This window comes from Suricata suricatta, chromosome 17 (assembly GCF_006229205.1).
Source record: "Suricata suricatta isolate VVHF042 chromosome 17, meerkat_22Aug2017_6uvM2_HiC, whole genome shotgun sequence".
Lineage (NCBI taxonomy): Eukaryota > Metazoa > Chordata > Mammalia > Carnivora > Herpestidae > Suricata > Suricata suricatta.
Window position 1 is genome coordinate 34,616,685 of NC_043716.1, and position 68,598 is coordinate 34,685,282.

General features: G+C 48.2%; 1 protein-coding gene and 1 non-coding gene across 3 annotated transcripts; both read right to left on the reverse strand.

The window, feature by feature from the left end:
* Positions 1 to 23,795: 23,795 nt before the first annotated feature.
* CALCOCO2 (calcium binding and coiled-coil domain 2) lies at positions 23,796 to 52,007 on the reverse strand. Of its 2 annotated transcripts, none has more exons than XM_029927920.1 (13): positions 51,907 to 52,007; positions 43,407 to 43,596; positions 38,491 to 38,593; positions 38,206 to 38,339; positions 36,355 to 36,480; positions 33,407 to 33,495; positions 33,040 to 33,109; positions 31,967 to 32,089; positions 31,597 to 31,683; positions 29,046 to 29,141; positions 26,666 to 26,801; positions 25,351 to 25,379; positions 23,796 to 24,830 (listed from the first exon to the last, which is right to left on the reverse strand). In XM_029927920.1, exons 2-13 carry the CDS (start codon positions 43,584 to 43,586, stop codon positions 24,654 to 24,656), a joined length of 1,350 nt encoding a protein of 449 aa, XP_029783780.1. In that variant the 5' UTR covers positions 43,587 to 43,596; positions 51,907 to 52,007; the 3' UTR covers positions 23,796 to 24,653. The 2 variants fall into 2 exon arrangements, with proteins under 2 accessions (XP_029783780.1, XP_029783781.1); XM_029927921.1 differs by lacking the exon at positions 51,907 to 52,007 and adding an exon at positions 43,836 to 44,067.
* Positions 37,829 to 37,901, reverse strand: TRNAK-CUU. Its single transcript has one exon. It is a non-coding gene; the product is annotated as a tRNA-Lys (tRNA).
* Positions 52,008 to 68,598: the final 16,591 nt, after the last annotated feature.

Genomic DNA, 68,598 nt, shown 5'->3' on the forward strand with positions numbered 1-68,598 from the left:
AAAAAAAAGGACAATCCTAATAGCTACCCTTCAGGAAAAGGTTTAGTGGGAAGGGTCTATGAAACACCGTACTTGGCCATTGGTCCAGAGGCTATGCCGTATCTTCTGGGCAAGTCCATACAGGTCAACGACGGAACCAGCAAATTGCACGGTGCCGTCGTGTAACTAACTCTCTGGGCCGTGGAGTGAATTCCTCGGTCCCCGTGATCAACCTGCCTGGAGGACTGCTCTTGTGCAGTCGGCTCCTTTAAGGCTGTCCCAAAGAAGACAAGTGAGTAGGGGGTCCTACGGGAGTTTGTCTGGAATTGAGCCATCCATTTCCTACTATTACTGGTACCCTTTTCCTATGGATGGAGTCTTCCGACAACATTGGTTTCAGAAAATCTAAGGTCTCTGTTTGCCTGCCAGAATTATATATTTTTTCTGGTGCCACCATTCCCATAAAACCTTGCTAGCCTGAGCATCTTTTTTGTGGATGTCTGCTATGAAGCCCAAATGGAAATCGTATCTTTCTTTGATTGTTTCCAGGCCTGGTAAAGAGTCAGGACTAGGCTTGTGGGTCCCCTGGGTGGCTCAGTCGGTTAAGCGTCCGGCTTCGGCTTAGGTCATGATTTCACGGTTCATGGGTGCAAGCCCTGGGTCAGGATCTGTGCTGACAGCTATCTCAGAGCCTGGAGGCTGCTTCAGATTCTGTATCTCCCTCTCTGACCCTTCCCTGCTCGCCCTGTCTCTGTCTCTCAAAAACAAATAAGAAAACATTAAAAAAAAAAAAAAGAGTCAGGACTAGGCTTGCCCAGGGTGCTCTGCTCACCTATTTCAGTTCCTCTCCGGTTAAGGGTCTTGGTGCCAGGGCATGAACGGCGAGTAGAGGAGGGGGCTGGGGTATCTGAATGGAGCACCGCTCCTCTGGTCTGCCTCGGAAGGCTAACCCTGCAGGTTTGCATCCCACAGCTCTGTGGGCTTTTAAATTAAAAAAAAATTTTTTTAAGTGTTGATTTTTCTTGAGAGAGAGACAGAGCATGAGCAGGGGAGGAGCAGAGAGAGAGAGAGAGAGAGGGAGACACAGAATCCAAAGCAAGCTCCAGGCTCTGAGCTGTCAGCACGGAGCCCAATGCAGAGCTAAAATTCATGAACCCTGAGATCATAACCTGAGCCGAAGGACGTTGAACTGACTGGGCCACCCAGGTGCCCCTCTGTGGTCTTTTAAAGAGGAGACAATGTCAGGAGTGCCTGGGTAGCTCAGCTGGCTAAGCGTCCAACTCTGTTGGGCTTCATGTTAACAGCGCGGAGCCTGCTTGGGATTCTCTCTCTCTCTTTCTCTCTCTCTCTCTCTCTCTCCCCTTCCCCCGCTTGTTCTCTCTCTCTTTAAAAAAAAAAAAAAAAAAAAAAAAAAAAGACTACAAGGGGGGCAATTTCACATTTCTCCAGCAGAGGGGGCTCAATGGAAGATATTTCAGAGAGACCTGAGGTTTGGGGTTTTTGGTTTTTTAATTATTTGTTTGTCTATTTTTGAGAGCTAAAGGTAGGGGAGGAACAGAGAGAGCAAGAGAGAGAGAAGGAGAGGGAGAGAGAGAGGATCCCTAGTGGGCTCTGCACGTTCAGCTCAGATCCTGACATGGGGCTTGATCCCACAAACTGTGAGATCATGACCTGAACCCAAACCAAGAGTCCGATGCTTACCTAACTGAGCCACCCAGGCACCCCTTTCTTAAACAAAGCTGGTTTCTCTGACACCCTACTTTCAATCCCAGGAAACCAGGCTAGCTCTGCCCCCAGACTGCATCCAGGGGCCGGCTACTTCTCCACACCTCCAGGGCTACCGCTCAGGCCCCAGCCCCCTCCATTTTCTCACCTGGATCGCTGCAGAGAACACCTAATATTTGCTCTGCTTTTCCTTGCTTCCTTATCATCTATCCACGGCCCACCAGCAGCCCGAGAGACCCTTTTAAGATACAGGTTCACTTGATCACTCCTCTGCTCAAGATCCTGCAATGGCTTCCCATTTCTCTCAGAACTTGGTCCGCCATTACCTCCCTGACCTCTCCGATGACTCTGCCCACAGTGCTCCCCTTCTGCTGCTCGAACACCTGGGGCATGTTCTTGCTCTTCCCCTTAATATCCATGGAGCCCACTCCTTGGTTTTTGTTTCTCATGTCTTTGTTCAAGGCTTGCCTTTTCCACGAATCTTGCCCTGAGCTTCCTACTCAAAATTGCAACCATAACTTCCCACCCTGCCCCAAACTCCTTACCTAGCTCCGTGAGTTCCTTCATGGTACTTAGCACCTTCTAACACACTCTTCTATTCTGACTACAACACATTTAACTGTTTATGTTTACTGTTTATCATCTCTCACCTTTCTACAGTGTGAGCTCCTGGAGGGCAGAGATCTTTGCCTGTTCTGTTCACGGTGCTGTTCAAAGGAAAGAAAACCATGGGCCCAATATGGCGTCCCTTGGGCCAGGCCAAGGCACCAAGCCAGGCCTTCATTCCTCCCTCAGAAATGCAAGGCAGGAATTTTCCGATAAGCACCAATGAGGTGTCTTCTAGCAGGGGCCTTCTCCATCTCCCTAAGGGAAGATGAGGTCATGTGCATAAGACGCTCTGCCCTCCCCACTCAGGGAAAGTGAGCTTGCCTGGGACAGTCCTGTGTTTTCCTTTTGCTGGTTCCTTCCTCGCCCCACCCCCCTTCCTATAAAGAGCTTTGGTTTTGTACAACTGTTTGGAGTGGCCCCCTTCTGACGAGGTCAATACTGGCACAATCATGAATTATTTAATAAAGTCAACTAGACCTTCAAATTTACTTGGTTGATTTCATTTTAATTTAATTTATTTTATTAAATTTTTAAAATCTTTATTTAGTTTTGAGAGAGAGAGACGCACACACACACAGAGCGTGAGGGAGGGAGGAGCAGAGAGAGGGAGATACAGAATCCGAAGCAGGCTCTGGGTTCTGTACACAGAGTCCTATGCAAGGCTCAAACTCACAAACCACAAGATCGCGACCTGAATCGAAGTTGGACCCTTAACTGACTGAGCCACCCAGGTGCTCCGGTTGATTTTATTTTTATTTAATTAAAAACATTTTTTTAACATTTATTTATTTTTGAGAGAGAGACTCACATAGAACATGAGCAGGGGAGGGTCAGAGAGAGAGGGAGACACAAAATTCGAAGCAGGCTCCAGGCTCTGAGCTGTCAGCACAGAGCCCAACACCGGGTTCGAACCCACGAGCCGTGAGACTGTGACCTGAGCTGAAGTCGGTTGCTTAACCGACTGAGCTACCAGGTGCCTCAGGATTTTATTTTATTTATTTTATTTTAGCTTTTTTATGTTTATTAATTTTTGAGAGAGAGAGAGTGAATGGGGGAGAGGGAGACGGAGAGGGAGACACAGAATCTGAAGCAGGCTCCAGGCTCTGAGCTGTCAGCACAGAGCCTGATGTGGGGCTCAACCTCACAAACCGCAAGATCATGACCTGAGCCAAAGACAGCTGAGCCACCCAGGCGCCCCCAGGATTTTACTATGAACAGTGCTTAGAACATTACCTGGCCCACAGTACGTGCTCAATAAATCGATCCATCCACACCCTCATTCCCACAGCTAAGATCTCACACTTTTCTAATCAATGCTCTCACTTCATTCGTGGGTGTGGAGGCAGCATAGAGAATCCGGGAATCTGATGCTGTCATTCAAGGCTCATTCTTGATCTGGACCACAATGATCATAGGCTTCTCTGGGTTTTACTATCTTTTGTCAACTGGGACATTTCTGGGTAACAGCTGGTCTTTGCCTGCCTCCTACAGAGGTGCCCGGCAATGACCCACAAACACTGATGCCCTAATCTCAGAGGACACATGAACTGAGCACATACGACCTCGGGGAAGCCCTTAACCACCCACTTCACTACCACATGACAAGGACTGCCCTTCGTGGTCACATACCCTCCTTGCACCCATCCCCCCATGCCAGCCAAGTCCAAGGTTTCTCCCAGGGGTTATGAGGCGAACCCTTTTCTGTAAAGAGGATGTTCGTGTGTGTCATTTAGGACTCCTTGGTTACAAGTAACAGAATCCAAGTCAATTTATTAAAACACTGGAAGGGGCGCCTGGGTGGCTCAGTCGTTAAGCATCTGACTTCAGCTCAGCTCATGATCTCACAGTTCGTGAGTTCAAGTCCCACATTGGTGAGCTCGAGCCCTGCTTTGAGTGAGCCCTGCTTCTTTCTCTCTCTCTCTCTCTCTCTCTCTCTCTCTCTCTCTCTCTCTCTCTCTCTCTCTCTCTCTCTCTCTCTCTCTCCCTCCCCTGGGATTTTCTTTCCCTCGCTCACTTGCGCCCTCTGTCTCTCAAAAAAAACTCAAAAAAAAAATCAGTAAGTAAAACTCTGAAGGATTTATTATAAAGATACAGGGGTGTTTCACGGGGAGCAGAAGTGGGGCCTTAACTTTCAGAAAATCCCAAACTTTGCTCCTTATACAATGCGTAGCCCAGATGTAACAGAATTGCTTCTTTTTTTCTTCCCCCAAGAGTGTTACTTGTTAGAGCACCTTTTTGGGGTTTGATTGCCTTAACAATAATGCCTCTTCTTCCTTTTTTTTTTTTTTACATCTGTCCTCTGAGAAGCCCTTCACCTCCCTGCTGCCTCTAGCTGGGGGCTCTGCGGGGGCTCTGCTGGTCGGATTGTCATCTTCACTCTCCAGTGTGGATGCCCTGCCCCCTATCCTATTTGCGGCAGAGAGTATTTCCCTTACCCAAAAGGAAGGGTTTTACGCATACACACTCTTTTGCACTTTGCTTTTTTCACTGAATATATCCTGGCTGTTACTGTATATCAGTTCAAAGCAAATGTCTCCTGTCTTTTGTTACAGCTGCATAGGACCCCACTGTATGAATGTACTGTGATATCTTTGTTTTTATTTTTGAGATAGAGAAAGAGAGAGAGCATGAGCAGGGAAGGGACAGAGGGAGAGAGAGAGAGAGAGAGAATCTTTTTTTTTCTGTTTTTTTATTTATTTTTGAGAGACAGAGAGAGACAGCACGAGCAGGGGATGATCAGAGAGAGAGAGAGGGGGACACAGAATCTGAAGCAGGCTCTGGCTCTGATCTAGCTGTCAGCACAGAGCCCGATGCGGGGCTCAAACCCATGAACCGTGAGATTATGACCTGAGCTGAAGTCGGACGCTCAACCAACTGAGCCACCCAGGCGCCCTGAGAGAGAGAGAATCTTAAGCAGGTTCCATGCCTAGAGCAGAGCCCAACTTGGGGCTCCATCCCACGACCGTGAAACCTTGACCTGGGCCGAATCAAGAGTCATATGCTTAACCGATTGAGACAGCAGGTGGCCCCTGTCTTGTGATTTCTGTAGCCAGTCTTTTATGTCTGGGCCTTTATGTTGTTCCTCAAAGTTTGCTACTATAAATAATGCTGAAGAGCTGTGTGTGTATGTTTTTCCCATATTGTTGGGAGGGTGATATTTGGGGTCAATTCTAGAAGTGGGATGGCCAGGTCAAAGGGTGAGTGCCTATCTTGTTTGTGAGGGAGTGCCCAGCCTCCTCCACAAGGGCCCGCCATTTTGGACTTCCAACAGCCCCAGGAAAGCTTTCCTCGACTCACTTCTGACCCCAGACGTGCAGGAATTTCCCCCACAGCAACCGATTCTTCAAGTGTCTGTTCACCGCCTGAGTGTCCTACGATTCACTTCAGTTCTGACACTAACTCCTCAATTCGTGCAGCCCCCATGGGTTAAAGGCTCTGTCCCACAAAACTAGCCCCCCACTTCGGGTACCCATCCCCATGCCACGCCTCTCACACTTCTGACCCACCCGGCTGTAAATTGGGGATTCCTGGTCCTCAGGTTGGATGGTTTCCTAAAATGGCTCATACAACTCAGGGAAGCACATCTCTTATGATCACTGGTTTATTAGGAAGGATACCACACAGGAGAGTCAGATGGAAGAGGCCAGGGCAAAGCACGTGGGAAGAGGCGTGAAGTCCTCACACCCTCTCCAGGTGTACCCAGCACCTCCTTGTATTCACCAACCCGGAAGTTCCCCAATCTCTTGTTTAGGGTTTGACTGGAGGTTCCATTAGTTAGGCGTGTCAGTTAAATCACTGGCCATTGGTGATTCATTTAATCCCCACACTAGCTCTCCTGGGAGGTAGGGGTGGGTGGGACTCCATCCTGAGGTTGGTTCCTCGGACAACCAATCCCCATCCTCCAAGAGTCACCTCATCAGCATAAACTCAGGTGTGGCTGAAATAACAGAAGATGCGCCTTTCACACCTCGGCTCAGGAAATCCCCAGGGTTTGGGGAGCTCAGTGTGAAGAACCTGTGACAGAGACCAAATGCACCAGCAAAGTATAAGAAGACCTGTTTCCTTCCCACAGAGCCTCGCCAACACACTGGGCGGTCAAGCCTTTGAGTTTCTGCCAGTCGGATAAATGAGAAATATGATTATAGCGTGGTTTTAATTTGCATTTCTCAATGCGTGAATTGAACATATTTTCAAATCTTTAAAGGCCATTTGTAGATCTTTTTTGGCGTGTGAGCAAACTGTCTCCTCATGCCTTTGTGCAATTTTCTAACAGGGAAGGATTGTTTTAGACAAAGATGCTGTCTAGGGGCACATGTACCCCAATGTTCACAGCAGCACTTTCAACAATAGCCAAATCATGGAAAGAGCTTAAATGTCCATCAACTGATGAATGGATAAAGAAGATGTGGTTTATATACACAATGGAGTACTACTTTGCAATGAGAAAGAATGAAATCATGCCATGTGCAGCAACCTGGATGGAACTGGAGGGTATTATGCTAAGTGAAATAAGTCAGTCAGAGAAGGACAGATACCGCTTGTTTTCACTCATACGTGAATCTTGAGAAACTTAACAGAAGACCGTGGGGGAAGGGAAGGGGAAAAATAGTTACAAACAGAGAGAGAGGGAGGCAAACCACAAGACACTCTTAAATGCAGAGAACAAACCAAGGGTTGATGGGGGCTGGGGAGAGGGGACAGTGGGTGATGGGCATGGAGGAGGGCACTTGTTGGGATGAGCGCTGGGTGTCCTATGGAAGCCATTTTGACAATAAATTATATTTAAAAAAAGAAAAAGATGCTCTCTTCGTTAAAGGTACTCGCTGAGCTGCTTTACCAAAGAGGCCCCGCAGCACAGTGGTGTAGGTCAGACCGAGATCATTTCTTTCTCAGCAGCAGTAAGAGAAAACCACCCAGAGCTTCTAGGACATCCCTGCCAGCCTCGACATGTGGCGTCCATCGCTATGGCTAGCTCACTTCTTAATCAGCAGGAAGGGAAACTCAAGAGCAGGCAAGTTTTCTTCTCCTAAGGGTGGGAATCAGAGACTGCACACCTCACTACTGTTCCCCTTCCATTGGCCAGAACACCTCCCTGCAAGGGGAGGGGGGTGCCAAAATCTGGGCGTCTGCTGGGCCACCACTTAACGCGCGAAGGCTTAAGGGTGGGGCTGCCATTACTACCAGGAAGGAAGGGGGAATGAGGAGAACTTCAGGGGGTCACTAGCACTCTCATTGCCAATGCCTGGGTGAATTACAGTAGAGAACTTTTATTGAGGGTTACTTTGTGGCCACTCACTGCAAACACTTGGCGTTTGTAAAGCACTTAATCTGCCCCAAGGTGTATGAGAAGACTAGTATGCTATTAGTGTAGTAAGGAAACTGAGGCAGAGAAAGTCAGCTAATTTGTCTGGAATCTCCCAGGGAATAACAGGACAAGGACAGCCCCGTTCTTTTATTTTAATGTTTGTTTATTATCGAGACAGAAAGAGAGCACGAGCAGGGGAGGGACAGAGAGAGGGAGAGAGAGACATAGAATCTGAAGCAGGCTCCAGGCTCTGAGCTGTCAGCACAGAGCCCGATGCGGGGCTCGAACTGACACACTGTGAGATCATGACCTGAGCTGAAGTCGGATGCTTAACCGACTGAGCCACCAAGGCGTCCTCAGGGCAACCTTGTTCTGAGCAATACTCGTAGTCGCTATTTTGTTTCACTTTCTGGATCATGCTTAGGTATTTTGAGATACTTTTATGCTCCAGAATTTTTTTCCTCCAACACATAAATCTATTTTTTAAATGTTTTTTAAATTTATTTTTTGGAGAGAGAGAGAGACAGAGTGAACAGAGGGGGGGTGGTTCAGAGAGAGAGAGGGAGACACAGAATCCAAAGACAGGCTCCAGGCTCTGAGCTAGCTGTCAGTGCAGAGCCCGACGTGGGGCTCGAAACCCCAAACTGCAAGATCATGACCTGAGCTGAAGCAGGACGCTCAACCAACTGAGCCACCCAGGTGCCCCACAAATCTATTTTTCAACTTTCAGACACGTGACGCTCATACACTTTTGTGGAAGCATTGTAATGTTTCCCGGTAAAAGACTGCCTTCCCATGGTGGCACTGTCTTATGGACCACTCAGTCACCTTCTGGTTACCACGTGGCCTGGCTATTTGGTGGCTGGGACTCCTGTCCTCCTCCCTTCCCCATGTGTCTTTATAATAACCCCTCCGCCATGCAAATAACTTCAGTGTGGCTCAGGTCCTCGATACTTGAAAGATCTAAAGCTCACCTCCTTGTGTGTGAGGCTGGGAGTCTGGCCTTTGTCTTGCACATGTTGATGTGCCGTGAAGTGATTTAGGCTGGGGGAAGCCAAGAGCAGCCCCGTGCCTTGGAAGCATCCTTAGGTAGCCCAGCGGAGGCCAGGTAGCAGGTGCAGGGGAGAAGAAACGAGGAGGCCCACGCAGGACCTTAAGAGTGGAAGGAGGCAGCAGATTCAAGGGATGGTTGGGAATTTTGGAACCGACAGATCACAGGGTGGTGGAGAGAAGTCTAGTGCAGCCTTCCGATTTCCTGGGTGGTTTGGATGGTGTTGAGTTAGAATGGATGCCAGGGTGCGGCAGAGAAGACATTCCTTTTTGGGTGCTGGATTTAGGCTCCTGAAGGACCTCTGGGTGCAGCTGTGTGTGAGGTTGTGGAGCGCAGATGAGAGAGGTCTAGAGGCAGAGTTGGGAGGCATGGGGCGGGGGGAGAGCCACAGCTAAGAAGTGGGAGTTAATAATATAGAAGATGAGAGGGTCGAGAATGGAATTGTGGGAGGGGCGCCTTGGTGGCTTAGTCGGTGGCTCAGTTGGTTAAGCGTCTGACTCTTGGTTTCAGCTCAGGTCATGATCTCACAGTTCATGAGACTGAGGCCCAAGTCGGGCTCTGTGGTGACAGCAAGAAGCCTGCTTGAGGTTCTCTCTCTCTCTGCCCCTCCTCAGCTCACACGTGTGCACTTGCTCTCTCTCTCTCTCTCACACACAAAGTAAATAAATAAACATTAAAAAAAGAAGAAGAAATGAACTCTTGGGACCTCATCAAAATAAAAAGCCTCTGCACAGCAAAGGAAATAATCAGCAAAACTAAAAGGCAACCAAAGGAATGGGAGGTGATATGTGCAAATGACATATCAGATAAAGGGTTAGTATCCAAAATCTATAAAGAAATTATCAAACTCAACACCCAAAAAACAAATAGGCCAGTGAAGAAATGGGCAAAAGGCATGAATAGACACTTTTCCAAAGAAGACATCCAGATGGCCAACCGACACATGAAAATATACTCAGCATCACTCATCATCAGGGATACAAATCAAAACCACACTGAGATACCACCTCACACCTGTCAGAACGGCTGAAATGAACAACTCGGGCAACAACAGATGTTGGCGAGGATGCGGAGAGAGAGGATCCCTTCTGGTGGGATGCAAACTGGTGCAGCCGCTCCGGAACCAAACAGTGTGGAGGTTCCTCAAAAAATTAGAAACAGAACTACCCTAGGACCCAGCAATTACACTGCTAGGTATTTATACAGAGGATACAGGAGTGCTGTTTATAACAGCACTATTGACAATAGCAAAGCACGGAAAGAGCCCAAACATCCATCGACTGATGAATGGATAAAGAAGATGTCATATATGTACACAATGGAATACTACTCGGCAGTCAAAAAGAATGAAATCTTGCCATTTGCAACAATGTGGATGGAACTAGAGTGTATTATGCTAAGCGAAATACGTCAGAGGAAGACAACTATCATTTGACTTCACTCATGTGTAGAATTCAAGATGAACATAAGGGAAGGGAAGCAAAAATAATATAAAAAAAGAGAGGGAGATGAATCATAAGAGACTCTTAAATACAGAGAACAAGCTGAGGGTTGCTGGGGGCGGGTGTGTGGGGTGGGGGATGGGCTAACGGGGAGATGGGCATTAAGGAGGGCATTTGTTGGGATGACCACTGGGTGTTATAAGTAAGTGATGAATCACTAAATTCTATTCCTGAAATTAAAAAACAAAAGATAAGAGGGTCAAGAATGGAATTGTGGGAGGGGCACCTGGGTGGCTCAGTCTGTTAAGAATCCAACTCTTGATTTTGGTTCAGGTCGTGAGCTTGAGTCCTGGGCCGGGCTCCGGGCCGACAGCATGGAGTCGGCTTGGAATTCCCTCTCGCCGTCCCCACTTGCGCTCTCTCTTTCTTTCAAAATAAACAAACTTAAAAAAGAAAGAATGGAATTGTGGGAGCTTGCTAACATTTTCTGAGCTTCTATCATATGCCAGGCACCAAGTTAAAGATGTTCCTTCTAGGGGCGCCTGGGTGGCTCAGTCGGTTAAGCCTCCGACTTGGGCTCAGGTCATGATCTCACAGTCCGTGGGTTTGAGCCCTGCGTGAGGCTCTGTGCTGACTTACAGCTTAGAGCCTGGAGTCTGCTTCAGATTCTGTGTCTTCCTCTCTCTCTGCCCCTCCTCCCACTCATGCTCTATCTCCCTCTCTCTCAAAAATAAATAAACATTAAAAATCTTTTTTAAAAGGATGTCTTTTCTATACCTTCATCTCCTTTAATCCTCAAACAACCTTGATATGTGGTATTGTTTTAATATGCAGTATTCATAATACCCTGATATGGGTATAATTTATTATAGTTCCCTTTTAGGGATCAAGAGACTGGTTTTGCATCATAAGTGACTTGCTCAAACTCTCTAGGCAAGCTGGTGGCAGAGCCGATCCCTTCCCAGTCCACTTGTACGTAGTTTACACATAAATTACATTTATGTGGGTGTGGGCAGAGGACAGAGGGGTCTGGAAGCTTTCCTTGTCTCATCCCCTGCTCCCAAGGACCTCACCCCTTCCATTGGCTCAGCGCTATTTCTTTTTTTAACGTTTTTTATTTATTTTTGAGAGACAGAGAGAGACAGAGAGAGAGACAGCTAGAGCAGAGGAGGGTCAGAGAGAGGGATATACAGAATCTGAAGTAGGCTCCAGTCCCTGAACTGTCAGCGTAGAGCCCAACGCGGGCCTGGAACCCATGAACTGTGAGATCATGACTTGAGCCGAAGCCGGATGCTTAATCGACTGAGCCATCCATGTGCCCCTCAGCGCTAATGTTTTCAACTATGTCTCTTTGAGACACAGCTGCTATGTCTAAGTATCTGATGTCGTGGTCCTGGGTATGTCTGACTCCCCTGGACGTTGGGGCTGTTTGTGTGGCTGGGTCAGGCCTCTCTCCGGTTTGTTTTTTGAATGGGAGTCTCTTCGCCATCCGCCCCAGCTGCACCCCTCGATGGGTCCTGGGCTGTTCCACTCTGCGTGCACTCCAGCCACCCGCACCTCACACTGGTCCCCACAAGCCTCACCTCTACAGTGCATTGCCTTTGAATCCCTTCCGTCCCAGGGCTGCCTGGAAATCTCTTGCTCATCCCTCAAGGCCCAAGTTAAATGTCGCCTCACCTGGATGCCTCCCCCTGTTGTTCCAGACTTACTGCCATTCCCCCTCTGCTCCCGCAGAACTTGGTACACACAGCTCTCAGGGGAGTCGTTGCCCCTGATTGTAATCGTGTATTCTGTGTTTGCAGCAGCCCCTACAAAATGCGGATCACCCATTTGTGCCCCCTTTGTGTTACCCTTTGTTCCAAGAGCATGTGTATCCTGCCTGGTGGAGGTGGGCGCTCAGTCAATGTCCGTGAATGAGTGAGTGGGGTGCCTAATCGGACAGACAGAGGCCTCCCACCTGCACCTTCCTGGCGCAACCTCTAGAGGGCAGTCTCACACCACACGCGGCTCCTCTAGCTCCTGTCCGATGGCTTCCTTCCCCTCATTGGCCACACGACAGGCACAGGTGCCCACCGCTTTTCCAAAGTCATCAGTCCACTTTGCTCTTACAAAAGACCTATCTAAGCACCTGTTTTCACTAATCGAGAGAAATCCAAAGAGGATCTTTGGTGTTACGAAAAAAGTGAGAACAGCACTCGCCCACCGTTAGCTCTGCAGTGAGCTGAGAGGCTGTAGAGGCAGCGAGGACCCCCAGCAGCAGAGTGGCGCCGCCAAGCTCCCCGGTCCCCCCCCCCCCCCCCCCCCCCCCCCCCCCCCCCCCCCCCCCCCCCCCCCCCCCCCCCCCCCCCCCCCCCCCCCCCCCCCCCCCCCCCGGCCACACTCAGCGGCCCTGCACCAAGCCTTCGGAGCTCTGCACTGCCTGTGAGCATCTGTGCTCTATCCCCCTTCATTTTGTGCATCCATTTTGTGTCATCAAGGGATCAGAAAGGCCTACATTTTTCATAGAAATTAATGGGAATTGCTTCTTCACTTTATGCCATTTTGGCTTACAAGAAGATTTCATAGGATTGTTCCGCTTTTGGATACTGGGGAGAAACCTGTAGATAGATAGATAGATAGGTAGATCGATCGATCGATCGATCATAGATAGATGATAGATAAATGATAGATTACATAGATGATAGATAGATAGATAGATGATAGATAATAGATAGATCATAGATAGGTAGATGATAGGTAAATGATACATTAGATAGATAGATGATAGATAGAAGGGCGGTGGGTGGAAAGACAGATAAGATGCATGTGGTCCACGTGGGCTCTGGAGTTGACAAGCTCTGGGACCCAGGATCTAATCAAGCCAGTTTAGGCACTGGAGACATTATGGCCCATCCCTTAGGCTTAGGCCTGGGCCTAGGGACTATGGATGAAACACGGGAAAATGTTATTGGTTTCCAAATGAAAAGAGGAAACTGCACAATGGAAACTCAGAAATATTTAACCAAATGGCTACAGAACAAAACATCCACCAATCGACTGCAACCCCGCTTGTACGGGGTTTGTACATAAACACATTCCGTGTGGGATGTGAGTGCATCTTAAGATTTTTGACACTCCAAGAGTGTCAAGGGCCCTGGACGGCCTTGAAAAGGGCTGGGGAGGAAGTAAACCCAACGGCGTGATCTGCGGCAGCCCAGACTCCCCGCCAGAGGGCTCCGGGGACCGCTCCTGAGCTCAGCCGAGAGGCTGGGTGGAGGCTGCAGGGGAGGGTCCCCGCTTCCGGCGGAGGGCTCTGCAGCCACGCCCAGGGAGATGCGGGTCAGAACAATGGCTGCCTCCCACACCCCTCTTCCTTGATCTTGAGGAAAAGCCGGAAGGGGGAGGTATTTCATGTACTTAAGAGTTCCTACCCTGGGGAGATGCCAAACAAGAAGAGATGTTGTCCCCGCAGACTTCACGGGGCACAAGGAACAGGAGACAAGAACAGAACTGAGCGGCTCTGAATTCGAGAACCGGTCAGCGTTGGGTAGGGGACACAGGCGGGCTTCTGGGAAGAGGTGGCATTGTGACTGGGCCATGACAGCTGTGTCAGCGTCCCGCAGGTAGAGTAGGTGGAGCATCCTAAAAGAGCAGGGCAGTGGGCAAGGGAAACTCCAAGGCAAGTCCTGTAGGCCTTACAGAGTTCCTGCGTGTTTTTGTCTGCAGTTTATACATGAAGGGACTGAAGATCTGGGAGTTAATTATAGTAACAAGGGCCACTTAAAAAAATTTTTTTTTTAAATTTATTTTAAAGAGAGAGAGTACTAGCAGGGTAGCAGGGGAGGGGCAGAGAGAGAGGGAGACACAGAATCGGAAGCAGGCTCCAGGCTCTGAGCTGTCAGCACAGAGCCCAATGTGGGGCTTGAACTCATGAACCACAAGATCATTGACTTGAGCCAAAGTCAGATGCGTAACCCAATGAGCCACCTGGGTGCCCCCACAAGGGCCACTTATTCAGTGCTGGCGTCCAGCAAGACCCTGGACTAAGTCCCTTATGTATATTGTCTCATTTAATCCTCGCAATAATCCTAACGAGAGGGAGATGTTATTAGGTTTATTTTACAGATGGGGAAACTGAAGCTCAGAGGGGTTGTTGAAAGTCAGGATTCGAGGGACCCCTGGGTGGCTCAGTGGTAAGCGCCAGACTCTTGATTTTGGCTCAGGTAATGGTCTCACCAACTGTGACATTGAGCCCCTCCTCAGGATCTGCACTGAAAGCACAGAGCCTGCTTGGGATTCTCTCTCCCTCTCTCTCTGTCCCTCACGGCCCCCCAACCCTCCACTTGTTCTCTTTGTCTCAAAATAAAAATATAAATAACCTTTAACAGAAGAAAGTCAGGATTCAAGGCTGACATCAAACCCATACGCTTTATCATCACATCATACCCTCTTTCAAAGAGGCCTGCCCAGTTTCACAGTTATTCCTGAAGTGTCAGAGTGGAACATCTATTATTATTATTTTTCTTCTTCTTCTTCTTCTTTTTTTTTTTTTACTGTTTTTATTTATTTTAGAGAGAGAGAGAGCATGAACAGGGGAAGGTCAGAGAGAGGGAGACACAGAATTCGAAGCATGTTCCAGGCTCTGAGCTGTCAGCACCCACAAACCGTGCTCGAACCCACAAACCGTGAGATCATGACCTGAGCCGAAGTTGGACGCTTAACCGACTGAGCCACCCAGGCGCCCTTCTTCTTTTTTTTTAGGCTCCATGTCCAACGTGGGGCTTGAACTCTCAACCCTGAGTTTGAGAATCACATGCTTTACTGACTGAACCAGCCACGTGCCCTTATTGAGTGCTTATAATCAATGTGTCAGATACTGTTCTAAATGCTTTACACATTTTAACTCATCTAGCTGAAGTAAAGACTGACATGATCATTGCCAAATGGGGAAACCAAGTCCCAAAGACGCTAAGTAACTGGCCTAAGATTGTTGCCAGGGGGTCAGGTTCTAGGGTCTGGGCTTTTGACCCCGAAGCCGTACTAGCCTCTGGAGACACAAGGTATAGTGTTGTCAAAACTCAGGCCCCGTGGGGCAGAGCAGGGGGGGACAGCTGTGGCGGCATGTGAGGGGTGTGGGGGAGGCGGGATGGGGAGGGCAGCCCAACCACAGGGGACTCGCGGTGTTTTCCTTCGCTGATTCCTCTCTAGGAATTCAGTGCTGAGTTTCCATCAAAACTACTGAACGCATGATTCCTCCCCAAATATCTTTTCCTTAAAAGGGCTTTTTTTGGGGCCCCTGGGTGTCTCAGTCAGTTAAATGTCTGATTTTTCCTTTCCGCTCAGGTCATGATCTTGAGGTTTGTGAGTTCAAGTCTTGTGTCAGGCTCTGCGGTGATGGCACGCGGAGCCTACTCTGTTTCCCTCTCTTCCTGCTCCTTTCCTCTGTCCGACCCCTCAATAAATACATAAATACATAAATAAATAAATAAATAAATAAATAAATAAATAAAGGAGTTTTGTTGAAGTGCTTTTTAATTAGCAAACGCAGCCACAATGAGAGAGGGGCTCTTTGTCTAGGGTCATGCCACCCCAAACATGCCAGGTCTCGTCTGAAACAGGGGCTCCTTTTTCCCTTGTGCCCGGGGCTGCTGGTTTGCTGGAACTTTCCTGAATGGCCTGCGCAGTCCTCCAGTTCCGGTTAGGAAAGCACTTTGTTGAGTGCGATGAGAGCAGGGCTGTGCAGGGGGCGGCTGGTGTGGACGCAGTCAGAGACTGAATGGGGGGATGGAAGGAGACCTTTGGCTCTGGCCCCTGTTAAATGTGCTCAGGTCCGCTGGGATTACTTGTAGGTTTCCTGGCTCAAAGGGGAATAAAGTCAGGTTTATGGAGGTGAAAACTGTAGGGAGACACAAAGCGTTAATAATTAAGCATGTGGGGACCCCTGGGTGCCTCAGTTGGTTAAGGGTCTACCATTGGCTCAGGTCATGATCTTGCAGTATGTGGGTTCGAGCCCCATGTTGGGCTCTGTGCTGATGGCTCAGAGCCTGGATTGTGCTTTAGATTCTGTGTCTCCCTCTCTCTCTGCCCCTCCCCTGCTTGTGCTCTGTCTCTCTCTCTGAAATAAATAAACATTAGACAAATTTAAAAAAATAATAAGTAAGCCTGTGGGCTCTCAACTTGGACTGTCTGAACTCAGATCCCAATTCTGTTACTGTATGACCTTGGGAAATTTACTCAACCTCTCTCAGTCTTGATGTCCCATCTGTAAAATGGGTATATTAACGGTATCTTTAATCAGTAATTGTTCATATACTAATGTTTAATGGTTTGTTGTGGGCATTAAAATGACCAAATACAAAGTGCTCAACACAGTGCTTACCAGGCATTCCAAGCCAACTATTTTGTTCAGATCAAAAGGAAATATTATGGAGTAGGTGGGGAACAACCATAAAAACAGTCCTATTGTTGGGGATGTATTAACAGAGACTGAAGTTGGCTACGGGAGGAATTTCCCAACAACAAAAGGGTGTGAAGCCCTGAGCAAATCGTAAAAAGCTCCTTAGTTTGTTCCCAGGGGTGATTTTCATCTCAGGGGTGGTCACTTCTAAAGGCAGGGGACTGGACGGGTTGCCTTGGTGACGGGCGCGTCTGTTTGGCTTCCTGAATCCCCAGCAGTTGATAAACAGATGCTCTGTTTGGCGACTGCCCGGGGTTTACGCGCAGGAGACGGAGCGCCTGCATTGCCAAGATGCCCATTTATAGCAGTTTCCTGGACCCGAGTAGATTTCTGTTTTGCAAGTACTCTTTGCCACCCTGCCTAAGTCTCCCCACTGCTCAGCAGTAACAGTCGCTTTTCTGGGGTTGAGTGGAGGCTGTGAGCTGCAAAGAGTCCCGGGAGGAAGATGGGAGGGAAGGGAGAGGTGGGGGTGGGTGGGACTGTGGGGACGGTCCCCTTGATGGGGATGAGGACCTGGGTCTGGGCGGTTGTAGGAGGGTTTGTCCTGACTTGAAGGAAACGAAAGAGTGACTGAGGGGGGTGGGGCACGAACTGGACTATGAACTTTATTGCGGAGAGGACAGAATGGCTGGTGAGAGGAAGTCAGGCTCAGCTCCACGCCCACCCCTCCCCCTCTCCCATCTCCCACGGCGGGATTTGCTGGACAGAGTTGCAAACCTAAACCCTGGTTCCAGCCCCGCTCTTGGCAGCTCTTCTAGCTTCCCAGCATCTCGTCCTCATTAAGCCGTGGCTCCCTCCTCTATGAAATCGGGGGTGCCTGGGTGGTTGCGTCGGCTGAGCCTCTGACTCATGATCCCAGGGTCATGAGTGTGAACCCAGCATCTGGTTCTGTGCTGACTGCACAGAGCCTGTTTGGGATTCTCTCTCTCCTTCTCTCTCTCCTCCCCCCCCTCTCAAAATAAGCAAACTTTAAGGACAAAATAACATACAAAGGGATTAAGACAACACTTACAGTAAACACTCAATACGTGCTGGTTTGAAGGAATGTAAGAATAATAAATGATGCATCCTGGGATCAGAGATCAGCACAGAGGGGAAAGGACAGACCGCAGAGTCTGTCCCTGTTCTTGGAAGCTGATTAGAGGGAAAAGATAGGCATAAATCAAGAGAAAAGCAATTGGAAAATGCCTTTGCCAGCCAGTGGCGGGGAGGCAAAGCACAAATATTGGAAACAATTTCTAGTTAGGCTTTGCACTATATTTTGTCACAGTTTTGCATTGGTTTTTCTCTTCCTCATCTATTTTGAGATGCTGTTCAAATGAAGATGTGTCTCCAGGGCTCCTTCATGCCAACGGTGGGAAGCCGAAATCAGGAAGCAGAGGGTGGCAAGCCAGACATTTGTCTAGACTCTGGACCCTCTGGTGGACACCGGGGTATGGACCATTGACATCCAAAAGCACAGAGGGACGGAAGGGGGGGGATTGGATTGTGCCGGCTGAAGGCTGGGCAAGATCGCTGAATTCAACGTGAGGCTGCCAGCGTGTACCAAGTACCCGAGTGTTCAGCAATCAGGGAAGCCTTGCAGATGGAGGCGGTTCTCCTTGTAATTTAAGAGTGTATTGGCTCAGGCAGGAGCTAGAGGCTTTAAAAAGGAGAAGAGGATAAACAGTGAGCAGCCTCGAGGAGGAGGGAGTACCTCTGTCCTGTACCTGTTCTGGGGGTTTATAGAGAGCCTCCTTTTGGGGGGCACAGACCGTGAGATGTCCAAAGTGGGAGGGCAGAGACAACGCCTCCCTCCCAGAGCAGATGTTGCAGATGGATGACAACGGATGTGAAATATTGACCTGGGGACAAGCGTCTGGTGTTTGTCCAGGCCAAACCCATGCAAACCAGCTTCCGCGGGAGGAGGTGTGGGAAAGTGCCCTGGGCAGGAGGGTCACAGTCGCGCAGGCTTGCCCAGGGACGTCTCACGAAGGTCCAGAACTCAGGCCCCCCAGCTGGGGACAGGCCCTCAGGGAGGAATAAGAGGAGGATGCTTACATTTGGAATCAAGGCAGGAACCTACATATGTACGTGTGCACACATGTACAAATGATTGAATGGTCTTTTTTTTTTTTTAATTTATTTCTGAGAGACAGAGAGAGACAGTGCGAGCAGAGGAGGGTTAGAGAGAGAGGGAGACACAGAATCTGAAGCAGGCTCCAGGCTCTGGGCTGTCAGCACAGAGCCCGATGCGGGGCTCAGTCGCATCAACAGTGAGATCATGACCTAAGCTGCAGCCGGACGCTCAACCAACTGAGCTACCCAGGCACCCCAGAGCAATTCTCCCTTTCTATAATTTTGAAATTGCAAGAGTGTTAAGGAAATGAACATGGAGCGCGTAATCGAAAACACTTTGCAAATTTAGCAGAATTCCCTGGAGACTTCAGTGAACTTATTGCCCTGTATCAGGTTTGTATTGCTGAGAGATATTCCAAATCGTGTCCTTTTACTGCATCGCTCCCGATTTTCTCCACCTAAGGGACCCTCATCTTGTAACATCAGATTCAAATCACACCTACACTGTCAGCATGTTCATATTGTTACCTATTCCCTGGTGTCTTCCTCCCCCTCCTCACAGCGAGTTAGGGCAGCCGTGAAGGTCTGCACCCCCACCTCTGGCCCCGGTGAACAAGGTGTGAACACTGATTCAACCTAGAGGGGCCAAGGAGTTCCTCGGGGAATCTAGAATTGGACTAAGATTCCCATCATTTAAAAAGCTGTTTATTTTAAAATATTTTTAAGTTTATTTATTTTGAGAGAGAGAGCAAGAGAGGGGCAGACAGAGGAGAGAGAGGATCCACCGTCAGCACAGAGCCCGATGTAGCTCTCGGACCCACGAACTGCGAGATCAAGATGTGAGCCGAATGAGACACTTTACTGAGCCACCCAGGTGCCCCTTATTTATTTTTAATGTTTTTATTTATGTTTTTGAGAGAGAGAGAGAGTGCGCACAAGTGGGGGAGGGACAGAGAGAGAGGGAGACAGAGGATCTGAAGCAGGCTCTGTGCCGCCAGCCTGTGCCAGACGCGGGGTCGAACTCACGAACTGTGAGCTCGTGACCTGAGCTGAAGCCGGATGCTTAACCGACTGAGCCACCCAGGGGCCCCCAAAAGCTGTTTCTTTTTAAAACCAGAGTAGCTTTAAAACCCAGAGCTACAGATCACAACCATCTTACATTTCGCATTCCAGGAAGCACAGTCCGCCTCCAGTGTGAACCAGAAGTGTGGAATCCGAGGCAGAGAAGCAGGATGAGACCTGGCAAGGGGGGAGACAGTTCTATGCGGCCTAGAGCCCCAGCCCCACATGCTGGGAGCCCCGAAGCCTGGGATTCTGAGACTCTCCTATATCCTTATAACCACCGTGCCCCCCCACCCCCACTACTCCTGTCTCCTGAGCTCAAATGAGCTTGTCAGACATGATCCACCTAGAACTTACAGTCTTTGGGGGACAGAAGCTGGTTCCTTTTTGTATTCTAGCACTTTTGCTTAAATGTCCTTTGCATCCTGGAGCCCTTCTCTGCCTTCACTTCTCCCTCCCCCTTTTTAGCACCCTCAGAATCAGAATACAGTCCAATTTTTGGCTGCCGTTTCTGCCCCCTCAACCTTGTAGAAGACATCGACTTGGGCTTTGAATGCACCTGCATTGATACTCAGGTCCCACAGCCTTTATGTCTTCAGTTTATGTGACGACTTCCCTTTTTTTTTTTCCTGTCCTTAAATTGCTTTTGTGGGTGGCTCTCTCTTTTCCGCATCAGATTAGGAGACCCCTGAAATCAGAGACTCCCCCCAGCAGCTTAGAGAGTTCCCTGACGACAGAGAATGTCTTCATCCATCTTGTAGATACCTCAAGGGAAGAACTTTTCTATTTTTTAAAATGCTGGCCCTGTGCTAGTTCTGCACACTGTGGGTGCTCAATAAATGTTGATTGACCGAGTAAACAATAGACTTAGTCCCCAGAGTGCCGTATTCTTTCTTTCCACAGGGAGAAAGTAATAACATTAGGCAGAGCAGGCTGGATCCCTTAATATGATTATCTGAAATTTGTGGCCGGTAACTCTCTCCCCCAACTTTATTGGGGACATTCATCTCCGCGGAATAGATATTCCTGGAGACCACGGATGCGGCCGGCCGAATGGCGGACTCCTATTAAATGCCCTGACCCCGTTCATCTTGACTCCATCACGGCCGAAGCTGTGCCTGCCTCCAGCCCACGGTAGGGGGAGAACCGAGTTGTACTGGAATAAGCATACACCCACCAAGTTCAAAAACGTGGACCCAGCTCTCTGTCTGTACTTCTGATATTCTACCGTGAACCCATGGATGACCTTCGTGAGTTTTTTAACCTCTTAAGAATACAACAGCTTGAGACGGAATTCACATAGCACACAAGTCACCCATTTAAAGTGTGTAATTCAATAGTTCATAGCTGTGCCACCATCTCCAGAGTGAATTTTATTATTTCAGAGAGAGAGAGTTTGCAGGGGAGAAAAAGCAGAAGGAGGGGGAGAGAAAGAATCCCAAGCAGGTTCCACACTCGGCACAGAGCTGAACGTGGGGCTTGATCCCACAATGCTGAGATCATGACCTGAGCTGAAATCAAGAGTTGGACACTCAACCCACTGAGCCACCCAGGCGCCCTGTTCACAATAAAATTTTAGTATGTTTTCTTTACCCCCAAAGGAAACTCTGTGGCCATTTAGCAGTGACTCTCCAATTTCTCCCAACCCTCAGCCCTAGGAAAACACTATTTGGTATGTCTTGGACATATCATAGAAATGGAATCACGTATATGTGGTGTTTTCTGGTTTCTTCCATTGAGCATGTTTTCAAGGTTCCTCCGTGTTGTGACATATCAGTACTCAATTCCTTTTTTCTCTAATTTTAAGTTTTTAAAAAATTATTTTTGAGAGAGAGAGTGTGAGCAGGGGAGGGACAGAGAAAGAAAGAGAGAGACAGACACAGAATCCAAAATGGCCTCCAGGCTTTGAGCTGGCAGCACAGAGCCCGACATGGGGCTTGAACTCAAGAACCATGAGATGGTGACTTAAGCCACAGTCAGACAGTAAACCAACTGAGCCACCCAGGGGTCCCTTAATTCTGTTTTTAAGTAATCTCTACGCTCAATGTGGGGCTCAAACTTCCAACCCTGAGATCAAGAACGCATGCTTTACCGACTGAGCCAGCCGGGTGCCCCTCACTTCCTTTTTATTCCCAAATAATATCTCATCCTCTAGATACGTCCTGTTTCATGTGCCCACTTACCAGCTGATCGGCATTTGGGTTGTTCCGTTAGCAAGTTATTTCTCCATGTTTCAACTTCCTCATCTATAAAAATGGGACTTTGGAGCCATTTCAGAGATAACTGGAAGTATAGAGGAATGGATGAATGCGGTCTAAATTCTACAGCACTACATGTGTGGGAAGACGCATTATGTTAATATTTATAGGAGATCAACAAGGGACGCACTGGGTCTAATCTAAGTTCCCCGAGTGTGTGGCCTCCTGTTGGTTACCTCAGGGCACTTAGGTGAGTGTCTCTTTGGGTTTGATCCCCATGGAGAGTCCACTGTGCATTTTTCGAGGTGGCGGACTCACCTCTCAGCCATTCGTTGCTAGGAGACCAGGTTAGAGGGCGCTTGGCTCGGTGCAGAAAATCACCCGAAGTCCTAGGACAGTGATCCTTAGACACCAGGGCAGTTTCATTTCATCCCAATTTTTTTTAGCAAGTCCAGGGAAAAGGACGGAAGCTACAAGTGTTCTTAGGGGCCCAGGCTTTCGGAGTATCTTACCAATTCTCGAATTTCTGATTTTAATTAGCTGTCTCCACCTCTCTCACACACACGCGTGTGCCAGATGACTTTTTCCCCTCCGCCCATCAAGGAAGTGTGCTGAGTAGTGCAAATACATTTTAGTAGCAGACCAGGGGGAAGTGAATTAGGAAGGAAAACTTGTGGCCCTAACCAGTACGAAGATTCTAAACCCCAGTGTGGATCTAGAATGGTGTTTGTTCCCTTTACTTCCTGCTATTTTTTGCAGGTGGTTTGCAGCTATAAAATGTGTGGGTGCAAGGAGGGCAGAGGGGGAGGGCTGGGGTAAGGGTGGCTTATAAAGAATGATTGTTTCCTTTCGCTACGAGCCGCTGGGAGTATAATTTCCCCTTCAAAGCCCTGGTAAGAGCAGCTGGGGATAATGAACAGTGGTTAAAGATGCTTTGTTTTAACATCCAGCAAAAAGGATCATTAACACTTCGTTTTTTGTTGTTGTTGTTTTTTCCCCACCAAGGCTGTGGTAGGGCTCCTGCTGCTGTTGATAATCACGGTAACCCTTGGGGTAGTGGAGGCAAAAGTGGCGGGGGGGGGGCAGATAATTCACCAGAAAATGGTATTCACTGATTTGGATTACGTGCGCCACTGGGCTTCTCCATTCATGTGCTTAATTAAGAGCTGACGAGTACAAGATAAATGAAACTGCAGCTCTTCACTGAAACTATATTTGGGGAGCGGCAGAAATTCTGCAGCGAGGAAGGCGATCTGCCAGGGAGAGTGTGTCACCACCTCCCCATTACATTTCTCTACTAGAGCTCATCTTACTGTCACCTCTGAATCTTAAGGCGTGAAAGGCTGGGGGCCAGGAGACAGCTCATTGAAATGCTGATCCAGGAGGCGTCTAGTGTCATGTTCATTTTATCAAAGGAGAAATAAAGACAACGCGTAGCTGGCCTGGGGCTCAAGTCCAATCACATCGGGGAAAACACCAGAAGGAGGTTGACTCAACCTTATCTGAGATGTCACGGTTTACATGACTCTGAGGTTTTTGACCGGCCGGCCGGCTGCCTGCCTGAGAGTCGTTTCCGTTTATTCTGTCCCTGGAGGGGGAGAGAAAATGGAATTGCTTTCTTATAGTTCGATTAGGCGAATCGGGACGGAGGGCATTGAACTTAGTCCACGAAGAGCGCCCAAATCCATGCTGCCCCCTTTGAAAAAGCGCTTGGGAAGCTGGAGCAAGAAGTCAGAGCTCCAGATTTCTCAAACCAATGCCCTGTCACCTGCCTCTCCATCTCAAGATCGCGGCTGGGGCACTTCTGGTGACTAGACTAGTCAAGACAAGTGGGGAGAAATCACTGGTGGGGCCTACGAGTCCCATAAGCCTCTTGGTTGCCCTTTTCTCATAAGCTTCAAAACAAAAGACTGCAAACTCAATGACCAAATTTAAGTTACCAACGTCCCTGAAATAGAGGACTAGTTTATTTTTATTAAAGAGATTAATAGTCTCATTATTCTGACTTCTCCATATTCAAAACTCACCTGCTCAGAAAGCTGCAAGCCCAGACAGTTTGTAACAAGTCCTATGCATCATTGAGGAAGGACTTACAGCAAGAAAAGTTATGTGCATAGGAAAGATCAAAGAGTAGAAAATGCCAAACAGAAGTATCCAGAGAGAAAGAAGGCGTTCTGTGATTGAAATATTTTGTGCTCATGGTTCAGGAATAAGATGCTTCTGCTGGGAGCTGTGAAACCTGTGGGCTCCAAATGGGATGACTGAGTTCTCTGCAGTGTCATCTTTGGCTAGTTTACTGCAATCAGCGGGAGAGAGAAACCCGAGGAGGAGGAGGAGGAGGAGGAGGAGGAGGAGGAATTCTCAACCTCCGCTCAATCACCGGCTGCAGGCTCACGACTCAGAACTCAGTGGACAAACACTCAAGGACTGACCTTGAAGGGACAACTTGGAAAATGAATCACTTAGTATTCGAGTCGAGCCTGTTGTGAATGAATAGCCGGTCAGTTCCATCCCAGGGCCTTTGTGCTGGTGACTCTTGGAAGACTGGGCCCTAGGTGAGAGCAGGACACAGCTAGTTACGGGACCTAAAAGGTAGCAGTCACTCACAAGGATGGACGGAACGGCCCTCACCACGTCATCGGTGTGACTCCACCCTTAGGGCAGCAGGACTGAGTAAATCCCTAATAATTTCGTGTTAGGCAGGATCTTGGGTCATAACTCAAAGTAGAAGCTACCGGTTCTATCTATAAAAACCTAGGGACGGTACAGAGCCAAGAGGCCGGGACGCTTAGAGACTGTGGCAGTACACGTGGTCTTCAAAGATCTGCTTGTCTTTTGCTGGGAAGGTCTTGCCACAAATCGGACAATTCAAACAAAGGGGCTGCGGGTGCTGTGGCTCCAAGGCGGGATCAAGAATGTCATCGGCGAAGTCCGATTTGCAGGTGGGGCACTTCCTGGCAGCGAGCTGGGGGAAAGAGCAAAGAGGTGAGTCCCAAGGCGCACTCAGTGTAACAGAGGCTGTGTCTCGCATCTTACTATAGCCTCAGCACAGAGCACAATGCTCGGCACACGGCAGGTGCTCTAGGAGACGGAGGACGACTGAACATATTCACCTCTGGAGACCCGTCACTGGGGCTTTCTCTACCCCAGGGTCGAAAGGCCCCCACTACTGCTAATGTGGTCAAAGAGGGTCCGGCCTGGAAGGGACCCCAGGCACACCTTGTTGGGATGGCTGCCTAGTTCGCATCTCCTCCCTAGTCCTGGTGCCAAACTCCGCTCACAGGTGATCTGCACCAGGAAGCTGATGGACGAGCAGTGCTTTCTTCTCCCTCCCTCAACAGCTTCGGGTTTTGACCCAACAGATCCAGCTGCCTTCCCGAACTGTCAACATGAACCAGGGTCTCTACGTTTCTCCCATGAACTTGAGCCGGCAGGGACATTTCTCAAGAATGTGATGCGGACAATCTCAGGATTCATGTACTTACCAGGCTTGGGGCAGAGCTCTCCTGGATACCTGAGAATGATAACAAAGATTTCACTGGATGAGAGAAATCCCATCCCTACGCTGTCGAACTGCGATCTAGCAGCTGCTTTCTGTAACTCTCTTTGTTCCCTTTCTCCCCAGTGTCTCTTTCTCTCTCCTCTGTGCCATTAACTTCTGACAGAGGGGATCTAGGTCAATGATAAAGGGAAAAGAGGAAAAAATAATGAAGTGGCATTTGTGACAGCCATGCATATTGCTATATAATCAGAAAAAAATACGGGGCGCCCGGGTGGCTCAGTCGGTTCAGCGTCCGACTTTGGCTCAGGTCATGATCTCAGGGTTTATGAGTTCGAGCTCTGCATCGGGCTCTCTGCTGACAGCTCAGAGCCTGGAGCCTGTTTCAGATTCTGTGTCTCCCTCTCTCTCTGCCCACCTCCTTGTTCACACTCTGTCTCTGTCTCAAAAATAAACATACATTAAAAAATAATGATAATAAATAAACCCTATTACAGCATGGGAAAAATGAGATTTTAATAAAAACGGTCACAATTTAATCAGAAAACAATTTGAGAATAGATTTGAACACTGAATCCAGGCAAACAGGGATTTTTAAATGACATGCTTAGAAAATATTTTTAAAGAGGAAAATAAAGTGTCTAGCCCTGCCCGCTGAAAAGATCTGATTGGGATGCTGGAGAGAGGGCAGGACTGCTTTAAACGGCCCAAGAAAAGGTCTTCTATTGCTCTTGGAGACAAAAGAGCAAAAGTCCCCTGTTCCCTTGTGTCTGGCGAGGACAGGCTGACCTTCGGGCCTTGAGTGACAAGACTGGTGTTCACGCCCGCTTCCTGTCCTCCAAGACCAGTGCGGGGTCTCCATGGTCCACACTCCTGTTACCCTCGGTCAGGCCACCGCGGGGGCCGCCTGACTGCCCGTTCTGGGGCGGCCCACCCCACCTCTTGTGCTTCCCTTCCCAAACCTTTAATTAGCCTCCTCAGTCTTGTATGTGTGTATCATCTACACAGAGACATTTCTCTGATTTATATATTTGGAATATAGCCACGGGACTCAATTTGTGTCCGCTGCCTCGAGGCGAATGGTCTGATTTGCGTCTTCTAGATTCAGATTTATTTCTCAATTAACACTTCTTGCCCGGCAATCTTTCTATTGGGTCCTCGGCTTCTGCCCGGCAAGTCTTAACAATGAGACTGGTCTTAATTAGCATCTCGGACCAAAAAAAAAAAAATTTTCAGCGGGAGGAGGGCGGAAGGATGCAGGCAGGCACGGGGCCTCCTAGCTCAAAGGGCAGCTGTCTTACCGGAATAGGGGTTTCCATAGACAAGTGCCGGGTTTCGTCCTGCACCTCCTTGATCTGCAGTAGGCACTTGATAAGACAAGGAGTCAAAATCCAGACCCATGTAACTCAGCAATCTGTTGTTCTCCTTCTTCAAGAGCTAGGGACAGAACATTCGTAGAGACGTGTTGAAAGACAACAACAAAAAATGGCCACAAGCCAGTAGCAAGGGGATGCCCATGACAGGTAGTTCTCGATGACCAGCGGGCGCGCTGGAGAATCCTGGGAAATGATATATTGTAATTCTTCTAAAGGGAAAGCAGAGGCCTCAACACTCTGAAGATCTCAGTTGTTTATACCCGAATTTAAATATACACTGCATTTGTTTAGATTAACTCAAAAAAGAATTTTAAGCCTCTAAATACATCCCCACTGGGGGGCGGGGGCGCGGGTGTGTGTACAAATGTTGCCTATAGGAGGTGGCGGGAGCTACATTAAGGTTGAAGCTGTTGGGGCACCCGGGTGGCTCAGTCGGTTAAGCGTCTGACTTCGGCTCAGGTCGTGATCTCACGGTTTGTGAGTTTGGGTCCCGCGTTGGGCTCTGTGCTGATGGCTCAGAGTCTGGAGCCTGCTTGGGATTCTGTGTCTCCCTCTCTGCCCCTCCCCCACCTGTGCTCTGTCTCTCTCTCTCTCAAAAATAAATAAAACATTAATTAAAAAAAAGGTTGAAGCTGTTGTACATTATTAAGAGCAAAATAGTTCTTTTAGTCTCCTTCCCAGAACAATTTTCTTACACAAGGTGAATATTCATCTATATAATTTTTCTGTCTTTATGTTTTATCCTTTTCAAATGGATACACCGAGAGAGAGAGAGAGAGAGAGAGAAAGGAGGAAGAGAGAGAGGGAAGGAATGATGGGAAGAATAAGAGAGAAGCTACGAGGAGGACAGACAGCATTTAATGTTCTTAGGAAAAAAAATTCGTAAACTGCCCCTTAACATATTAAAAGGGCTTTACTATTGGTTCTCAACAAAACTTTCAAATATCAGATCTTGGGGCACCTGGTTGGCTCAGTTGGCAGAGCACGGGACTCTTGATCTCAAGATAGTGGGTTCAGAGCCCCACAATGGGGGAACAGATTACTTAAAAGAAAAAAAAATCCGACCGTTTTCCCTGTTGCAGATTGTGTGTCCTCCCCTCCTCCTAGGAGACTACGCCAGGAAAACAGACCTCAAAGTCAAGGTGTATTCATCTAAATCGAGAGGATGAGAATAACGGGACCGGAAATAGACTCCAAAGGCCCCTATTATGCTGAAAGGTGCTAGCATAAATGACGTAATCAGAGCCAGAAAAGATCACTTGGGGGCACAGCCTGGGGGGGGGTTCAGAGAGGGGAGAGACAGAGGACCCTAGGGGGGCGTGGATACCTTTGACACAAGAGCAGGAAAGTGCCTTCGAGGGCAGCTTTTTTTTTAAAAAACATTTTAGGGGCGCCTGGGTGGCTCAGTCGGTTAAGCCTCCGACTTCGGCTCAGGTCAGATCTCACATTCCTGGGTTTGAGCCCTTCGTCAGGCTCTGTGCTGACAGCTAGCTTAGAGCCTGGAGCCTGCTTCCAGTTCTGTGTCTCCTTCTCTCTCTGCCCCTCCCCCTCTCATGCTCTGTCTCTCTCTGTATCAAAAATAAATAAAACATTAAAAAGATTAAAAACCGTTTTAATTTATTGTTTAAAGACATTTTTCTAATGTTAATTCATTTTTGAGACAGAGAGGAGCACGAGTGGGGGAGGGGCAGAGAGAGAGGGAGACACAGAATCTAAAGCACAATCCAGGCTCTGAGCTGTCAGCACAGAGCCCGATGCGGGCCTTGAACCCACAGTCTGCGAGATCTTGACCTGAGCCGAAGTCAACAGCAGAAAATAAATGTTGGCTGGATGAATGAATGAATGAGTGAATGAATGAATGCACAGCATTTTCTTTCATAGCATTTGCCCACCATGGGCCCCGTACTAGTACAGACCATCACTTCTGCCCTGGTTTGGTGGCAGAACAGGAAAAAGTTGTGCTGAAGGAAAAGGGGTCCCTCAACTAGCATAAAAAGGACGTAGGATATTATTCCCCAAAGAAAATACCTGTAATAAGTGTGAAGTTAGACGCAAAATTAACTTAGATCTTCCACAGGCCTGTTCCTTTCAGGTGGACTCCTGCCACGCAGCGCGGGTTCCAGGCATAGAACCGAGAGTGAGGTGGTGGTAGATGAGGGACCCAGGCTGAATTTGCTGTCAATGGTCTCGCCCGCCCTCCGTCCCAGAAAGGGCACGTTTACTTAACTCTGGGGCATCCTGTCTCCGGGTCACCCTGCTCCTGCCCCTGCACACCGTGAGGTTTTTGCCCTCTCTACACACTTACATCGTTTTCTCTCTCCAGTCGCTCTTTCTCTCTCTGCAGAGCGTTATACATAATCTTGTTCTCGCTCAGTTTTTTTGACAGGCCAGAGTTCTCATCCTATTGATAACAAAAAACAATTCGGGTTAGGAGCACATATTATAATCTGGATCCCAAGTGGGGTAAAGCGAGGGGCCCGCAGAGCATCCGGGACTGGGGAGGGGCGGGGCGGAGGGAGCTGGGGTGCAGAGGAGGGGATGGGGAGGCGCTGGCTTACAGAGCAGTGACTTAACAAGATGTGGGGAGGCCTGGGCCAGCATCGAGGTGCCCGTTCCTTCCGGGTTAGTGGGCGGTGTCAACGACCAAGGACAGAAAACGTAATACGCTTGGGAAAAAAGCCTCAAGACGGACCGATGAGGACCAGGGCTAACTGGACCCTTGTTTAACCCCACCCAGCCAGGGACACGAGCCTCGAGATGGCGTGAGGCACTTAGACTGGTGGGACAACCCCTCCAGCTCCCAGGAAGGTGAGGCCTCTGCACTCAAGTAACACAGAGGACGAAGGAACCCTGGAAGGCATCCATCGGCGGCTGCTGGGAGCCCAGGCCAAGGTCCTGGGCTTCCTGGTGTGACGGGCTGACCTGACTATGTTCAGACACCCTCAAGCTGGCAGGTTTTTCGTCAATGTCTCCCATCTCCTACCTACACAGGTACACGTGCACACGCCTCCCGAAAACACTTGAGCTAATCCTACTAGTTGTTTTTTTTTCTTTTCCAAGAATTTTTTTATCGGAATGCTGGTACCCAGACTGCTGTGCGAGTCTAGCCGACCCCGAGGGCAGTGTGAGAGGGACTACCCGGTGGCAGCGCTGACTGCTGGCTCCCGGCTCCCGTCCCCACTGGCTCTTGCTGGCCTTCCTGGTCCCGCTTCACTTCCTCAAAAGGCAGAAATAAGAAAGGACTATCTGAGTCTACATGGAAACCTGACCCGTGGCTACAAAAATCTTCCCTGAGACCTGCAGCTGAACTGGGGCCTAGATTTCCGGGGCGCCCCCAGACTCGTTCCTGGCCACACACTCCATTCCTCCTCTTTGTAGCAGAAAGGGGATTTTTTTTTTTTTTTGAGACATGTTTCTCCTTAATGAGGGTGGACAATCCTCCGGGCTCGGTCTAAGAACCACACACCTTCACGCCCCTTGCTGCCTGGGCCCCGGGTCACCTACCGGTGCGGCAGCCCTGAGTTGCCTGGTCTGTTTGTGGAGCCGCTGACACTCTCTGTACTTCTCTAAGAAACAGGCTTTGCCAGCCTCTCCCTTCACCTGGAGGCGCTCTACCTCTGGCACTAACTGCTCCTCCACTGTTTTCTTGTCCCTAGACTCCCGAAGCACAAGACACACCGTCCTCAGAGTCTGGCATCCTTGGGATAGGTGAGGAATAAGAACTGAGCCCCTGGGTCTCGGAAAACGGTCCACGAAAACCGGGACCCTCCCCGCCCCAAAGGACGTCCAAACCCTTGAATGGGCGCACGTTATTTAACACAGCGATCCCTTTGCTACGGAGGCCGCAAAGTCCCCCTGTGCCAGCAGGGCCCGGGCCTGTCATGTGGCCGGACGGAGGGGAGGACCCGAGTGGAGCGGAGCGCTCGCGGCCAGTGAAGGGCGCGGCGTCACCCGGCCCCGGCTTCGCTGCTGCGAGCCTCGCTGTTTTCAGGAAGCTAGAACACATCCTTGTGTTTGTTTCTTTAAAGTGGGAAATATTCCCAATGTTGAGTTGTTGATCCCCGGTGCCATTTTGAGACGTACCAGTGTGGCCAAACCAACCATTTCTCTGGGTGGCCGATTTGGTTCGGGAACAGAGTTCAGAGGACGCGGTTTTCCTCGTCATGATGCTGGGAACTACGCTGTAGCTCATGGACGCTGGGACTCCGGTGTTGACTGAGCAATGACTGAGTGAGTGCGTGACGCCTGCGTGGTGTGAGTTATAAACCCGATAGCTGCATACCCTCCGCACATCAGGGTTTCTCAGACCCTTCGATCGATTTGGAAAACGATCACCCCGAGGCCTCTTTTGCAACATTCTATCCTATTACTGGAAATGATGAGCTGATTAGGCTCTCATTACTATATTACTGTAGCTCAGAATAACTTCAAATGCTAATTGCTCATATTATATTAATCACAACAAAATCTGTTTGGATGGCTGTGATATTATCAAACTGTAGAGCTCAGCTCTATCATCGTTAATTTGTCTGCCCCCAAAAGAACCGTTTAAGGAGGTGGTAGGGGTTACTCGGGGTGGAAACCCAGTCCAGGGTTGTATTTCTGAGAACCTGTCATGAAGTTTCCCTTTCGGTATCCGCCTGCCATTCACCACGCCGCGGAAAAGGCCACCTCTCTCCAAGATGTTTCCTAAGTGACAAATTCTCTGTCCTTCCTGGGTCAGAGGGGAGCACCTCATCTGTGTCTTTTTTTTATCCTTTCCACCACCTGAAAACGGACCCTGCCCCTTCCTTCCCGTCGGCACCCCCCGCTTCCACGGGCTCCCTTCCCCCAAAGCCATCCAAAGACAGACGTGCCGTGAATGCTTGCTGTTTCTTCAGGGCGGCGGTTTCTTCCTGCTTCATCACCTCTACTCTCTGCTCCAGCTTCTTCTGATGCTCCCTCTGCACGGAAACAGATTTCAGTACCGCCGGCCGGGGAAACACGGGGCCCGCGCACACTGGGGAAGGTCCCGCTGAGCTGATGAGCGAGCAGGATGCAGACACAGGGGGCGAGCCTTCCCTTGCCGGCCTCTGAGAACGGCCATGAGGTCCCTCATTTCTGGTGCCTTCCTCTGAGGCCTTTCCCAAAGCCGGTGATAGCCGGGGACACGACAGAATAATGAACGAATGATCCACAGGTTCCCGCAAGGGCCTAAAAATGTTAGTTTGTCATTCATGACCCTACCTGCTGAGTTAAGGTGAGAAGAAGCTGGCTCTTTTCCTCGTTCAGTCGCTCCAGCTGCTCTGTCTTATCTTGATCTCCCTGAACGAGCTTCGCCATTTCCTTCTCTTGCTTTGACAGCTGGGCCTGGAGCAAAACAAGAGAAGACCACCAAGGTGTGAAAGAGGGACAAGTGAGCGGAACAGTGCTGTTTCACAAAGACTAACACAACTTGGGGGGGGGTGTGAAAGAGGGACAAGTGAGCGGAACAGTGCTGTTTCACAAAGACTAACACAACTTGGGGGTGTGTGTGTGTGTGTGTGTGTGTGTGTGTGTGTGTGTTGTGTGTGTGTGTGTGTGTGTGTGTGTGTTCTCCTCAGCAGCTCCCGGCTGCCCGAGAGCCCTGGAACGTCTTCTCTTCAGCTCTCCCTCCAGAGCCAAGACTCGAGTGAGGGAAATTCAAGCAGCAACTCTTGAAGGTGCAGCTCCCTAAAAACAAGAGTGCTCCAGCTGCTTTCTGGTTTACGTTCTAGGCTTCTGAGAAAGACTTGGCTTGAAGGGATTTTATAGCAGAAAGAAAAACGTTTGGAAGCCACTGGCAGAGCGGACGGTTCTCCATCTTAAGAGCTTGCGACAAATATGAACTGAACAAGTTATGCGGTTTCCAGCGGACCAGGACTATAACAGTAACGGTGTTTGGGGTTGGGGGCGGTCATGACCAGAAAAACCCCTCAAACTTTAGTCTAATGATTTTCCACCTTTTCAAAAATATTTGTTTTTGAAAGACAGAGACAGAGTGTGAGCAGGGGAGGGGCAGAGAGAGAGGGAGACAGAGCATCTGAAGCAGGCTCCAGGCTCTGAGCCATCAGCACAGAGTCCGAAGCAGGGCTTGAACCCAGGAACCACGAGATCATGACCTGAGCCAAAGTCAGATGCTTAACTAACTGAGCCACCCAGGCGCCCCTACTCTGATGCTTTGAAAGTCACACTTTGGGCACTCAATATAGTGCAGCATAGCTTGCTTTCTCTGGGCCACCAGGCAGGCGTGGTGGCAAGGGTAGGATAGTGCACTCCGGCAAAGGTCCGTCATCACCTACCTGGAGCTCCTCCACTCTGACTCCCATCTTCTTGTTTTCTGAGGACATCTTCTGGTTTTGTTCTTTCAGTCTGCGGAGGTGAAAAACACGGTCAGACCCCCAGGCCTTTAATGATTCAAGGCTGCGGAGTTAGTTTAAAATCCACTCCTCTTCAGTTCCATTTCAGCTTCCCGACCTCACTGCTTGCATTCAACACTTTGGATTAATACTTGAATTCAAGTTACATCTCCTTGCCATTCGGATCCTAGTTCTCTAACCTAGAATCATTCCCATCACTGTCCTAATAGCAAGACTGTTTTCTAGGGAATTCTGGAGCCCCGCCAAGGGTGTCCACAACACAGCTCCTTCCGGCCGGGGACACACTTACTGCAGCAGCTCCGCCTCCCAGCTGTCCTTCTGGGCCTTCACTTTCTCTTCCAGCTTCTGAGTGGCGCTCTTTAGAGTTTCCAGCTCCTCCTGCAGATTGGAACATCAAAGGAACCAGCCATTTCTAAGACAATGTTTAGTATCTCAGGCATCCAACAAATATTTACGGGATGCTTATTACATGTCAGGCACTTATTATATGTCACAACACAACGGTGAATAAAATGTCCAAGTAAGGCGATTTCCATATTAAAATGTTCTCAGGGGCACCTGGGTGGCTTAGGCAGTTAAGTGTCCGACTTCGGCTCAGGTCATGATCCTGTAGTCTGTGTGTTCGACGCCCGCATCGGGCTCTCTGCTGACAGCTCAGAGCCTGGAGCCTGCTTCCAATTCTGTGTCTCCCTCTCTCTCCCCCTCCCCTGCTCATGCTCTCTCTCTCTCAAAATAAATAAACATTAAAAAAGAAATCACCTTAACTTCTCTTCCATTCGAGCTTGTATTTGTCCATTAATTCATTAAACAAATATTCAGTGAGTGCTTAGGAGGGACCCTTCCTGCACTGCAGACACAGCAGCGGATGAAATAAAGTGGCTTTTCTCTTTGAAAGGTGCTACCCAATAAATTCATGAATGCTGCACATGGAATTAAAGTCGAGCAGCCACATTTAAAAAAGGAAACAGATACGATTCATTTTATTAAGAGCACATTTAACCCAACAGTCTAAAATATTGTTTCAACAGATAAATGAAAAGGAAATATTTTAATTTTTTTTCATACGAGGTCTTCAAAATCCGATATATACATCATGCGGACAGCATAGCACAATACGCCACATTTCAAGAGTTCAATGGCCACATGTGGCTGGTGGCCACTGTACTGGTTCTAGACAGTTCTTTCTTTCCTAACTTCCTTCTGCACTGAAGCCAACCCAGGGCATCAATAAGTCACTGCTTTTATTTTTTAAATTATTTCATTTATTTTAACTTGCTGCTTCTGACTCCAAGATTTACATATTTGTAGTCTTTTTAAAAATCATTTATTTTATTTTTTATTTAAAAAATTTAATGTTTTATTTATTTTTGATACAGAGAGAGACAGAGCATGAGAGGTGGAGGGGCAGAGAGAGAAGGAGACACAGAACCGGAAGCAGGCTCCAGGCTCTGAGCTAGCTGTCAGCACCCACAAATGTGAGATCTGACCTGAGCCAAAGTCAGAGGCTTAACTGACTGAGCCACCCTGGCGCCCTTATTATTTATTTTTGAGAGAGAGAGAGAGACAGATAGAGCATGAGCAGGGAGGGGCAGAGAGAGACAGAAACACAGAATCCGAAGCAGGCTCCAGGCTCCGAGCTGTCAGCACAGAGCCCGACACGGGGCCTGAACCCACGAACCGGGAAATCATGACCTGAGCTGAAGCCGGATGCTCAACTGACTGAGCCACCCAGGCGCCCCTATTTTTTTATTTTTTAATGTTTGTTTATTTTTAAGAGAGAAAGAGTGTGAACGGGGGAGGGGCAGGGAGAGAGGGACACACAGGATCTGTAGCAGGCTCCAGGCTCTGGCCTGTCAGCACAGAGCCCAATGCGGGGCTTGAACTCATAAACTGAGATCATGACCTAAGCCAAAGTCGGATGGTTAACTGACTGAGCCACCCACACATCCCATTTTTTAAAAATGTTTTATTTATTTTGAGAAAGTGCGAGTGCACGCAAGTGGGGAAGGGGCAGAGGGAGGGAGAGACTCCCAAGCAGAGACTCTCCTAACAGTGCAAAGCTCAATGCAGGGCTCGATCTCATGGAACTGTGAGATCATGATAGGAAATCAAGAGTTGGACGTTTAACTGATTGATCCACCTACACGGCCCTGAGCTGCTGGGATTAAGGGAAGTGAAATGCTCAATTACAGGGGCACACAGTAGGTGCTGCATAAATATTGGCTTGTGTTATCGTTACAACTGATAGCCAGCAGGTCGGAGAGCTAACCCGAGAACCCAGCCCTCCTGAGTCCTTGGCTAGAACCCATCAGGTGAGCTCCTGGCCAGACACTGATTCTCGATAGACAGACTGTGAATTAAATATCTATGCCACCTCTGTAATCTCACTGCCTGCGGTTGGCCAGATCTGTCCCCTGGACCTGTCATCCACACGTCTATCCCAGCCCAGGGCTGAGGACACTACGGGCACAAGTGTGACAGCAAGATCTAAAGAACAGCTGGTCTGGGAGCCAAGAGAAGCAGGTCCTAACCCAGTGTGATTGCTAAATGGACCTCTTCCTCTCTCCTCGGGGCCTCGGGTTCCTCACCTGTAGATCAAGGGCTCTAAGATGATGACTGCCAAGGTTTGTGTGTTCTGGAAAGTTCTGAGGTATGACCTCGGGGTAATTGGTTTATAGTCTTTAGAGAAGGCTCTCCTCTTTAGCTCCTCGAATTCTCAACTCTCATTTACCACCTGCTGACCTGAAGGATGTTTCAAAAGAGAAGAAGCAAGGACTTGGGATAACTTGCAACCTTGCCTTCATTCTCTCTTCTCCCTTGATGTCTGCCTCTAGCCGAGCAGAGAAAACATTTCACGTGACACGTACAAACTAGGACGAGGTCACAATACGTACAAACTAGGACGAGGTCACACTGCCTCAGTGGGACCGCTGGCTCCACCACCACTGATGAGCTGTATGAGAGATTGATTCCGTACCCTTCAGGCCTCAAGTTTCGTGTGTGTCAACTCCGGGTAATAACACTACCTGTTCCACCAGTTTAAATAAACTCATCCACAGACAACTTGTAACACGGTGCCTACTCACAAATGGCGTCAGGGGGTAAGATCACAGGCCGCAGAGAAAGTGGGGCCGGAGAAGAGACATCGCCCGGTTCTGACCTCTGCAGTCCAGGTTCGTATTTGTTTTGTTTGTTCGTTTGGCTGGTTTTTGGGCTCCCGAGCAGCAGCGGCCGTACCTGCGTCTTGTGCAGCTCAGCCTGCACGTCTGAGTTCTGCTTCTGGAGGTTGACGCAGCTGTCCTTCAGCTCCTGGTTTTCTTTGCAAAGCTCCTTATTGCGCTGCTCGATTTCCTCCACCTCACCCTGCGGGAGAGCATTCCAGAAATTCACATTCGACCTTGTATAGCCCGGACAGATATTCAGGTGGCTCTGGTGGAACATTCCCACAGGCGGGGAGGCTGAGGGTCTGCTGGCTTCCCACGCACTGTAGCGACATCTGTGAACCCCGAGTGGGCACGCCTCCTCGGTGGGCAGGGAAGGGCCAGGGTAGTTATGTCTGTGGAGCTGAGCCCGCCATTACCAGGAAAGGCAGACGAACAAAATCGAGGCCATAAAAAGTTTAAAAGGTGGCTCATCTCTCTGGGGAGGGGGAGGGAAGTTGACTCCGACTGCATCCCTGTCTTTGTCTCTGCACGCCCTTACCACTGCCATCACTGCCCTCCACGGCCACTCGGCACAGATGGCAGGCTGAGCTCCCCTCGGTGGGCTCCCTGGGAGTATGTAAGGGGGCGAGGCAGTGACCCAGCGTGGACGGGGGCACCCAGTCAGGAAGCCCAGAGAAAGGGAGATTATACAAATGGATGTGAAGACCCATTAACAGTATGTGTGACTCTGTCTACAAGTCTGGGATAGGATCGGGGGTACAAAGAATCCAGTTTCAACCACGTTTTGTCTCAATAACAGATGCCATCTCAATATTGGTTTGTTTATTTTCCGCTGACTCTACGGGTGAACACATCCTTGACCAGCCCTCGCCTAAGTATCTTCCAGCTCATCTGCTGTTACATAACCAGATTAAGAGATTTGGAGATGAACACAGGGAATTAGAGAAGTCTCCCAATAATTGTTAAAATCCTGGCCTAGATCTATTAGGAAAGGTACAGGCGCTGTAAGGTACTTGCCCAAGAAACTGCTCAAGAAATGTTAGGATTAGAATCAAGATACGTGGGGTTGGAAGGTCGTCAAGACTTCAGTAAGAAAACAAGTGAAATATGTTTTGAGAGTTTGTTTTTTAGTGAGAGACGATTCATTGTAAGGACGTTTGAAAAGATTTTTTTTAAGAACCCAAAAATCTATTTTTACTTAAAAGAAGAAGTTAGAGGGGGAATGACAGAAGACTGTGGATTCTTCTTGCAAACGCTTAGTACTATTCGTGTCTCCTATTGGATGAAGCTCCTAGAGGCCAAGGACAGTGAGGGATTTAATCAGTTCTTCAGTGCCTGCCATAAGGCTGGACAGAAAGACGGCATCCAATGAAATAACGGGGTAAGTAAATAAATCTATTACTCAAAGGAGCTGATACATTTCCTGTGGTGGTAAAATGGGATGACAATTTTGTTAGGACGTTCAATAAAGGCTTATTTTTGATCCAAATTCTACCTTATCCTGAAATTACTTTTTGCTTGTGTGTTTCAAGTTAAAGTAGGTTCCATGCCCAACGTGGGGCTTGAACTCACGACCCTGCGATCAAGAGTCACATGCTCTCCCAGCTGAGCCAGCCAGGCGTCCTGCAAAATTATCACTCTTAAATGGCAGGAAGGGCGGGGTGCCTGAGGGGCTCAGTTGGTTGAGTGTCTGACTTCGGCTCAGGTCATGATCTCACCGTTCGTGGGTTCGAGCCCCGTGTCCGACTCTGTGCTGACAGCTCAGAGCCTGAAGCCTGTCTTTGGATTCTGTGTCTCCCTTTCTGACCCTTCCCTGCTCATGCTGTGTGTGTGTGTGTCTCTCTCTCTTTCAAAAATAAATTTAAAAAAAACAAAAAAAATTTTTTAATGGCCAGAAAGGGCTTGAGGTGAGAGATTTACAGACCTGAGTGGTAACCACCAGGATGTCCTCCTCATTTTCTGGGCGGAACTGGAAAGGGATACTGGCTCCACGGACCACACCGTCTTGATCCACATAGCAGAACTGATAATACTCATCATCCTTGGGTAGGTAATAAGCTGAAAACACAACATGATTTTTAATCCAAAATACGGTCCTTTTAAGAGAGCTGAAAATCTGGAGGACTTCTGCCGGCCCTGGAGAGCTTCAGCCCAAGGGAACCGGTCTTGGCTGCCGTGTTCAACACCGCCCATCCAGTATTTTTCTTACCTTTGAATTTGACTTCCTGCTTTTTGGCCAACTCGCGGTTTAGGTCACTGGGCGAAGTAACCCACATGAAGGTGTAATACTCGCGGGTCGTCTTCCATCCCACCTGCGGTGACAAAAGGCTCCCATTCAGCATCTCAAAGTGCTCAGGGGAGAGTCCTGATTTGTGCTATGTCTTCTCAAAATAGACTTACTTTTGATTTGTTCATATTGAAAGTACAACCGAATGAGTTGATTAGGGTAAGATCCAACCACCGTTGGATCAGATCTTTTTTATTTTTATTTTTTAAGTTTTTTAGCGTTTAGTTTTGAGAGAGAGAGAGAGAGAGAGAGAGAGAGCGTGAGCAGGAAAGGGGCAGAGAAGAGAGAGAGAGAGACACAGAATCCAAAGCAGGCTCCAGGATCTGAGCTGTCAGCCCAGAGCCCAACGCGGGGTTTGAACTCACAAACCGTGAGATCACGACCTGAGCCAAAGTTGATGCTTAACCGACTGAGGCACCCAGACGCCCCCAGATCTTGCCTGTTGACTTATGACAACTGTCTGTGGTACGAGGTCTGACACGACTAGAAACCGGCAGGCACGCCCGCACAGTCCAGAATACCAGTCTCGGAAGCAAATGTAAACGGGCCACGCCACACACAGGACAAGAGTTCCAAAAATTATTATCACCAAGTCAGACAGAGGATGGTGAGTGACTGGGGAGAATCGGGGGTTGTGACCCTTGATCCCGCTATCCTATAATGGTTCTTAGAACTTCTTTGATCAGAAAGCCCTTCCGCTCTGCCTTCTCCACTGGTCAGTCCTCGCCTGTGTCCAGTCCAGTCTTGTCACCCATACCGACCTGGTTAGACCAACACACCTTTAAAATGCACGTTTTGAGGGGCGCCTGGGTGGCTCAGTCGGTTAAGCCTCCGACTTCGGCTCAGGTCAGATCTCACGTTCGTGGGTTCAAGCCCCGCGTCGGGCTCTGTGCTGACAGCTAGCTCAGAGCCTGGAGTCTGCTTTGAATTCTGTGTCTCCTTCTCTCTCTGCCCCTCCCCCTCTCATGCTCTGTCTCTCTCTGTATCCAAAATAAATAAAACATTAAAAAATAAAATAAAATAAAATGCACGTTTTGAATAATGTGCATGTGGGGGGTGGAGGGGCAAGCGGGTTCTGAGAGTATGAGGCCCCAGAAAACTGAGTCCAGCCTGTAGAATTTTCTGTCTTCATTGCTTTTCTTAACACATGCTTAATGAAGGCTTTTTGGTGCTAAAGGTACTAACAACAGTCAGGGAGTCATAAAGGCCCCTTCCAGGTACGAGACGCAGTTAAGTCAGGATGCCAGGATCCTGTCAGCTCTGCCTCAGAGCAGGAAGCTGGCTAAGTGGAAACTATTCTCAGTAAATGTGAAGAGGGGTGAAAGATGGCTCAAGTCGTATCTGGAAGATAAGGGCACACCGGAGAATAAGAAAGGGAGACATGTGTCTTCAAGAGGCAAGCAGGCAGCAAATGAGAGGCAAAATTATATTTACTGCCGTATTTTGACCCTGCCTGAGCCCAGTGGGAAGAGGAGGAGCTAAAAATAAAATTCCATTTTTATATAAGAAGGAATCTGCGCAGGTTGAAAAGGCTACACTGAACGCTCATCGAACGTACCAGGGCATGTTTTAGTGTCTCATTAGCACACACCCCATCGCCGTAAGCATCCCGGAGCCAGCGCGGCCGGCGGGGGCACAGGAAGCAGGGATTTTTATGGAGCCTTCATTCACATCCTGCAGTTTCTTAATGTCCAGTGACCAAAATATCATCTGGGGACGCCTAAGAGTTACTGCCAACAGGAAACAGCTTCTGGCCACCTGCGACTGCTGGCCGTGGCTCCCCGACCCGAGTGGTGCGGGTCCGGGGCGCACTTCTCTGACATGTCCCCTCTCGGAGACCTTGGGGACGTGTAAGTGCCCAGGCAGAGGAGAGCCTGCAGCGCAGGGCCACGCACCGAAGGCAGGAAAGCCACCTCCCACCTGCTTGAGGCTCTCACCAGGGCGGGCAGCTTTTGCGATATGGAGAAGATAAGCGTATCACACACTCAAAAACAGTTGGCAAGCACCCGCTTGGTGCCAGGAAGGACCAGCATCAGGGTGGGCGAGGAGCTGAGGAATCGAAAGACAGCTCAGTCGGGGGAGGATGCGACTCTTGATCTCAGGGTTGGGAGTCTGAGCCCCGCCTGTGGCATGGAGGTTACTTCAAAAAGACCATGCTGCTCAGGCCACGACCTTACGGTTCCTGAGTTCGAGTCCCGCATCGGGTGAGCTCCACTTCCCTCTCTGACCCTCATGGGATTCTCGCTCTCTGCCTTTATTTATTCTCGCTCTCTGCTCTCATTCACTTGTGCCCCCTCAATAAAATAATAATAATACACTTCCTTTCAGGCTTCTGGGTAGCTGTTCAAATCAGCAGCTTTATGAGCGGTGAATATTAGAGGCCATTCTTTGAGTCACCATGTTTCTCTCACTGAGTCATGGCAAGTCCTTTGAAATGCGTGAAGCATTCCAGATACAGATGCATGAAAAAAGTGCCTTTAAACATTCCTTTTTAAAAAGCACAGGGGCGCCTGGGTGGCTCAAGTCAGTTAAGTGGCTGATTTCGGCTCAGATCATGATCTCGCCGTTCGTGAATTCGAGCCCCGTGTCGGGATTCTGGAGCCTGGAACCTGCTTCAGATTCTGTGTCTCCCTCTCTCTCTGCCCCTCCCCTACTCATGCTCTGTCTCTCAAAAAGAAATAAACGTTAAAAAAAAAACTTTTAAAAAAAGCATAAAATTTTCATTTGGTTTATGGTTAAGTCCTTGCTGGAAGTTGCTAAGTGATTGGAAAATACAATCAGTCTAAGCAAAAGAGAAATATGACCGTGTTGCAAAACAAAGTTACAGACTGCATTTCAAAGGCTAATTTCTTATTACCTATGTCTGTACTGTCTATGAGAGCCACGAGCCACAGGAGGCCATTTAAATTTAAATTAATTAGATTTTAATTAACTCACTGGTCACATCGGCAGTGCTCAATAGCCACATGTGGTTAAAGGCCACTGGCCTGGACAGTGAACGTATAGTGGAAGGTATAGCTCCTTGTAGAAAGTTCTATTGGACAGCCTTGCTACACCAACTACTATCTTCTTTCCAAAACAGGAAACACTCTGATGTGTCAGTTTTCTGAACATCGTTTATTTATTTATTTTTGAGGTTTATTTATTTTGAGAGTGAGAGAGAGCACAGAGGAGGGGCAGAGAAAGAGGAGAGGAGGAGGGGGGGGGAGAGAGAGAGACAGAGAGAGAGAGAGAGAGAGAGAGAGAGAGAGAATCCCAAGCAGGCCCTGCACTTTCAGTGTGGAGCCCGATTTGAGGTTCAGCCTCACAAACCGTGAGACCATGACCTGAGCTAAAGGCAAGAGTTGGACGCTCAACCAGCCGAGCCTCCCGGGCATCCCCAGAGCATCCTTTAGTCTCACGACTCACTATCCTTCAGTCTCAGGAGGTGTCACGTTACCCGCCAGAGTCTCGCCGTTGTCCCCTGTCCCTGCCTCTAAACACCACCTTCCACGTCTCCATCAGTTAGCTTGGAATTCTAAACAGTCAAGGAACAGTAGCTTGATGAGGGGTGTGTAAACACCAGCTCCTTCACAGCGCTGTCAAGAGTGATGTGTGATCCCGGGATGAACCTTGGCAAACAAGCACACGACATACTGAGGTGTCAAAACAAAGGTCACTGCCGTTGGAAGTCGGCAGTGTAAATTACTTAAAATTTGACCTTTCTCCCCTGTCTCTGGATATAATAGGAAGATGCGTCATTATGATGTGTGTGCGCGTGTGTGTGATGTGAGAGAGATCCAGATGGGGAGGATGGGAGGCAGACAGTAAGTGCGCTACAATAAAGAAGTACTATTTCTGCACTGGAACCAGCAGGGTAATTAGACATCCCTGGAAAATCTCTATGCCTGGACATCTACAAAGAAGCAAGACATATTTATTCAGGAACAAACTTCTTGGATTCAGGATGTCAAACCAGGTAACTTCTCAACATCCTTTTCAGATCGGTAATACATTAAAACAAATTAAAACGCTCTACTAGCAGGAAAGCAATATTTAAGGTCATAGAAATTATGGAAGGGGGCTGCTCATGCCAGTCAACTCAGAGATGAACATTTCGAAATAGGATACTTTTAAAACATTTACCTGTGGGGCGCCTGGGCGGGTCAGTCGGTTAAGCATCTGACTTTGGCTCATGTCATGATCTCATGGTTTGTGACTTTGAGCTCCATGTTGGGCTCTCTGCTGTCAGCACAGAGCCTGCTTGGGATCCTTCTCTGTCCCCGCTTCTCTTTGCTCCTCCCCAGCTGACTCTCTCAAAAATAAACACTTAAGGGGCGCCTGGGTGGCTCAGTCAGTTAAGCATCCGACTTTGGCTCAGGTCATGATCTCACCACTCATGGGTTCGAGCCCCATGTCGGGCTCTGTGCTGACAGCTCAGAGCCTGGAACCTGCTTCAGATTCTGTGTCTCCCTCTCTCTCTGCCCCTCCCCCGCTCACACTATCTCTCTCTCTCTCAAAAATGAATGTTAAAAAAAGTTTTTTTAAATAAAATAAAACTAAAAACACTTACAAATAAATCAACAAAACATTTACATTTGGCTTTTAAAATCATATTGAAACTTGGGGGCTGTATGAGATGCTGTACGTCTAATTTTGGTTCATGGCTGAAATGAAAACTTGAGTCCCATGGCACGCGTTGGTGTGTGAAGAGGGGAGTTCCAGGGAGTTTCCTTTAGGATTTGAAAACTGGCGGAGACATAAAATGCGAAATGCTTAAATATCCACACAGCCATGCACTCGGGTAACGACGATTCACCTCTAGTGTCTGGTCACTTGGCACTAAATGAACCACTTACTCTGAAGATGCCAATCCAGTCCTTTCGGCGGGGAATGAACTCCTGGGTGAGCGTATAATAGCACGTGACATCCCCTCCGGGGACGTAGAACTTCTCCACGCTGTTAAAGATGACCTGAGAGAAATAACAATGGTCCAGCAAGACGGCGGACGTGGGGGGGTCCTCCACAGTTTCTTCCATGGTGGGCGCCCTGTTATGAGACACAGGATAGAAGGCGGCTCAGAAAGGGCTGTCTGAAATTTGTGAGGGATTTCTGGGAACATTCTGTTCGAGGCAAGTCAGGAAAAGCAAAAGCCCAACAAAGACTGAGATCATATAACTTGCTTTCTGTTTCACTTTGAGCCACTGTGCCTTCAGAGCCTCGTATCCTTGAAGAACTTTCTATGAATGTCTTTGATCTCCACCACAGGCGCCCCCACCCTCACATACCTTTCTGCTCTGCTCAGAGCTAGCTTGTTCTACTTCTCAATGCCTTAAGTAAGTAAGGCAGTCTAGAGGAAAACAAGCTGAGCTGGGAATGGTAAGACCGAGAGTTTGGATTTTTCGTCCCAATAAGTCCCGTGATTTCCAGAATGTCAATTTCTCAAGATGGCAGCTTCTCCGTTCAGTTCCATTTATCCTAGAATTATCCCGTCTTTGCATGTATTCACTTGGCCTGGAGCTGGGCAGGGGTGCAGGAAGAGAGGCAGGGTTGAGTGCAGGGGGTTATTTGACACGCAAGGGGATGAGCATGGGTTCTGGAACCAGAATGAAGTTCAAATTCCAGCCTCGCCACCTATTCAACTTCATCAGCTGGGGTCTATGCCCATTTCCTCACGTGTGAAATGGGCCTAATAACATCAACCTCACCAAATGGATGGAGTCCGTGTAACATGCTCTTGGGTTCAAAAGAGGGAGATAGATAAACTTAAAACAACAACAATGGGGGATGGGGGTGCCTGCGTGGCTCAGTTGGTTGAACATCCAACTCTTGATCATGATCAGCTCAGATTTGTGAAATCAAGCCCCGCATCAGGCTCTGTGCGGACAGTGTGGAGCCCGCTGGGGTTCTCTCCCTCTTTCTCTGCTCCTCCCCCGGGCATGCACACTCTCTCTCTCAAAATAAATAAACTTGAAAAAGAAACACCCCAAACCATCTTAAAACAAAAATAAAACAAAAAACAAAAGAGAGATGCAAATGGTTAGGAAAAAGAAGGAAAGCTCTGAATGAGTCCTCAAGGAAGACGGACCTTTGGACAAGTGGGTTTGGCGGTGACAGAACTCCAGGTATGTGAAATGGCACGCATGAAAGCAACGAAACAGACAAATGCCACCCCTGTTCGGAGGACAGCAAGCAAGTTGGACCCCTGTATATAAAACTCGGGATAAAACCTGTATTTCACCTTTGCAGGTCACAGTCCAGATAAAAATGTAATCAGGGACAAGAAAGTATTTGGGAAGTAAAAACAATATATAAAAGAAACACAGTCTTTTGAACTGTTGAGACCTACTACTTCCTGCCTCTCAAAAGCACCTGCTTTTTCTTCTAAATGCCCCTTCCTCTCGGTCTAACATTTAGTGAGTCCATGATCCTCAACCCAGGGTCTCACTGGGCAATGGGAACAATATTCAGCTGCACACAGCACACGGAGAGCTGAATCCATGTCAATACCATCCACTATCTTACAAATTTGGCTGCTGGAAGATTATATACACTCAATTTTTATCCTTATTTATTTTAATGTTTATTTATTTTTGAGAGAGACAGAGACAGAATGTGAGCAGGGGAGGGGCAGAAAGAGAGAGGGAGACACAGAATTTGAAGCAGGTTCCAGGCTCTGGCCATCAGCACAGAGCTTGACACGGGGTTCGAACTCACAAACCATGAGATCGTGACCTGAGCTGAAGTCGGACGCTCAACCGACTGAGCACCTGAGCCACCCAGGTGCCCCACATACACTCAGTTTTTATTTTATTTAAAAAAAAATTTTTTTTACAATTTTTTATGCCTTTATTATTTTATTTTGAGAGACAGAGACAGAGAGCAAGTGGGGGAGGGGCAGAAAGAAGAGGGAGACACAGACTCTGAAGCAGGCTCCAGGCTCTGAGCTAGCTGTCAGCACAGAGCCCAACGCGGGGCTCAGACCCACGAACCGGGAGATCATGACCTGAGCCGAAGTTGGACGCTCAACCGACTGAGCCCCCCAGGCACCCCATATAAACTCAGTTTTTTAAAAGAAGTATAGTAACCCAAAAAACCCCACAGCTCTTCTAGCCCTGCCTGACACAGTTTATTTCCTGCTTTTGTTTTGGACTCTGAGCAACCAGATCTTTTCTTTCACAGAGAAGGAAAGAGGACTTTGGTGGCACTGCACTGCCTAGTTGTGGGATTGAGCTAAGGAACTAAGAAATGTATTGGCTTTCTGGTTTGTGACACAGTTTAGCCACATCCGCAACCTCAAACCTCAGATCAGTTTTTCTGAGAAAGGGGGAGGTCACATCTCCGTCTAGGTCAGAACCAGTTCCTTGTGATAAGCCGCTGCCTGGGTGATCTCTGGGGTGCTGTGGGAGGGTGGCCACTGAGGGAGATTCCCCGCCTGCCGATTCCTCTCTTCCCTAGGGGTCTCGAGTCACACTGAGGTCAGATGCTCCCTCTGTCCTCAGCCTGAAGCAACATTTACCTGTGCTTGTAAAGGACCTAATCTGTGATCTGTGGGTCATAAAGATCATTCAGGGAAGAGTGGCTTCGGGGCCAATTCCCTCTTCTCTTTACTTCATAACACCATCACCCCAATACACACAACATAACGCCTAGCCCATAGGAACTGCGGATTAAGTATTCACTGAATACATGAAATGCATGGGATTCATCAAAAAACTGCAAGGAAGGTGCTTTGTAGGCAGACGATGGGTGTGAGTGACGATGGGACCAATTCTTTCTCTGGCCCTGCCCTGAACTTGCTGGATGCCCTTGGAGAGGCTGCCGTTTCTCAGCTTTCGTTTTTCTCAACCAGGGTGAAGAGATGATTATCTCCAAGGGCTGTGTCAATTCTTGGTACGGCCGGTTCGGCTGGCATAGCTGGTTCAAGTGGCATGGTGCCAAAAAAACAAAAGGCACAGATTTGATTTCCTTAAGGACCCATAAAATCCACAGGCCGTTACCCACCGTCCACCGCTCCAGCTCTGGCAAGCTGTTTTGCAAATGGAGGTTAACTCTGCAAGGCAAGAGCAGCCGAGGGCGTGAGGGCTTCGAACGGGCTCTTTCCTTACTCGAAAAACGGATCTATGAGCTCGTGAACAGGACACTGAGCATAGGACAGAGCGCGTGCGCGCACAAGCACACACACAGAAGAGCTCATGTTCTGAGGCTCGAGTGGATAGCCGGTGGAAACTATCTCTTTACATTCACCTGAACATCTAACCATCTGCCCGGACAAGTCAACAGTCTTGGTTCCTTGCTTATCAAAAATGTAAGACCCCATGAGGTTTCCCATTTCAAAGATCTCATCACCTTCCCGGGATGACTCAGAGGGTATCTAGTGGCACTCTGGGTATTTGGAGTTCGGTTGTTCTGGAAAAATAGAAAACCCTCCTCTGCCAAGACTGAGGAAGGGGGTGAGGAGGCAGGCAGAGTGGAGAATGGCAATGCGTCTGCTGAGGCCGAAGCTGAGGGCAGAAAAGGCCATGGGTAAATCTAGAGCATCATCAGCCCAATCTGAACCGGGTCAGTAAGGAGGTAGCTCATTTCATTTTTCCTAGAAGGAAGGTAACTCCACTAATTTTTAAGGTCAATGATCCTCCCTCCCCTTTTTTTAGTTTATTTTGAGAGAGACAGAGACAGCACAAGTAGGGGAGGAGCAGAGAGAGGGAGAGAGAGAATCTCAAGCAGGCTCGATGTGGGGCTTGAGCCCACGAACCTGAGCAGAAACCAAGGGTTGGAGGCTCAACCGACTGAGCCACCCAGGACTCCAAAGGTCAGTGATCCTTACACTCTTTCCTCCCTCCCAGTGATTAAGTTCCCTGGGAGAAATGGGCTCTTATTGATAATGGCTGGGGAAATTACCTTTCTGACAAAGTAGTCCAGAAGTGACTGCTTGTAGAAGGGGGCAGAGAGGATACGGAAGGAAAAGTAGAATGATTTAAGCACCAACTTCCCTTTTTTATTTATTAAAAAAAATTTTTTTAATGTTTATTTCTGAGAGACAGACAGTGTGCAAGTGGAGAAGGTACAGAGAGGGAAAGAGAGAGGATCCCAAGCAGGCTCCAGGCTTTGAGCTGTCAGCACAGAGCCTGACACGGGGCTCAAACTCACGAATCATGAGATCATGACCTGAGCCAAAGCTGGATGCTCAACCGACTGAGCCACCCAGATGCCCCCAACTTCCCCTTCTTTAACCAACCTCTCTTACCCCTACAGAACCTGTCCGCCATAATTTCTAATTCTGACCATCTCCATGCAGGTAAGGAGAAGAAACAGAAAAAGAGCAAAAGTTAAATGTAGAAGCTTGGGAGCACCTGGGTGGCTCAGTTGGTGAAGCGTCCAACTCTGGATTCTGGCTCAAGTTGTGATCTTGCGGTTTGAGTTTGAGACCAGCACTGGGCTCTGGGCTGACAGCAAGGAGCCTGCTTGGGGTTCTCTCTCCCTCTCTCTCTGCCCCTCCCCAGCTCGCTCTCTTCTCTCTCTCTCTCAAAGTAAATAAATAAACAACAACAAAAATATGTAGAACCCTGGAGAGCTATTGAGTCATGAAAAAGCAGTGGGATGAATTAGACGTTCTAGAAATCATGGGCTGGTATTTTACCTAATTCCTTCCTCCTGCCCTCACGCCAAAGACTAGCCACGTAAGGAGCGACCAACGCAAATAAGGAGGGTGAAAGCAAACCTCAGGGTGCCTGGGTGGCTCAGTTGGTTGAGCGTCTGACTTCAGCTCAGGTCATGATCTTTTAGTTTGTGGGTTTGAGTCCTGCAGCCTGCTTCGGATTCTGTGTCTCCCTCTCTCTGTCCCTCCCCTGCTGGCTCTCTCTCTCTCTCAAAAATAAACATTAAGGGGCGCCTGGGTGGCTCACTCGGTTAGCCTCCGACTTCGGCTCAGGTCAGATCTCTGACCCTCCCCCTCTCATGCTCTGTCTCTCCTGTATCAAAAATTAATAAAACATTAAAAAATTAAAAAAAAAAACATTAAAAATTTAAAAATAAATAAATAATAAAAGTGAACTGTCGGATATGGGAAAATCATGCGGAGATTCAACGAACTGTCAGAGGCACTTTACTTGGACTCTGATTTTTCAGCTCAGTTTCCAAAAGGATTAGGGTTCTCGGAGGATGTAGGCAATAACAGGCAATGGATTTGAAAATAAGTTCCCCCTAACTGGCTTCCGGCTTCTAAGAAAACCTGACACATTTTCATCTAGTGAGCTTTTCAAGCCTAATATACTACTCCCAGGACTGCTGCATGCGGGCGTAGCTTCCCTTAGGTTCTCCTGAAGAGGAGCAGCTAATTCTCCTTCTGCTCTGAGTGAATCTACAAAGCACATGGATATGCGTTTTAGCAGGAAAAGAAATCTAAAAATACTGTAGAGCTTCCTGGTTCCGATTCAAACGATGCAACCACTCAACCAAATCAAGTCACCGATTTTTCGAAAGGTTCTCCCCTCGTCGGTTGAACCAGGAAGGAAAACTAATCTTATTAAAAAACCACTAGAGTTCTGCCGTAGAGTATGCTTTTTCACACCAGCCTTTTATACTAGTGGGCACACGTTTAGAGAAATGGAGAGGATCCGTAGTTTCTCTGGATTCGTGCCCAGAAGGAAACCAAATGTTTCCACAGCCAAGAGAGAAATGCAGACCCAGGCTTCATTTGGGAACAGTAAAAACAAAGATAAGCAAAAATACCAAACCACATTTCATCTAATCCCTTCATCCTGCTTATGTAACTTTCAAACCAGTAGCAATTAGCAAAATGGATGAACTGATTTGAATCCCGCTCCTAACAGGCCCCAGAAGTGATGCTTGCTCAAAGCCACCCTTAGAGAACATGGGCAGCAGCTGCTGTGGCTGTGAGGACGGCCATGAGCCAAACGCAACGACACACAGTCACTGGTCTTACTGAGCCACTTGTTGCAATCCAACATTTCCAAGTTCAGGGGCGCCTTGGTTGGCTCCACTGGTTAAGCATCTGACTCTTGATTTCGGCTCAGGATGTGATCTCACAGTTCCCGAGTTTGAGCCCCACGTCAGGCTCTGCGTTGACAGCACAGAGGCTGCTTCGGATTCTCTGTCTCTCTCTGCCCCTCTCACTTACACTCTCTCTCTTGAAATAAATAAACTTAAAAAAATTTTTTAAAGAATACTAAAAAAGAAATAATAAATTTTCCAAGTTTGTTCCAGTTCTTTTAAGTTTATTTATTTTGAGGGGCGCCTGGGCGGCTCAGTCAGTTAACTGACTGACTTAGCCTCAGGTCATGATCTCACAGTTTGTGGGTTTGAGCCCCGTGTCGGGCTCTGTGCTGACAGCTCAGAGCCTGGAGCCTGTTTCAGATTCTGTGTCTCCCTCTCTCTCTGTCCCTCACCCACTCACTCTCTGTCTCTCTCTCAAAATAAAAATAAAAGACAAAAAAAATTTTTTAAGTTTTTTTTTTTTTGAGAGAGAGAAAGAGAGCACCAGCAGAGGAGGGCAGGAAGGAGAGACAGAATCCCAAGCAGGCTCTGGGCCAGCAGCTCAGAGCCCTGTTCAGGGCTTGAGCATGAAGACCAGACCTGAGATCAAGAGGTGGACACTTAACCAACTGAGCCATGCAGGCGCCCCTAGTTCTAGTTCTTTACCTAAAATCTTTCAGAGTACTTAGAAAACGTGTGTACCTCCAGGAGGTGTTCAATATTCCTCATTAACAACTGTTGGGATTGGCTGCCCGGCTAAGCAGGCCCTCAGCCACACCCCACCCCCGCAGGGCCAGTGGCTGCACCAGGGAAGAAAAGAAAAACAGTTCGGGGACAGAAGATGCAGGCAACCAGGAGAAACGGTTTGAAAGGGCTCAAAGAAAGCCGTGTCCTATATCTCTAACATCTAAGGAGATGATACACCTTTTCCTTGGAAGGGGGGACTGTGCTAACCCCTGAAAGTGACATGAGTGGCCACAGTATTTCAAGTGTCATGGGAAGGGAATGAGGCTAGGCGCCAAGGGGCCTGGGTTCCCGTCCTAGCTCTGCCACTAACGGGCTCCGAGATCTTGGCCAAGTCACACTACTTCCTTTTAGGCCTCAGTATCCTCATCAGGAAAACGCATGGATCAAAAAAACAAAAACAAAAATGCATGGATCAGGCCAGAAAATCTCTTAAGAAAATCTTCCAGCTTCGATGACGGTCCTTAGTGAAAGAAAAAGAAAGTGAAAGAGGTCATTTTAACTGCCTCTATTTTCATCTAAGGAAAGAAGGCACCGTGGTATTACATCACAGGCACAAAGTTTTGAAGAGTCTTGGATGTACCGCCTGACTTGAAAGATAATCCAGCTTGTCAGTGCTGGGTAACTCTCACTGCCCTGCTTGGGGTCCTTGCCACTCCGCAGCTGTTCTACCTACTAAAGGGTAGAGTTTCAGGTAGAGGCCCTTTGAAAATATCTAGGAAACTGAGTCACCTGGATTAGCTCCTAGACATGTACTCTCCATAACCTACAAGACCTACTGTGCTCAGTCTTTTGTTTTAAACGGTTTTTGCAACGGGGGAGTAAGTTATAATACATAGCATCTGTGTTATTCCATCCCGCTCCAGCGAATGCCACTTGTTGGCTTTTATCAGAAACAAAGAATCCAAGTGATCCAGAAAAGTTAACATGCCTGGGAGGGGTTGAAATCATAATGGGGGGTACTGAGCACCCCCACTAAATTGAGAGTGCTGGGAGCGGTGAGGAGGGGCTACAGGAGATCAACTGTAAAAAAGCAGGTCCCTACACTTTCTTCTCGGCTGCCTAGAATATCTCCAATTACAGAGGCCCCTCATCTGAAGGAAAGGGGGGCTTTAGGGATCAAGCCTACTCACAGACAGGGAAACTGAGGCCCAAAGAGAAAGTAACTTGCCTAGGGTGACTGGGCAGAGCGCTGCCTTGGCCTCGAAGCGAAGAGCGATGCTGATGTCGTCAAGGATAGGGATTAAGGAACTACTGAGACCTCAGTCCACTGGGGGGTGGGGGAGTGGGGCAGAAGACGCTGTGACGTCGAGACCCTGACACGCCGTCAGAGGGGTCCCTTCTCCTCAAGGAGCCTGGCACTCGGCCACAAGCTCTGAAGCTCTGCCCTCCTCGGGGAGAAAACTGCTCCTCAACCCTCCAAAGCCTCGGAAGGGCTCCAGGGGCTCCATGGCGTCACTCGCACTTACTGTCACCCTAGAAAAGATGGAAGGTGGGGAAAACCGAAACTAGCTGCACCTCTGCCTGCCCAAGGAGCCCTTCTCAGGAGCGGAAGTCTGAATTTGGGAAACCCGAAGGCCCAATGGCTCCTAATTGCCCTCCTTCACTCCAGGGACTCACCGGGGGTAGCAGCCGGCGTCGGCACAACAGCAACAGGGCAGGGCAGGGGACAGGGGCGGGGCTAAAAACCCAGAGGAAAGCAGATCCCGTCTGATCCTGCCCACCACCGTCACAACGGCTACCAAGCTCCGCCCTTGCCGCGGTGCTTCCTGGGACTTGTAGTGCTCAGGTGACGGGGCCTCTGGGACGCTCAGCGGCACTCCGTGGTTTTTGCCCATCCCAAACAGCATTCTCGCCCCAAGGAGTCTATTTCTTCTCCTAGAATGAGTTGTTTACTTACCTTAAAAAAAAAAGCCCAACACTTCATTTCTTTCAGGCCTGAAGGAGACAGGGCCATCGAGAGGTCATGTACCTTTTTCTCTACCTCCACATAGCATTTCACTAAGAGTCTTATAGATGAGACCCCCCTTTGGCATTTAATCGTGCCTCCCGCCTGCCCCTAAATAAAGGAGATCGAGCAATCCCCCGATGTGCCCCAGTTTTATGTGTTTCATCATTCCCTTTCTATAACGAAATTATTTTTTAGTGTTAACTTGGTCAAGGTAGTTCTTACTAATTGCTGTAAGAATAAACTCAGAATCCTGCAAAGTCAACTTAGAGGAATTCCTCACCCTTGATAGCTGATCAATGGCCTGACCTCCGCAAGAATCCTGTTAAGGCACTTCAGCAGGAATCCTCCCCTACCCTTGACGTTCCTTTTTAGTACTTTTTCATGCGCTTGTCCTTATGGCATTTGGAATTGAGCACAATCTGTCTCCTCTATTGAAACATCCCTGTGGCAATAGTTCTGGATAAACAGGCTTAACAAGCGCCAGAATAATTATTTCCTTAACCCTGCACATACTTTTCTATGGACAGTTAAATTGAGAAGTGTCTCTTCTCTAAGGAATCCCATCCGTCTAAATCTGGGCAGAAAGTTTTCTTTGCAGTCTAACGGGGGAATTTATGCCCCTGAAGCTGCCTTACATTTCAGGTAGGGGAATGAGCATTCCTTCTCCTGTCTTCTCTCAAGACTGGTGGCACTCACCTGAGATGCATGCATGGTGGCAAATAATGAGTAAAGCAGGGACTGAGCTTTCTTTTGAAAGTTCAAATTACTTTCTGAGTTACCAAAATTAATGCTTTTCCATTTAAACTCTGTCTATAAGGATAAGTGCCCTCCGTACCCTGGGTACATCTCCCTTAATTTTACTTAGTAGCTTTTTAAAAAGCCCTGAGAACTGCCATCTCCTACCCCTACAGACCTTAATGTCTATACTAACACAACTATTTGATGACACTCGTGTGTGGAAGTCAAAACTGCAAGAGAATCCATTGTGCATTTTAGGAACTGCCCAAAAGGACCACTAATTCTTCCATAGAAAGCATCACATGATGATAGACCTTGGCCTCAAAATCCTTGCTTGGCTGTGTCCACCCATACTAAACTCTTATATCATGACCCTTACCCTACCCTAATCAACTTTTGCCTCTACCTTTGCATTGAAAGATCCACCCTCCTCCCCAAACCAACTTCAAAGTCTCAATAAACACCACTATTTTGTCCTTCTGCCTCTGAGCTGCTACTACAACTTTGTCAAGAAAGTATTCTTGAGGCGCCTGGGTGGGTCAGTCCGTTAAGCATCCGACTTCAGCTCAGGTTATGATCTCACAGCTTGTGAGTTTGAGCCTCGAGTCAGGCTTTGTGCTGACAGCTCAGAGCCTGGAGCCTGCTTCCGATCCTGTGTCTCCCTCTCCCTCTGCCCCTCCCCTGTTCATGCTCAGTCTCAAAAATAAATCAATGTTTAAAAAAAAGTATTTTTTAATGTTTTATTTATTTTTGATACAGAGAGACACACAGCATGAGAGGGGGAGGGGCAGAGAGAGAAGGAGACACAAGACAGGAAACGGGGGCTCCAGGCTCTGAGCTAGCCACCAGCACAGAGCCCGACGCGGGGCTCAAACCCACGAATGTGAGATCTGACCTGAGCCGAAGTCGGAGGCTCAACCGACTGAGCCACTCAGGCGCCCCTAAAAAAAAAAAGTATTCTTGTGGAGTACCTGAGTGGCTTAGTCAGTTAAGCGTCTGACTCTTGATTCAGCTGAGTGTTGTGAGTTCAAACCCCACGTTGGGCTCGGTGCTAGGTGCAAAGACTACTTAAAAAAAAAAGACTATCCTCTTCCTCAGTAAGGTAAGAATCATCTCAGTTTTGTCTTATCAACAGGTTGTTTTGTTGATATTTTGCGAAGCTATATTTGATAGCATGGAATAAAAAATATTAATTAGTTTGTGATTTGTTTCCAATAGAAGTGTCAAGGGAAGACTGCAGGTATAATCCTTTGTAATTGGATATTGAAGGAATGAGAATTGATATTCAGACCTACAGAGAAAATCCTGGACTTCCAGCTTCAAGTGTTAGGAAAGGAGAAGGGGCGCCTGGGTGGCTCGGTTGAGCATCCGGCTTCGGCTTAGGTCATGATCTCACAATTAGTGAGTTCGAACCCCGTGTCAGGCTCTGTGCTGCCAGCTAGCTCAGAGGCTGGAGCCTGTCTTCGGATTCTGTGTCTCCCTCTCTCTCTGACCCTCCCTTGCTCACGTTGTCTCTCTCTCTCTCAAAAATAAATAAACCATTAAAAAAAAAGGAATGGAGACAAAGACTGGGGTTGGGGATAGTTACTCTGTGCCTGACACAGTGGGTTTTCTCATTTAATCCTTACAAGGGAAGCACTTTTCTTATACCTTTTTCACAGATGAGACAATTGAGGCTTAGAGATGTAAAGTTACTCATGCAAGCTCACCCAGTTAGTAAGTGCCATCAGAAGGCTTTGAACTGAGCATTCTGACTCAAATGACTGTGCTCTTAATCAGGACACTCACCATACTCTTCATGAGAGTTCAGTAATCCCTAAGGGAAGACAAATGCATAAATGAGGGTGATACTACATGATAGTGGCTTTAGAAGGGGAATTTACATGGTGCTACGGTAGCATAGAATTAGTTTTTCCTAGAAGCAAGAAGGAAGGTTTCGAGGAAAAAGTGTTAAAGAAAAAATCATTCTGAAGCCTATTAAAACAGAAAAGAAAACTTCATTTGGGACTATTGCAATATGGACATTACAAACGGGGAGAAAGACTGTGCCCAGTTCCCAAACCAGTGAGGACAAGGGGGGATTTAGAGCCGAAAAACAGAATGAGGGAGTCAGTGGTGAAAAGTGACTGCGAGGCATCAAGGCATCGAGAATGGGGAGTTCTTGCCACACTGATTTAATAGGATTCTTGCTGAAGGCAGGCTGGGGAGTGATCAAATATCAAGAGTAAGGATTCTTGGGGCACCTGGGTGGCTCAGTCCGCTAAGCCTCCGACTTCGGCTCAGGTCAGATCTCACGTTCGTGGGTTCGAGCCCTGCGTCAGGCTCTGGGCTGACAGCTAGCTCAGAGCCTGGAGCCTGCTTCCGGTTCTGTGTCTCCTTCTCTCTCTACCTCTCCCCCTCTCATGCTCTGTCTCCCTCTGTATCAAAAATAAATAAAACATTAAAAAAAAAGAGTAAGGATTTTTTTTTAATTTTTAAATTTTTTACATTTATTTATTTTTGAAGACAGGGAGAGACAGAGCACAAGCTGGGGAGGGGCAGAGAGAGAGAGGGAGACACAGAATCAGAAGCAGGCTCCAGGCTCCGAGGTGTCAGCACAAAGCCCGTAGTGGGGCTCAAACCCACAGAGCAAGATCCATGATCCGAGCTGAAGTCGCATGCCTGATGTAAGTTACCTTAAGATGGCGACCGAGTGGCCATTTTGTTGTAGGCCGGAGAAAAACACCGTGCACTAACGACCCCCACCCCTCACCTGCAGACCTGGAATGTCCCGCGCCAGTTTGGAAACAGACAATCATGAAGCCCCAGCTTCCCATCACCCTGACAGAGGAGGCAACCTATCCCATCCTGCTACGTCCCTAAAGTGCCCTTATTTGGTGGTCTGCCCTCCCAGGACCAACCGGAAGTCTTTCACCCATAAAATACCTTGCCCCTCCCATTCCAGGCACGACTTCCCTGACTCCCCAGTCCCGGAGTCACGGAACCTCGCCCAGGAATCACAGATCCCAATAAAGGCTTTGTTGGCTCCATAACTTGGTCTCTTTCTTTCCTCTCATCTCTGTCTCCATCCATTAAATCTTACACCTAACTGACTGAAGCACCCAGGCGCCCCTCAAGAGTAAAGATTCTTGGGGCGCGCCTGAATGCTCAGTCAGTTAAGTGTCTGACTTCAGCTCAGATCATGATCTCATGGTTTGTGAGTTTGAGCCCCACAAACAGCTGTGCTGACAGCTCGGAGCCTGGAGCCTGCTTCAGATTCTGTCTCTCTCTGCCCCTCCCCCACTTGCAGTCTGCCTCTCTCTCTCAAAAAGTAAATAAACATTTCAAAAAAAGAGTAAGGATCCTCTCTGAGCTGATTTAGGATTTTTTGTTGAGACTCGACTTGAAAGGAGACCTCAACTACCTCCATTTTGACCTCAGTCTGTACTTCCTAATTAGGTTTTTCTTTTCCTGCTTATCTCTTAATTTGGACAAAAGGCCTTGCAGGCAAACCTTCGGGATGGGAACCAAACCTACCCCCTCAAGCAACAACGACTACCCCAGCCAGCACGACTCCACGTGGCTCCAAGACCAGGGTGACCTAACCTTCACTTTCCACCCGCAGTGCCCACTGACCTTTGTCCCACATTTCCTTACAAAACCTAGAAGTATTTTCAGCACTTTAGAGACAATCTTTGAGAGGATCCACTATCTTCCCAGTGTTGGCCTCCCTGAAATAAAGTCCTTTCTTGTTCCACCACCTGTCTTTGCATTTTGTCAGTGGCCAGTGCTGAACCTGGTCTGTGTGCACCCCCACCCCCCTCCAGAGTCAGGTGCCCTTGCACCCCTGTGCCCCAGCTGCAGACTTGGCAAAGGCAGACATAGAAGCCCAAGTTGAAGCCTAGGCAAGAAAAGGGCTCAGAGGAGTCTAACTAAAGTTTGGTCAAAGAGGGAGTCTTTGTCAAAGGTGACATTTGATTTAAAAATTTTTTTAAATGTTTTATTTATTTTTGAGAGACCGAGAGAGACAGCATGAGCAGGGGAGGGTCAGAGAGAGGGAGACACAGAATCTGAAGCAGGCTCCAGGTTTTGAGCTAGTTGTCAGCACAGAGCCTGACGCAGGGCTCAAACCCACGAACCGTGGGATCATGACCTGAGCCGAAGCCAGACACTCAACCAACTGAACCACCTAGGCGCCCCAATGTTTTTTTTTTTTTTTTTGAAAGACAGAGAGACAGAGCATGAGCAGGGGAGAGTCAAAGAGAGAGGGAGACAGAATCCGAAGCAGGTTCCATGCTCTGAGCTGTCAGCACGGCAGGGCTTGAACTCACAAATCACGAGATCATGACCTGAGCTGAGTAGACCGCTTAACCGAGTGAGCCATCCAGGTGCCCCACATTTGATTTATTTTGAATAACAAGCTCAGCCAGCAGAAAAAGGGAGGAAGGAGAAACCTGACATGGAGAGAGGGAGTAGACATCCACAGTAGTGCTCTCCAGTAGAATTCTCAGCGGTGATGGGCTGTGCTCAATAACCATGCTGCCTGATCTGGTAACCACTGACCACATGTGGGTATCGAGCACTTGAAGCGTGGCTAGTGCAACTGGGAACTGGGTTCTTTATGGAGTATTTATTCATTTATTTGTTTGGAGAAAATAAAATTTAATAGACTGTGCAGGTATGGATGGAGAACCTACACAGACAATGGAAATTCTCCATCAGATTGAAATTTTAATAGACATATGTGATCACCGGCTTGGCTGGCACAGAGCAGAGCTATGATATCTGGGTGACTGAGGTGTGGACTATGGGGAGGAGAAGCAGGGGGCAGCCTACACCCCTGCTCTCAGCTGCAGCCCTCCCCAGCTCTATCCTGCAGCAATGACTCTCTGGACTCTCCACACCATGGAAAAAGAGAGTGAGAGGAATCTTATCCCTGAAGCTCGCTGTCTCTGCAACCACCTACGACTGTAAAATTGGGTGCCTTACAGAGCACGGAGAGTTTCTATGCCCAGATTCGAGAAAGAGAAGAATTGAACAATCAGTGACCAGAAGGAAACTACTAATCAGGTCGGGATACCATTAGGCTTTCGCCATATGGAGGTCAAGGATGCTGTTTTATAAACTCTCGGAGAAACAGGATCCAGGAGTGCCTCACATCAACCCCGTGTTTCTAGAATGTGTGGGCAAACCAAATCTCCCATTGAACATTTCAGGGACTATTATACTGTCCCTGCAAGAATTTGGGAGGGATCTCTTTGTTTTAAATAATTACACGAAATAAAAAAAGAAAGAGACATTTCATAATCCTACTCATATTTTCAAGACTGTTGTCGGTAGAGAAAAATCTCTCTGTTGGACAACCTTCCTTGAATTAGCTGATTTGAATGGATTCTATGGGAAGTCTTTTACAACTCTGTAAATTGTAGGTAATTGATTGGCAAGGAATTTCTGATCTGATAGAGGTTTGACTATTTGGCCTCCTTTCTTTGTGGAAGAGAAAGCAATTTTGCGTCCATTTACAGTTTCAATGTTCCTTTTTATAAGACAAATTGTGTTTTTTTTTTTTTTTGAAGCTTGGAACCATGTGACTTTTTGACTGCCTCTCTCCCTGCGTTACATAGAATCTTTAACATGTGTTCCTTTTTATATCTGTGTGAGAGTCATGGTTTTCTTTCCTTAGAAAATTCTCTTAACATTTCGGGGCGCCTGGGTGACTCAGTTGGTTAAGTGTCCAGCTTCAGCTCAGGTCTGATCTCGAGGTTCATGGGTTCGAGCCCCACGTCGGGCTCTGTGCTGACAGCTCAGAGCCTGGAGCCTGCTTCAGTTTCTGTGTCTCCCTCTCTCTCTGACCCTCCCCTGCTCATGCTGTCTCTGTCTCTCAAAAATAAATAAAAAAATTAAAAAAAAACCCAAAACATTTATTTCAGGTTTTTATGCATACAAATGCATGTTGGACACATTATAATCATAGTCTTTACCATTTTTTATTGTTGGCTTTTTTTGTTAGTACAGTCATATTTTTTATTGGTATAGCCACAGCCTTTCCCATTTTTTGTTTTGTTGCTTATTACTGTTAGGTCAAACACTTTTATGTTGCTATAAACCATATGGTTACTGGTTTCTTTTTTGTTATAATAAGTGATTCTACCATAATTTACTTGCCATTCTGTACCCATTGAATATTTAAGTTATTCATTAAACAATTTTTTAAAAAGTAAAGATTCGATGTGGCTAAGTCGGTTCATCATCTGACTTCAGTTCATGTCATGATCTCCTGGTGCGTGAGTTCGATCCCCGAATCAGGCTCTGTGCTGACAGCTCAGAGCCTGGAGCCTGCTGCGGATTCTGTATCTCCCTCTCTCTCTGCCCCTCCCCTGCTCATGTTCTGTATGTGTATCTCTCTCTCAAAAATAAATAGACATTAAAAAATTTTTTAAATTTTTTAAATAAATAAGAAGCAAAGATTCTGTATGACCTTAACTGCTTACAAGTCGGAGTTGGACTGTAACTTTTTTTTTAACTTAACCATATAAAACGATATGACTCTGCAAGTTAGAGGACTTCACACGATGCACCCATCTCACACACATACTTTTGTGTGGCTCCCAAGGCGCCCGGCAAATTGCTTTATACCTAGGACGTGCTCAAGTAACGTATCTGCTCTTTCACACACAGAAGGGCACTTTCCTACAGAACTTGCTTCTAAAAGACCTAACACCAAGGAAAGGATGCCCTGAAAACAGCCACGAACAGCTCCTCTCCCAGAAGGAAAAGGGGAGAATGAAGATGGACAAGATGAAGACAGAAGCCTGGAAGCTCATGGGCAAACAGCCCCCTTCCCAGGGGCTCTGTCGGGCCCATCAGACACACGTCAAAATGGGAGAACTCAGAAGAGGCGCTCGGCAGCAATTCTGTTTCTATTTCATCAAGAACAGTAATAAGCGTGGGCGCAGGAAGTATCGGGCTCCTATGAACCCACTGCCAAGCCTTGGTCAAACCACTACCTTTTTCTGAGCCTCGATTTCCTCTTCTCATTCTTTTGAGCGTATATTATTCATTTATTTAGAGAGAGAGAGAGAGCAAGCAGAGGAGGGGCAGAGAAAGGGAGAGAGAGAAACCTAAGCAGGCTCTGTACTGACAGCATAGAGCCCAACTCAGGGCTCAATCTCGTGAACCGGGAGATCATGACCTGAGTCGGATACTTAACAGACTGAGTCACCACGGGGGGAGGGGAGGGCCCTCAATTTCCTCTTTTAAACACAAGAGAAATACCAGGTGGTCTGTAAGATCTCTTATGATTGAACAAGCATTCTGATTCTGTGACCATACGCTCTTACACAACATTCCTTCGGACCTTGCAGACTTAAAGCAAAAACAAAACTAAAACAAAAACCTGGGGTGTAAGGGGAAAAATGTCTTCTAAGAACCTTTCCACTCCCTACACCATCATCTCTGGTACATATACCAAGAGTTTGTTGTTGTTGCTTAAGCTTTTTATTTTGCTTGTTTTGTTTTTATTGAGGGAGTGAGAGGGAGTGAGAGAGGCAGGGGCAGAGAGAGAAGGAGACACAGAATCTAAGCAGGCTCCAGGCTCTGAGCTGTCAGCACAGAGCCTGACGCGGGGCTTGAATTCACAGGCTGTGAGATCATGACCTGAGCCAAAGTCAGTTGCTGAACCGACTGAGCCACCCAGGTGGCCCGTACCAAGCCTTTCTTTGACTGAAACAGGAAAGAATCAGGACTTTCTTTGTTCCCCCATTAACTACTTAGAGGAAGAGTCCCAAACTGAGAAAGAGCCTGTATGTCAACCGTAGAGCAAACCACCTTCTGAGGGTAAATTGTCTTACTATTTAGTCAGGTGGGTGCCGTCGGAACAAAGACCGTGAAAATTTTCGTACCTGTGTCCAGCACTCTTCCTTGCACACTTTTGCCTTGGAGTTTAAGTTCAGGGGAGGAGACACAGTCCAGCTTTTCTGAGGACTGAAGGAGACTCCAACACCCTACCTCAACCTTTCACACCCGGGCCCAGAAAAACCCTTGGGGTTTGCCCCAAGGATCTTTCTGTTTGGGGTTTGCGTAGTGCAAATCACTAATGCTTTCTGATTTCCTGGCCATCACTCTGGCCCTGGAGGGGATGCTTTGTACTTTGCTTTACAGCGGGGGCACCTCTACTGTTGGGGCCCTTGTTTGTTCCTGTCATCACCCCTGAGAGGACAGGCTCTGGCCTATTAGCTCCCAGTGCAGCCAACCCTCTCATAAATAACCAGTGTCAGGGATCTTAATGGAAACTCTCTGGAAGTTGTAAATCTTTCCCGTTCCCTCCCCAAGTCCTTTCCCTCATTTCCATCACAATATCACTCCAGAGGGACCTTAGACCAAAGCAGGAGCTTGGAGGAGCAGATTGGTGGGACGTTGGGGAAAGAAAGAGGCGGGGAGAGGGAGGGGAACAAAGCTGGGGCAGTTGGGCTTAGGGAAGCATCTGCTCTTGGCCAGTTGATGACTGGTCACTTGGGACCCCCCACCCTGGGCCCTAGAGATGGGGAGGGGCGAGATAGCCCAGGGCCACCTGGAGGGAAGGGGAAAGAGGCAAGAAGTGGAGGATAAGAGAGAGGGGAGGTTTCTGAAAGAGCAGATGGGCCTCTCCGTTCACCTCAGGCCCTCCAGGGTGAATTAAGCATCACTGACCCGGTTTTCATTGTCCATTTGGGACTAAGCCATGCCTTTGCCTCCAGGCTCCTGCCTGGGCAGAGCAGCAGGTTAAGGGACAGGAACATAGGTTCCTCCAGCAACGTAGGTCCAAAAGGTAACAGTTTGTAGGCACATGAGAGCACTCAGTGGTGAGAACTGTACAAATAGCTAGGCATAAACGTGTATTATATATCAACTTTATAAGGGAGGGGTTGGTGGTTAGAGCTTCAAAATGGACTTCTAATGAGACTTGTTTACACAATTTTTGGAATGTCCACACCCTGGGGACATGGGGGGTGTGTCCGGGAGAGGGACAGGGGACTGTTGTAAAGCTTTGCTTTATTCAGATAAGGGATCAGAAGCCAGCAGGAAGTCCCAGACATATGCACTGGACCCACTGGTCCTAAGGAAACTGCTAAAACCTTCATCCTCCAGGAAATTCTCCTGGACTAACTCCACATCCCCACATCAGCAAGGATCCTGCCTCTTCCCCTAGTCTTTTTGACTATAGCTTTCCTGGGAAGGGCCTGTCTCTCCTCCCAAGTCTCCCCTCAAGAGAATCCTATCTTCAGTATAAGAGTAATGTTGCATAGCCTTACCGAAGCCTGACTCCTTGGGACTGAACAGTCCTTTCTCACAGGAGCAGCTGCATTTCAGGAACATCAATTCAAGCATCTGGAAATCTCCAGAATGAAGAGCAATGGATATAGGCAACAAGAAATCCTTGGCTCAATCCATAAAGGAGTTTCCTAAAAGCACTGTGGTTCAGGAATTTTATCTATTTTTTAAGTACTGTTTCAGGGGCGCTTGGGTGGCTCAGTCAGTTAAGCGCGACTTGGGCTCAGGTCATGATCTCATGGTTTGTGGGTTTGAGCCCCGTGTCCGGCTCTGTGCTGACAGCTCAGAGCCTGGAGCCTGCTTCGGATGCCGTGTCTCCCTCTCTGCGTCTCCCACACTCATGCTCTGTTTCTGTCTCAATAATAAATAAACATTTAAAAAATTTTAATAAAGTACTTTTTAAAGTTTATTTATTTATTTTGAGGGTGGGGGGAGGGCCAGAGAAAGCGTGAGAGAGAGAATGGGAGAGAGAGAATCCCAGGCAGGCTCCACGTTGACAGCAGAGGGCCAGATGCGGGAACTCACGGACCGACCATGAGATCAATGACCTGAGCCGACCAACCGACCCACCTGGGCGCCCCGGGTTCAGGAATTTGAAATCGATCCTTTCTCTGGTTTTTTCACCAATCTTGAATTAACCCAGGCAGAAACAGCTAGCTCTCCTGGCTGCCAATCCTTTGCAGGCAGTCTGGCCCGCAGGAGTCTGGGCTGATGCAGGTGGAAAGGGAAGGAAACCACAATCATGTGAACGCAGTCATTACTCTGATCCCCCGCCTGCCAGAAGACGGTCAAAATGTCGCTGCGAGAAGCCACCATCCCAGAGCCCCGGGCGGCTCTCTCTCTCGGCCGGTGGCCAGTTCGGTAGAGGGGCCACGATCCCCCACTCTCCGAGACGTCGGATCCCGTCAGCCCGCTAGGCTGCAGCCACGCCTGCGCACGAAACCCCGACGCCCGGACGGCGGGGGCGGAGGAGGGCGGGGACCCGCGCGGAGAGCGCGGCCCCAGCGTCCTCCGCGTCTCCCCGGACGACGTCGGACGCTGCCCTCTCAAAGCAACCCGGCGGTTAATTGGATTAGGAAGGGGGGGGAGGGCGGCGCACGGCAGCCCGCCGCTGGGGCCAATCGAAGACCTAGAAAGCCCTATATGCAAATATATGAGGGCTGAGCGCACCCCAAGTTAGGAGGAGCGCAGGTTGGGCGGCAGCCAATGGGACCTTGTCTCCCTAATCTTTTGAGGAGGGGTTCCAAAAGTGTGGTTGCCAGCGATACGGGCAGCAGAGCGGGGGCAATAGGAGTTGCGGGTAAGAGCCCCCCGCCTCCCAAACCCGGTGTTGTCCCTACGGCCTCTTAGTGTCTCCCCACGAAAACCTGGTTCTTCATACCCCCGAAGTCCCCTTCGGCGCCCAGTTCACCACGGTTACTCCCTCTGCCCTCTCTGGTGGCTCTCTATGGCCAAAGCCACTCACCCTCCAGTCCCTGCTCCCCCTTGGGGACGCAGCTCATCACGGGCGTTCACTCCTGAAATCCACTCGCTCCCTTTCTCATCCTCAAGACTCCGATGACAGGACCTTGCCCTCACTCTTTTCTTTTCCTAGCTCCGTAATCCCTCCTGCCCCCCTTCTCGCCAGAACCTAGTGCACCCTCACTTCCTGCCCTTCCTTGATTTCCCAAACCCCGTCCTCCCTGGGAGCTGTCTCTAAGATCCCAGAGATAATATGGGAATCGCCACACACTCTCTGCCTCCTCCTACCCCATCGCTGGGCCTTTCTCCTGACCTTCCTTCCTCCTTTGTCTGGAGAAACCTTCCAGAAAGACACTTCTGATTTGGATAGCCAGCACAGCCCTCAACAAATGCCCCTACCCTTCCTTTTCAGCCCCCCACCCATCCCATTTCTGCCCTTTCTAGTTATTTCTCACCTCTTGGAGGAGAATCCTTCTAGGCTTGAGGAGTGTTCTCCTTTGGGATCTGAACCCTAGGAAAAATGTAACTTACATTTGGGAACGAGGTGGGAAGGAAGCTAACCTTTACTAAGCACTTGTATGTACCAGGCTCTTCAGTAAGTTATTCAGTAGATGCACCAACCCTACTGTTATATTTTCATTTTACAATATAGCTTTTTAAATATTAAACCAAGCACTGCTTTAAGAGCATTACAAGCATTAACTCATGTAATCTTCACATAGCCCCACAAAGTGTATATTATTATCCTCATTTTACTCATGAGGAAACTGAGGTACAGGGAAGCTCAGTTTCTCACCCACAGTCACACACTAGTAAGTAGAGCTGGGATCCAGATCCAGATTCATCTGTCTTTGCTAGCGATGCAGAGTAGTGCGCAGAGAATGGCTGGACATGAGTCTGCCCTGAAAATTGCATCTTCCCCCCCGTTTCTGGCAGAGCAAAGAAATGGAATCTGGGTCAGCAAGATTCTTGGTGTTTCCAATGAATTTGGCTGGTCACTCTCACTACTTCTTACCAGCTCAGCCCTTGGGCCCCCATTCCTCCCTTGTTAGTCCACATCTTACTAAGAGTCCATTTGGTCCCTGGGCTGCAATTTCAAGTGTGGCTAGAATGAAAAGGCAAATGGCTATTAAAAGCATCTTAATTTATCCTGCCTGCATCAAAGCTTAAAGCACATTTCTTTTTAAAAAATATTTATTTTTGAGATGGCGGCGGGGGGGGGGGGCAGAGAGAGAGGGAGACACAGAATCTGAAGCAGGCTCCAGGCTCTGAGCTGTCAGCACAGAGCTCGACGTGGGACTTGAACCCACAAACTGTGAGATCATGACCAGAGCCGAAGTTGGACGCTTAAGGGACTGAGCCACCCAGGTGCCCCAAAGCACTTTTTTGGATGAGAACTTTTTATCTCCTGGGTGGTCCTGTAATCACAGAAAAGATAGGGAATAAAAGATAGGGGATGAGGGTGTACCTGAAAGTAGTGTAACATTGTATGTCAACGATATTAAAAAAAAGAAAGAAAAGGAAAAAGATAGGGAACGAGGGAGGAGCTATTACTTGGCTTCTTTTGACATAAAAATCAAAGAGGCAAAACTGAAAGCAAGATCCAGAGATCTTACCTCCCCATCTTCTTTCCCCATCTACTCCAACCTTTTCCAAGAACTCACCACTGAAGAAGTCTTCAGAGGGATGCTCTGGTAGGAGAATGAGGACCCAAAGATGTAACGGGGAAGAGGTGCAGGAAATTCGGGAGAAGAAAAGATAGTCATCCCGGAGACACAGTAGGATAGGTCTTCAATGCCATATGTACTTCTAGAGACTGAAAGAAAAGTCCAGGCTCTGAAGGTCAGGATGAAAAAGCTTGGGTAAAAACATTAAATATGCTTTAAGATCTGTTCTTTTCTTTCTTTAACATTTATTTATTGTAGAGAGACAGAGCATGATCAGCGGAGGGGCAGAGAGAGGGGGAGGACACAGAATCCAAAGGACACAGAATCCAAAGTGGGCTCCAGGCTCTGAGCTGTCAGCACAGAACCTGATATGGGGCTCGAACCCATGAGCTATGGGATCATGACCTGAGCCGAAGTTGGATGCTTAACAGACTGAGCCACCCAGGCCCCCCTCCAGGATCTGTTCTTAAACAACCACTAAATAATTCTTTTAAAGTACTGAATATTTTCCGTGCTCTGCAGCACCTCTAGGGGTAAGAAGAGTAGTCAACATGTATAGTCCTTTGGAAGTAGAAATGAAATATGCTGCCTCCTTTGAGATTTTCCAAATAATCTCAATGTGTTTGCGTGAAGCCATCCCAGAGCTCATGCCCTCCCCCTGGTGGCCAATGAAGGGCATTTTCATGCTGTCTAACCAGATTCTGTTGGCTTTGCCTGGCTTGGAGGATCCAAGGTCAAACCCCACACTAGCATGGAAGGAAACGTCACTGTTCATAAGTGGTCTAACTATCCTCTTTGGAAAGGCGAACTAAATGTCTCTTGCGTCATCAAGTGAAACTGAAGATGGTATTTACTATGTTTGCTACATTAGCACACATCAGTCGCCTTTTAAAAACTCTCCAAAGAGCTGGGTCCACATGGCCTGTCCATGAACCTGGCATTATGGAAAGATGAGCAAAGGGTCAGTAGCCAGGGCTCTGGTCCTGGCTCTTCTGACTCGCTCTCTGGCTTTGTGCAAGTCCCCTCCTCTAGCTAGCAGGGGTATTTCAAAACCTCTAAAAAAGCAGATAGGTTGAACTAGGTATTCTCACGGTCCCTCCTGGTTGCATATTCAGGAATTCAGTAAGAGCTGAGAAAGTGTTCTAGGGGTGCCTGAGTGGCTGAGTCGGTTAAGCATCTGACTTTTGATCTCAGCTCAGGTCTTAATCTCAGGGTCATGAGTTCAGTCAAGCCCTACATTGGGGCTCTGCGCTGGGTGGGTGTGAGGCCTACTTAAAAAGAAGTTTCTAATTATACCCTAAATAAGAGCCCATGTGCAACGTGGACATTGGTGAAAAGAAGGGAAGGAAATGGAGCAAATAAATACAAAGTAGAAACAATAGAGCTGTTGCCAGTTATGGCAAATCTGGGGAGATCCAGGCCCTTAATGGAGGCAGGAATTTAGAAGCCCGTTGGCTTTAAGGAAAATGGGACCAACTGGTTGTTAAGGGACCGACGTCACCAAAACTGCTTTTGGGAGCTAGGAGACCCGTGGCCTCACTTTCCGGTTACACTGTTTATGAGTACTCAGCTGAGATGGAAAGGCAGCGTGTGGCATGTAGAAGAGAGAGAGGTTGTGGAGTGAGAGAGACATGGCCTTCAACCCCAGCTATATCTCCTACTTTCACCCCTCTGTGCCTCTGTCTTCTCATCTGTAACAGAGGGAAGATAATATCTATGACATGATGGTATGCAGAGACAGTACATATGGGTATAAAATGCTTTAGTACAATGTAAATGCTTAGGTACGTGGTCAGTAGGTTGTAAAAAGTAGCTACTATTATACATGAGTGACAGTGAGTGTTTTAAGTGCCTTCTATCTAAAAGAGCCCAAGGTTGGTGCTTGAAAAACCTATTTATCTAATGCTCACAACAGTGCTTCTATTATATAGATGAGGAAAATGAATCGTAAGCTAAGTGAGTTCATTAATCATTCATTCTGTTGCTTGGGGGCCCGAGAGATGCCAGAGGAGGGCAGGCAAATCCAGATGTCGAGGGCGCCAGGCTTGTGGCCTGAAGGAGAGAAATGATCTGGACATACAAAAATGTTTCCTCTCTCTTAATGCTACTATGGGAAAAAATCATAGCAAGGGTGCACTTGTTTCTTGGATCTGGTATCAAAGAGACCATAGGGACCGGACTGGAGCAGATTGAGAGAGCCAGTGCTTGGCTCTGGTTGATTGCTGGCCTGAAGCAATGGGGACCTACTTTTCCACAAGAAATAGAAATCTGGATTTGTACGAGACATCTACATTTTCCAGTTATTGGCCATTACTTTATTTGTTTAGTCTTTCTTGTCGAGTTTTATTTATTTGTTTAGAGGGAGAGTGCGCGCCCATTCAGGGTAGGGGCAGAGAGAGAGGGAGAGAATCCCAAGCAGGCTCCGAGCTGTCAGAGTAGAGCCCAATGCCAGGCTTGAATTCATGAACTGTGACTTCATGACCTGAACTGAAACCAAGAGCTGGAAGCTTCACCAACGCAGCCACCAGATGCCCCAGCAGCTACTTCTGTTGAAGAACTATAACAATTACACACTGTGGTGGGCCAAGCAAACATTTCTGCAGGTGGATTCAGCATGTGGCACCTTGCTGGCCAACTTGGAGCAAGATATTCTCTCTCAGGAACCTTTGCGAGAAGTCAGCAGGGGTTAACCTTGGGGATGAAACAGGGAGGAGAGGGCTGGGGAAGGAGGAAGCCAGGGGACCAAAGGCAAACGAAAAATAGACACATGTGGCATTGACTGCTGTCTACCACCTTGCACCTGACTCAGGCACCATTCAACTGGCTCTCGTGTCATAGATAGCCTAGAAGGCAGGGGAAGAAAGTGGGGAATGGATGTGGTGGTGATCCGTTCTTTTAGAAGAACATGGATTCAGTTCCTCGGTCTATGTGCCCAAGGCCTTCTTGTACAACAGTAAACAGAATTTGATCTTGTTGTTGTTGTTGTTTTTCTCTTTGAGGCAGACAGACGTCAGCAGCCATGACTTGTTCTTACCACTTGGGCAAGGACTCAAAGGACAGCGAAGACAACTCGCAACTCCAGAGGCTAAATTCAGGGTCAGTTTTCTCTCCTCGAGTTAACATTAACCTTTAGGTAAACGGAGCCACTCCTCCACGGCTTGGTAAACAGAAGCCGTTGCGAAGAGCTAGGGGAGTGGGGCTGGCCGT

Coding starts and splice junctions, on each gene's coding strand:
- CALCOCO2 (XM_029927920.1), bottom strand. CDS start 43,586: ATGGAAGAAACTGTGGAGGACCCCCCCACGTCCGCCGTCTTGCTGGAC. Junction 38,340..38,490: donor GCAGGAAGTCAAATTCAAAG/GTAAGAAAAATA, acceptor TTGTGTTTTCAG/CTTATTACCTACCCAAGGAT. Junction 25,380..26,665: donor CTATGGAAACCCCTATTCCG/GTAAGACAGCTG, acceptor TATCATTCTCAG/GTATCCAGGAGAGCTCTGCC.